This window comes from Acipenser ruthenus, chromosome 9, assembly GCF_902713425.1.
Source record: "Acipenser ruthenus chromosome 9, fAciRut3.2 maternal haplotype, whole genome shotgun sequence".
Taxonomy (NCBI): Eukaryota; Metazoa; Chordata; class Actinopteri; order Acipenseriformes; family Acipenseridae; genus Acipenser; species Acipenser ruthenus.
This window is the reverse complement of record NC_081197.1, coordinates 29,577,861-29,649,949: the sequence shown is the minus strand read 5'-3', so window position 1 is coordinate 29,649,949 and position 72,089 is coordinate 29,577,861. Positions and strand designations below refer to the sequence as shown.

At 38.6% G+C, this 72,089-nt stretch overlaps 2 protein-coding genes and 1 long non-coding RNA gene across 4 annotated transcripts; 1 reads left to right on the top strand and 2 right to left on the bottom strand.

Moving 5' to 3' along the window:
• Positions 1 to 37,898: 37,898 nt before the first annotated feature.
• On the bottom strand, positions 37,899 to 42,985 carry LOC117405518 (SLIT and NTRK-like protein 5). Its single transcript, XM_034008624.3, has 2 exons — positions 42,468 to 42,985; positions 37,899 to 40,605 (listed from the first exon to the last, which is right to left on the bottom strand). The coding sequence occupies exon 2, from the start codon at positions 40,544 to 40,546 to the stop codon at positions 37,946 to 37,948; it is 2,601 nt and encodes an 866-aa protein (XP_033864515.1). The 5' UTR covers positions 40,547 to 40,605; positions 42,468 to 42,985; the 3' UTR covers positions 37,899 to 37,945.
• Positions 42,986 to 58,657: 15,672 nt separating this feature from the next.
• Positions 58,658 to 62,870, top strand: LOC131737907 (uncharacterized). Of its 2 annotated transcripts, none has more exons than XM_059029816.1 (2): positions 58,658 to 59,786; positions 62,216 to 62,870. In XM_059029816.1, the coding sequence occupies exon 1, from the start codon at positions 58,832 to 58,834 to the stop codon at positions 59,522 to 59,524; it is 693 nt and encodes a 230-aa protein (XP_058885799.1). In that variant the 5' UTR covers positions 58,658 to 58,831; the 3' UTR covers positions 59,525 to 59,786; positions 62,216 to 62,870. The 2 variants fall into 2 exon arrangements, with proteins under 2 accessions (XP_058885799.1, XP_058885798.1); XM_059029815.1 differs by having other exon boundaries at positions 62,169 to 62,870.
• A 2,311-nt stretch (positions 62,871 to 65,181) lies between these two features.
• Positions 65,182 to 68,021, bottom strand: LOC131737989 (uncharacterized). Its single transcript, XR_009329553.1, has 3 exons — positions 67,886 to 68,021; positions 65,756 to 65,919; positions 65,182 to 65,444 (listed from the first exon to the last, which is right to left on the bottom strand). It is a non-coding gene; the product is annotated as an uncharacterized LOC131737989 (long non-coding RNA).
• Between the last annotated feature and the right edge of the window lie 4,068 nt (positions 68,022 to 72,089).

The window sequence follows — 72,089 nt, the reverse complement described above, 5'->3', positions numbered from 1 at the left end:
TACTCCACACTGCTTTTTTACTGTATAACTGAGTAAAATGTTGCTTCGCTGAACAAAGTTCATTAAATACTGCATGTTTACTCCTCATCCAACAAACACTGGAAAGAGCATTAGGACTGGTAAGGGCCTGGTAGGGTAACAGTAATGCAGGCAGAGTATAGCGCTTCTCTGATGTCTGACTAGGATTTTTTAAAACATTTTCTTTTGGATATTTCAATTGCAAAATTCTATAACGGAAATAACCGCAAGATATCTTTTAATTTATATGCAATGTAACATGCACCGATTTTACATTTTCAATTATCTGTATTTTTTTCCAGATTTAACTTAAATCTTGTATTTTTTCCCCAGATTTATAAATGTTGTGAAAATAAATACATATTTTTTTAATGTGTACGTTCAGCTATAATTTATAAATCTAGTTACAAGATTTATCATTTAGCTAAATATTAAAAAATGTGCAAATTTCCCGGTTAGCATCACAATAGCCAATTTAGCTGGCTAGTTAAATATTTAGCTAAATGTTAAATCTTGTAACTAGAAATATAAATTATATCTGAATGTACACATTTAAAAAATATTTATTTTCCCAACATTTATAAATCTGGGGAAAAAATACAAGATTTAAGTTAAATCTTTACACATGGCACCCCACAGCATTATGACATGCATACAAAAACAACAAAAACAGTAGGGGGCAGGAGTTTAGGGTAGGATTCTAGGGTAGCTGTGTAGCAAGTGATGTATGCTCCGGAGTGTACTGTAAATACCACCTGCAGCCTCCTTTCCTTGAATAAGGACAGCAGGTTTACCTCAGCTCTAGCATGTAAGGGGTAGTCCCCATTTAAAGATCATAGGAACGTTAGAATAGTGACCCCAGATAAAAATGTAAAAATAGTGGGATTACCCAATACCCACAATCGTTCACAACCGTTTAGACAATACTGGTAGTCCAATTTAATTTTAAACATGCATTTTTTATATAATGCTGTAAAATCATGAAATGAAATCATCATTATTATTATTATTATTATTATTATTATTATTATTATTATTATTATTATTATTATTATTATTATTGTCCTTATGGCTCTTATTAGAAAGTTATAAACCTTATTAACCTTGATATTCTAATTCCACATCTGGAGATGCAGATGTAAGTTATAAAAAAAAACAAAAAACCTGCAGACTTCTTTGTATTCAGTGAACAGAGTTATTTCCTTTCTTGTAAGAGCTACTGAGTCACAGTATGTGATTCATGGATGTCTAGGACTAATTTCTTTTAACAAGACAAGACTGAAGTCCAATCAGGAAGGTACCAACCTGACAATATTAAGAATTATACTTTGTCGGTTATTGGCACCAATACAGTTGAGCTTCCAAAATAGTGAATGATCTTGAAAAGCTACTATGGTTTTACTTTTTTGGCAGAAAATAAGAATAAACAATGACAACATTTGTTTTAAGTTGACTGAAAGAAAGACAGAAAGCCTACATGAAGCATGGAAAGTAGGGTTGGGAAGCAGCCTAATTCATTACATTTGACTTGGAACCCCGTTGGCAATAATAGTACTTTATGCAAACATGCATTAACAGATATCAGTGGAGACTGCTTCACATCAAGTTCCCTCCCGAGTTCCCTCCCAGACTGTCAATATACTACAGTATAACCCTGAGTTTAGATGCCATTGGACTACTGTTGGTTTAGCTGGAGTTGTCTGGCTATCTCACTGCAGTGACCCCTGCTGGCCAGGAACTCAATGAGGCCTGGAAGACTCAGACTGGCTTTTGCCAACAGGCAATTGTGGTTTCAGTAGTGAGGCGACTTCCAATTTTGAGCATTTAAAATTTGCAAGAAAAATAGGTGTAAGAATTATAACTATATATATATATATATATATATATATATATATATATATATATATATATATATAGATAGATAGATAGATAGATATTAGTGCAACACTAATCAGAGGAGGCAGTTAGTAAGTATAAATTGACAAATTATCCTAATGGTCATAATGTTGGGCAGAGGGCCTAACACAGGGTTCGATAAATATTGCATGTTTACCCCCAGTCCAGCAAACATTGAATAGATAATTAAGATTGTTAAGGATCTGTTAGGGTCATTGTAATGCAGGTACCTTGGGTACCAAAGCCACATAACCTACAATAATCACATTAAACAGTATAAGCCTGCAAGTCTGATTTTAGAAATAAACCTAGAAATGTCTTCTAAGGCGTTGAAAATATATTTTAAAAAAAACAAAAAAACACTGTAGGGGTAGCAGATGCTAAATATAATGGTTTGTTCTCTAATACAAATATAAAAAGCAATGGAAAGTGTGATGAAAGTGTGATGCACATGGGTAGGATATTCATGTGGGAATGGGTAGTCATAAACATGTGTATGGTGCTGGTAAACAGTAATTCTGCAGCTCTTTAATACACATCATAAAATGAGCATGGAAATATCAAAAAGCTGAAGGTATTTTATATTTTCGTTGAGGTAGGCCTAGCAATAGAGTGAGGCTTGCAGTGATAAATTAAAACTACTGGAGCACATCAATCTAGTTTAGAAAGCCATTGAAAGGTTTAAATATTTAATTCTGAAAGATGAAATGCAGGGTTTTACTTTAGCATGTCATTTCTGGTGATGCTGACCCTTGTTTTATTTAAGTTATGTTGTTAAGAAAAGCACTTTTTTGCAAAAGAACATTACATTAAATACATTGACATGGCTCTTAGCCAAAGCGTATACTGTCAGAGCGCTTTTTAATTGTAGAAAAGGAAAATGTCATTTAAGACCCACTGCAGCAGCTGCATTGCCATTCAACCTCTGAGAATACAGAAACAAGGAAATGCTAATATGACTTAAGTCATGTGTGAAAGGGCAATCAATACAAAGTTGTCACCTTGTGATGGGTGAAATGTTACAGTATTACATTTCTCATAATTAACAGAAAACACTGGAATGCTTGGTATGTGGCCTTACTTGTTACCAGAGTTGTAACGAGTCACCAAAATTGGGACTCGAGTCGAGTCATTGGGGAGTAAAGAGTCGAGTCGAGTCATTGGGGAGTAAAGAGTCGAGTCGAGTCATTGGGGAGTAAAGAGTCGAGTCGAGTCATTGGGGAGTAAAGACTCGAGTCGAGTCATTGGGGAGTAAAGACTCGAGTCGAGTCATTGGGGAGTAAAGACTCGAGTCGAGTCATTGGGGAGTAAAGACTCGAGTCGAGTCATTGGGGAGTAAAGACTCGAGTCGAGACGAGTCATTGGGGAGTAAAGACTCGAGTCGAGTCTTTGACATGCCAAGCTCGAGTCGAGTCACCAATCTGGCTCGAGTCACTTCGAGTCATTAGTTCTGACCAGTGCTTAATTAGAGGTGCTGGGGCGCAAGCAATGACAATAATACCGTTCTTAAGAAGCACACATTCAAAATCATAACATGTTTATTTTGAAAGAGTATTGTATATACTAGTGTTAGATGTTTACATTCATATATTTTACATCATAATCAAAGTAGTAGTACGTACAGAAAAATTAATTAAAGGCAACTGCAGGACAAATAATAAATAAATAGAAAAGCCTGTATACATGTTTTGTTATGGTTTCACATTTAAATGGTTTAAAAAAAAAAAAAAAAATTATCAGCGATGTGTATTCAACAGATTACAAAAAATGATTAATTAAACTTAGGCTAGGTAGTTGTTATGTTTTTATTCTCTACATTGAAAAAGACAAGAGAGAACCAGATCATTATTATTTTTTATTGTTTTGGTTTAATATAATATAGCAGGTTAATGTTCCTATTGAAGTAGGCTACAATATATTTTTTTTATTAAAAAGTTGTCGTTGTTCTTTGTTGAAATTAATGTTCAGCTTTCATATTTTGTTGTGTAGGCCTACTACTCATTTAATCAAACCAAGTAGTGTAAGAAGTTGCTTGTATAGTTCATGACGTTTTTCAAATCAAGTAAGCTTATTTGTGTATAAAAAACGACAATAGAGTTGCAGCCAGTGTCATCTTACTTAAAGGCCCTCAAGCTGAAATGGTAAAGTAATTTAAACAGGCTACACACATGGCAGCAGACTGGCTGTCTTTAGTGCGCATGCAAGAACTTGCAGACTTGATACGACTGTGTTGAGAATTTAAAAAGAAAGCACTTAACTAGAGGTACCGGGAATATGACTCTGCATGCCCAGAGGTTCTGGCACAGCCCGGCACAAATTTAAGAACTGGTTCTGACAGTTCAAGATATCTTGATTTAATCAGATTAGTTTTACAGGAGATTAGCAATCTATACATAAAAAATCTGTTAAAAACAAATTAATCTTTTAAACTTTCTCTCCAGTCACGTCTTATACTTAATATACATATACATACAACTTTAAGTTATAGTTTTATGGATAGGTATGTTAAAGTATAAGACGTGACCAGAAAGAAAGAAAAGAATAATGTTTTAAACCTCAGTTCATGGGCGGGAGCTAGGGCTGCGTGAAGAATATGGGTTAGTATTTAGACTTACCCTGAAGATTACTTGTCTTATATGATGATTATTGTCAGTAGCCACAGCAAGAACAATGAAAAAACATAAGAGAAACAAAGAACTCTGATTAGTGCCCGTGTGCTCAGAAAAGAAACAGTTGTATTATTATTATTGTTGTTGTTTGTATTACTGTTAATTGTATTATTTAATATTATTATTTCAATCCTGTACCGTGACGATATTTACACTAGGGCTATATAAACAAGACAATCAACACAGTCTACTAGAATACATAATACTGAAAAGAGACATTGTGGCTGTTCAGAGGATTACATCAGGAGCTGGTCTAATATATTACAATGGCCATTTAACATTCTATAAATACTGATATACTGAGATAAAAAGGGTATCTAGCTGTATAGTGACTGGCTTATGCTATTGACAAAGGATAGATGTTTATTGTATGTTTATGGTTTATTATTTGTGTATTTTAGCATGTTTATTGTAATGTAAATGTACCTTTAAGAAATTAATTACGAGGGGAAAAGGCCGGAGCTAGCATAAAGCTGGGAGAAACTAACCCTGAGCTGTTACAGTCCTAGGATCATGGAGTGAGGGCCTAACCCTGAGATATTGATGTTACAGTCCTGGAAAATCTCTTTTGTATCTTCTGCTGTGGACACTGCAAATAATTTCACTCAAAGTTTGCTGATTATTTCATGAACTTAATAAAACCTGATTTTTAATTACCACTATTGAGTTGTTTTCCATTTTACTATGGGTCATGAGGGACCAGTGGCCACTCAGAGAAAGGGACCTGTGACATACATACATGTTAATACAACGATGTGTGTAAATGTATATAGTCTAGTTAATTATGCTTAATTAGGAACTAGCCCCTTACAATTGTAAAAGTTACTGTAAAGTACATAATACTTTCTCTCTAAGGTATGGTAGTGTTTTGTAAAATCAACTGCAGAGTATGATAAAACTTAAGTATTACTGTAACAATTTACCCTGGTAAACTTTTATATGGGATAAGTCTCCTGTTCTCAGAATTTGTGTTACAGTCCACACAGTGGTGACATTCTCAACAAAAAAGTGCAGGCAAATAGCCAATTTGAGTGTCAATGAATAAATACTTCTAAAATATATAGATAGTGATAGATAGTTTTTATACAAAATAAGCCTTAAAAAAATAACTGATAAAATATAACCAATTCACCATAAACAAAGGAGCTGAAAATACTGAAAGCTTTGTATCCTCTGCATGTATCACTCAGTCATGTACTGTAATACAACACTTAGGTTAAACCTTAAATGATGAGTATTACTACATATTACACTATGCAGTAACTGCTGTAGAGAGGGAGTTTTGTTTCAAGATATCCTAATCAAAAAACTAAATAAAAAAATGTTGATCCATCACCAGCACCCCTCCCCCCGAAACAAAAATCTAGCTGTCATTCACCAGCAGCTGCCCCCCCCAAATCGAAATCCTGGCGATCATTAACCAGTGCCATTGCCCACCACCACCACCCCTGACACTAAATCAAGGCTTCACCAGTGTTCTTACCCATCAGCAAAAAATCTCACCCCCACCCAAAGCAAAATCATGGTTGTGCCACTGGGATAGAATGCTTACGTGTTGGATGAAAAGCAAATAAAATAAGACAGTGAGTACTGGCAGAATTTCAACTGGGTCCACAGATCATTAAATATTTATGTTCCAAAGGAATGGAATGGCTATTGATAATCTTAGACTGTGCACGCTTATCTTTTTCATGAGGATAACACCAAAGGCAAGGTATATGATGTCTCTCTCTAGCTATATTTAACTATCCTATTAATACATCTAATCAGGATATTGGATCTTATCAGCGAGCCCTCCCTGTTAGAATGGTTTCCACGGCCCTCCAGGCTCCCTATGCTTTGACTAGGCAGAAGCAAAGGCTTTTTATCAACAATGGCAGGAAACACTATAATGAGTAGCATGGTTGCAGATTCTTTAAGAAGCACCAGCATTTTTTTGTGAAACTTTGAGACTTATCTGCATGCCAGAATCTTAGCAGTCTATGAGAATAAATAATACAAATTCCAGGTGAAAATTACTCCAGTATTATCCCTGATTGATTTATCCAGATTTGTCCTACATTTTAAAATACTCAGAAGCTGCATCATTGTACAGTAGGCTTTGCAATGTTATGATAATCTCACAATGTTCATAGAAGAAAAAATAAAGTGACCCCTTTAAAGGCAGAAAGGGCTGTCAGGTACTCTTCAGCATCAAGCATTATAATGTCTTACTCTGTCACCCTTAAGTACAATTAATTCTTAATAAAGTCTTGCTCTTAAACTTCTGAGCAATTAATACAATTCATAAATCTGTTTCAACAAACAGTATCAGATATATAGGAAAATGGCATTGTTGACTCACAAAAGTAGACAATTAGACCTGGAGTGACTGGGGTAAGAATATATGTTGCATACGTATGTCTTCCAATGCCATTTCAATAGTTGGGTCTTGATAATTAAGCATCCCTGTGAGGAAAGCATTTATGAGTTTTAAATTATGATATTTTAATAGATGTTAACTTCGCTCAATCCACCTCACCTGTCAGAAGGGACAAATTATGTACTTCCTTGTAAAAAGTATTAGATTACCTTACTGTACCTTCAGATGAGTTAGTTTTAGCTGCAGTACATTTTTAATGATATCTTGTGTCATGTGATTATTTTTTTTTTATTATTTAGTAATCGACAATTATTTTATTATTTTCTCCCAATTTTGGCATATCCAATTATTTTTTTAGGCTCAGCTCACCGCTACCACCCCTGCACTGACTCGAGAGTGGCGAAGATGAACACACGCTGTCCTCTGAAGCGTGTGCCGTGCAGCCATGCAGCCACCTTAGAGCTACAGCATCAGAGGATAACGCAGCTCTAGGCAGCTTGCAGTCAAGCCCGCAGGCGCCCGGCAAGACTACAGGGGTCGCTGGTGCGCGGTGAGCCGAGGAAACCCTGGCCGACCTAACTACTAATACTAACTGCATTGAACAGACTTCCTTGTTCCACTCAAATCATGTGACAACGTGACATTTCAACTCTGCTGGCACCACCTGCTATCTCTCTCTCTTTAAAGAGAGATTAGGGAGTAGGTAGTAGACCATCCTTTCCAAGAGGTGTTTTTTGGCAGATAAAATGAACCCATTTACCTTAAACAAAAGGCCTCTACCACCTTAGCACCTTTTATCCCATGGACTCCTGATCAGTTTCCTTATTATTTACCTGATGTCAGCACTTCACTTTCTATGAAATTCAAATTACAGTATGATGATTTTATTAATAGAATAGTCTGCATATATGCAGTACTTTGTTCATGCAGCACTGGAAAGAAGGAATAGATGTCTCTGTTATTAACAAGAGTGGTCTCCAGCAGGTTCTTAACGACAAAGCCAATGCAAGCACTCAGGGAAGGCTTATCACCCGCTGTCTTTTCTTCTTTGTTGTTTGAAGACATACTCCCCACAGTGACCAGCAGGTGGTATGTTGCTATGACCAGACAAACATGACAGTTCTTGATAAAATGCTTTCCATCAGTTCAACTCTTAAAACGACGTAATCCCCAGTATAACTAAACATATGAAAATATTGAGGTAAAACTAAGTCAAGCTAATGTTTTTTGCAATTTAACCCTTCTGCTACGGTGAAAATACTACCTGTTGGAAGTCTGACTGACTTAACTTGACTTTTGGCTTGCTGTATCAGGGAAAAGATCCCCCGAAAGTATACCGTATAATCCCTTTCTAAACAGCTGAGAGATTATTAAAATTATTAAGATTATTGAATCTGAAGATTATTAAGAGAATAACGTTTTCACTCTATGATGAAATATACCCTACGATGGCCTAGTTTGAATGTAAATAAATATGTTTTAAAATTAATTTCTTTAGAAATGTCCTCATAAGTGTAATTTAGTGATACCTAAAAACTGTCAAATTGCCAGTGGTAGCCAGAACCCTCAGGAGCTAGAAAAAATAACTTGTTTTTATAAATACTGCGTATTGTTTTGATTTTACACCAAATTGTTTGCGCAGGCTCGTCTACTAGATTCTTTACTAGAATCAACGTGAAGAAGTTATATTATTTTAAATATTTTTTTTCTTTTGGGTCAGTAAGCATTCTTGGTTATGTAAAGCAATTTAGTATGTTCTCTGGTAATGAAATGCTTTGAAATCATGGAATACGGTATCGAAACCTAAGATACTGAAATGCTGCACTGCATAATAAAAGGTATCTCTATTGGTTTGGGGCTTTTCTGATTGTAAAACAATACAAACATTCTAAGTATATGAAGCAATCTTAATTTTTTCAATTTCTTATCATTCAAAATTAAGATATTGGCAAGGAATTCTTTTTAGGCCTGAAATGGGAAAATAAAGTGAAGTATTTGCAAACTCCTTATTGAGCTCTTCTGAGTTACCAAGCTATTTAATTGGGACAACGATCATTTACCTGCTGATTACCATCGAACTTGCTGAATTAACCACAAAAACAAAAGAGCTGTGAATTGACCAGTCAAAAAAGGAGCTCAAATAATAGATGAATATTGTTGACTGAAGACTGAAACAAGACTATACTGTATATATTATATTTGAGTCCTGTCAGGGATATACACTTAGATTGTACAGTGCCTATAGAAATTTCAAAATGTTCACCTTTTGTTGCCTTATAGTCTGGAATTAAAATGCATTAAAATAGTTCCAAGTGAGGCTGCCAAGAGGTCAATGGCAACTTTGCAAGAGCTACAGACTTTTATGGCCAAGACTGGACAAAGTCTGCATGTGACAATAATATCCCAAGCACTCCACAAATCTGGCCTGTATTTTACTCAAGAAAGACCACCTTGAATCCCGTTTGAAGTATGCAAAAAAAAACACTCAGGAGATTCTGTAGCCATGTGGCAAAAAGTTTTGTGGTCTGACGAAACTAAAATGGAACTTTTTGGCCTAAATTGAAAGCATTATGTTTGGCACAAACCCAACACAGTGCATCACCCAAAGAACACCATCCCTACTGTGAAGCATGGTGGTGGCAGCATCATGTTATGGGGATGTTTCTCATCGACAGGGACTGGGGCACTTGTCAGGATAGAAGGGAAAATGAATGGAGCAAAGTACAGAGAAGTCCTTGAGGAAAACCTGCTGCCCTCTGCAAGAAAGCTGAAACTGGGACGGAAGTTCACCTTTCAGCATGACAACGACCCAAAGCACACAGACAAAGCTACACTGGAGTGGCTAAGGAACAAAAAGGTAAATGTCCTTGAGTGGCCCAGTCAGAGCCCTGACCTAAATCCAATCGAAAATGTGTGGCATGACAGAGCTTTAACAGTTTTGTAAAGAAGAATGGTCAAATATTTCCAAATCTAGGTGTGCAAAGTTGGTAGAGACCTATCCCAACAGACTCACAGCTGTAATTGCTGCCATAGGTGCTTCCACCAAGTATTAACTCAGGGGGGTGGAGACTTATCCAATTATAATCTTTCAATTTTATATTTTTAATATATAATCTTTTTCTCAATAAAAAACTTTTTTTCCCCTTAACAGTGTGGAGTATGGTGTGTAGATAAGTGGAAAGAATCCTCATTTAAATGCATGAAACTCTGAGGTACTGACACAACAAAATGTAAAAAAAAGTTCAAGGGGGTGTAGACTTTCTATAGGCACTGTATATTAATGTAATTCAATTGTGCAGAGAAGGAAATTATAAAAAGGTAAAAAAAAAAAATCGGTTCAAGATGAAAAGTCTTTTTAACAATTGAATATACAGTGCTGTTTATAATGGCAAGATCTTTGAATATTTGGCCCATAGTTCCCAAAAGCAATGCAAGGAAAGGACTAATACTATCCTTCTGCAGACAAACGCTTATGTGAGGTGATAAAACAATTAATCATACTCATTCTACCTTCTAGAATTACAGCTCAATGATAATAGTATTTTATCTTTGGAGAGTGCTATAGCAGACCTTATTCATATTTAAATCCATATTTAAAAGAAATAAAATGTAATCTTTGATGATTGGCAGGTCAAATTACAGCAAAACGCAGAACAAAACACAGAAAGATAATGTACTGGTATAAAGGTCAAAATGAGTTTGGTTGTGAAACAACAAGACAGACATGACATATTGTCCTTACTAACAGGAAAGTTAACCTGTTGCAACTATAACTGCAGTTCAGAAAAAAATATATAATGAGAAGTTCTTTAACCTTTTACAATATACAACTATGGCCCAAAGGTTTGCATCACCTAGAATTTTAGGATTCAGACATGTCTGAACATAATTTAGATCTTTTAGAGAGGAGGCCATTCAGCCCAACAACATTACTGGGGAGTTGGTTCCAGACCCTCACAATTCTCTGTGTAAAAAAGTGCCTCCTATTTTCTGTTCTGAATGCCCCTTTATCTAATCTCCATTTGTGACCCCTGGTCCTTGTTTCTTTTTTCAGGTCGAAAAAGTCCCCTGGGCCGACATTGTCAATACCTTTTAGAATTGTGAATGCTTGAATCAGATCACCGCGTATTCTTCTTTGTTCAAGTCTGAATAGATTCAGTTCTTTTAGCCTGTCTGCATATGACATGCCTTTTAAACCCAGGATAATTCTGGTTGCTCTTCTTTGCACTCTTTCTAGAGCAGCAATATCCTTCTTGTAACGAGGTGACCAGAACTGAACACAATATTCTAGGTGAGGTCTTACTAATGCATTGTAAAGTCTTAACATTACTTCCCTTGATTTAAATTCAACACTTATCACAATATATCCAAGCATCTTGTTGGCCTTTTTTTATAGCTTCCCCACATTGTCTAGATGAAGACATTTCTGAGTCAACATAAACTCCTAGGTCTTTTTCATAGATTCCTTCTTCAATTTCAGTATCTCCCATATGATATTTATAATGCACATTTTTATTGCCTGCGTGCAGTACCTGACATTTTTCTCTATTAAATGTCATTTGCCATGTGTCTGCCCAGTTCTGAATGCTGTCTAGATCATTTTGAATTACATTTGCTGCTGCAACAGTGTTTGCCACTCCTCCTATTTTTGTGTCGTCTGCAAATTTAACAAGTTTGCTTACTATACCAGAATCTAAATCATTCATGTAGATTAGGAATAGCAGAGGACCTAATACTGATCCCTGTGGTACACCACTGGTTACCTCGCTCCATTTTGAGGTTTCTCCTCTAATCAGTACTTTCTGTTTTCTACATGTTAACCACTCCTTAATCCATGTACATGCATTTCCTTGAATCCCTACTGCGTTCAGTTTGAGAATTAATCTTTTATGCGGGACTTTGACAAAAGCTTTCTGGAAATCTAAATAAACCATGTTGTATGCTTTGCAATTATCAATTGTCGATGTTGCATCCTCAAAAAAATCAAGCAGGTTAGTTAGACATGATCTCCCTTTCCTAAAACCATGCTGACTGTTTCCCAGGATATTGTTCTCATATAGGTAATTTTCCATTTTGGAACTTATTATAGTTTCCATAAGTTTACATATAATAGAAGTCAGGCTTATTGATCTGTAGTTACCTGGTTCGGTTTTGTCTCCCTTATACAGAATTACTTGTGCATCAAGGGCTAAAGCGCACACAGACATTGCCCCTGCAAATCACATCTTAATTGCATGTTTATGCCATTGCGTGTGTTTTATAAATCCCATCCAAGAATTCAGAACCCTCAGCGCCCATTTTAAAACATGTGCAATCCTCTTATAAATCTGGGCCTCAGAATATAAATTATGTTGCTTGTTTATCATGGTTCTCCATTTGGAACAGGAAATGATATAGTTAAATTATATACTGTAAGTTCAGTAAGAGTTGTTTAAAAAAAAAGATAGAACTAGCCTCCATGATATGATCGCTAGTAGTAATCTATATATATATATATATAGATTACTACTAGCGATCATAGTAGCAGGGCAGCTTCACAGTTCACGCAAACTGTTTGAAATGTTCAAAAATGAAAATGAAAATTTGAGATGAAGGGGCTAAAAAAAAGCTTCAAAAGGAAGAATAGATGACAGACTGCTACTCTGTATCTATAAATTGGTAAATATGCTCATTTATTTCCTTTATGGTATTGCATGCTGTCATTGAGGTTTAATAAAGCATTAGTATTAACCTGACTAATTGTTATATTGAACGAGACATTCTATGTTAATCCATCAGATCATATCCCAACCAAAAAAATAAAATTGCAAAAACTGAAAAGTATACATGGACATTCAGATAAAAAGCATTTTAGCAAAAGTGAAGGCCTTAACATACAAACTAAATAACTAAAAAAGTATTCCTGTCTAAACTAAGGCAGATACTCATTACACTACAGTGCAATTCCCTTTCAATTCAAAGACGACCACCAAAATATGGGATATGCCTCCCTATTGGTAGGTATTTTCTAAGCTTTTATACCAGAGCTGCTTATAGGCCCCTACCTGGAGTGACGCCCTCTGTCCAGCATACAGATGGATTAAATAGACAAACCATGGAAGCTATGTTCTCTTTTTGCCTCACCAGGGCAGCAGTGTGGAGTAGTGGTTAGGGCTCTGGACTCTTGACCAGAGGGTTGTGGGTTCAATCCCCAGTGGGGGACACTGCAGTTGTACCCTTGAGCAAGGTACTTTACCTAGATTGCTCCAGTAAAAACCCAACTGTATAAATGGGTAATTGTATGTAAAAATAATGTGATATCTGTATAATGTGAAATAATGTATAATGTGATATCTTGTAACAATTGTAAGTCGCCCTGGATAAGGGCGTCTGCTAAGAAATAAATAATAATAAATAATAATAATAATAACAAGACGGAAAGGTAAGACCCTCTGTTTTGGTATCTGAGCGTGCTGTGAAAAAGAGCTTTGAGTCAACTGCAGTTAACTTGCCTTTCAGGCTGAAAGGAGATTCGCCCGCCGCGGCTTCAGCCTGTGTGTCCCCTGGTATACGCTACGTGGTGACCAGGTGTGTGACTACATGCGGTTAGGGTAGGTGTTTCGGTTCCTCGGTGTACGCTCAGCCCGTGGTACCCTCTGTGCGCATAGCACCTCAGTGCATACAGTACTTGGTGCATGTGGTGTGACTGCTCAACTTTTCAGCCCAGAGTCCGTCGCAATAAGATGAATAGGGCCATGGGTATAGAAGTCCCCTTCCATGGAGAAGCCATCAGCAGCCTTTGGGGCCCCACCCCTACTCCTCCAATTGTCGCAGAGCCCATCGCAGGAGACCCCTGTGCTCAGGCTCCTGCGCTGACACCCGATAGTCGCTTCCCGTCTCCGCAAGTGAGAAGGGTGAAGCGCTCAAGGCAGATGAGAGACATCATGGACCTCAAAGCGCAGATGGCCTAGGTCCTTGAGCTCCTGTCTAGGCAGCAAGCGCCTGTGGCGCTGGTGGAGGTCCCGGCCCCGCTACCACCCTCACCAGCTCTGGTTCCTGGGTCTCCCATGGGAGCCCAGGCCTAGCCAGAATCGCTGTCTTTGATGACGGAGGAAGACACGCTGTCTATAGTGGCCTCCTGGGGTGAGGGCTCCTTCCCCACGGAGATGGAAAAGGGAGAGTAACCCACATTATCGACCGAGGTGGCACCAAGCTCCATGTCGGCATTGATGGGACACGCTGCAACCTTTTTGCAGGTCCCCTGGGCAACACCGACAGAGGCCCGCCGGTCCATGTTTCAGATGCAGGCAGTGACTCCCCGACCACAGTCCTTTCCACTGTTACCTGACTTTTTGGAGGCTCCTCTTGGGATCGACCGGCGTCAGCTTGGAGTGTGTTGAAGCAAGCTGCTCAGCTTGCTTCATTGGAAGGCACAGAATCCGCCAGTGGAAGGATTGCCTAAGGGATCCGATGTGCCCCAACCCTCAGTGCAGGGTTATGGAAACACACCTGAAGAGGGTAGCGTGGTTGGAAGAGCTGATATCCCTGGGACATACCTTCGGGCCGGCTGTGGAGGAGATTTTGCAGGTTGCTGCGCTGCTCCCTCCCTGTGCTCCCCAACCGAGCCCCTCCACAGGGCAAAGGGAACGGGCCATCGAGCTAGGCAGCTGCCTCAGACTGCTCCGCCCCAACCTCAGCAGCCCCAGCAGGGCATGAAGGCTTGCGGCCTCAGAAACAACAGTTCTCCGCACACCAGCTTCAATACTGATATGATTGCACCTCGGACACCTGGGTGCTTGCTAACATTCGCAACAGTAACACACTGCAGTTCCATTTGGGACCTCCCCTCTTCTGAGGACTCACGCACACATCCGTGTTGGACCCTCTTCAGGTCTCGATACTCCGTGCTGTGGAGAGGGGTTCTACTTGAGATGGCCGCAGCTGTATCAGCTCTGGTATACATTTCCCATACGTAATGTTTTGGTGGTTCGAATTGAAAGGGAAAGTTAGGTTACTTACCGTAACCCTGGTTCCCTGAAAGAGAAGACGACCACCAACCAGTGAGGTTGCATTGGTCGCCTCCACCACTTCGATGCAAAAAGAGAAATGGCTTCTGTGGATTTAATCCCTCTGTAGGCGGGACAGAGGGCATCACCCCATGACAGCTCTGGTATAGAGAGCTCAGAAAATACCTACCAATAGGCAGGCATATCCCATATGTAATGTTTTGGTGGTTGTCTTCTCTTTCAGGGAACCAGGGTTACAGTAAGTAACCTAACATGCATCATTGCTCACAGACAGAGAACAAACAACAGTGAATAAATGTACTTCAAAACAGGTGCTAAATAACTGCTGTAAGGTAATTTTATAAAGGAACAATAGCTTACACTAGTGATTTTTCATATTGTTCGACTGACATAACTTAATTTACTCCTGAATCACACATAAAGGTACGTTTCACAGTGAAACTCAAATATCAAAGTTACACCTTTTGCATGGCTGTGCATGAAACAACTTACTAGGGAGCAGTGCTTGCAACTTATTAAAAAGTAAAATCTTCAAGTAGTAAAGACCTAAGACATAAATGAATAACACTATATTATGTAGATTGTACTAGTTAAGTTCCTTGAAAAAGCAATTAAGTTACATTTGTGCTAAATATTCTAAAAAGTAGCATCTCAGTCATTACCAAATTTACAGGTTTTATTGCTCCTGACATCAACATGTCAAAGATATTTAATAAGATTCATTAGTCAATTAGAACAAAATAGGGCACTCTCATTACTTATTTATTTACAAAATTGATATTGATTAACCAGGGCTCAGAGATCGAAACTAAAACACTGGTTAATCCTTGTCAAATTGGAGTTTGAGGAGATATTCCAGTCCCCAGCTTGTCAAAAGTTTGCTACGTTACAAGCAACAGACACAGTAAAGTGACTGAACATAGGAAGAAGCCTGGGCCTCAAATTAATTCTAATTATTTTTAAGGCATCCAATTTAGAGGAAGCCACTAACAAAACTAGACTTTTAAGATGTTCTAAAATTAGTGTATGACAGTATATGAAATGAATGTACAGCTATGCCCAAAAGTTTTGCATCACCCTATAGAAGTATCTAATTCTGCTTCATAAAGTCAAATAACACCTGCTGAATAATGTTACGTTAACATATTGAGTTGCATAACATTTTGTAGTTGTCCATATACTTTACGAATAACTGGCAAAAATGGAAAAATTTGATATTTTGAAATCTAACATGAAATACTGTACTGTTATTATGGCTTCCGGTACACTTTTGCGATATTATTTTGTAGTTTATTTGGTTACATGATGTTAATTAAAAGATCTAAATTAGGTTTATATATACATATATTTATTTATTTTTAATGATGCCTCAATCCTAAAATTATAGGTGATGCAAAACATTTGGTCATAGCTGTAGATTAATTTTGTTTATATTGGTAGTAACTTTTTCAATTACCTGGTTTTTTTTTTTGAGCATTTTGAGTAAACAAATGTAAATTAATTCATGGATCGAAATAAAAAAAATGCTAGCTCCATGTACTTTGAATTGAATTGTTGATACAATAAACTGATTTTGAACTGGCAATGTATTATACTGATAAATGTCCTAAGGGCATGAGAAAAGCTTGGAATGTTCTATGAACCACTTTAACACCATGACGTACGCACGTACACCAAAAGAAAACCCACTTACAGTACCATGCCGTATGTGCGTACGTCAAGTTTCCCATTCTATTCTATGAGCGGTTTCTCAGCCTAGCGTTTCAGGTTTCATTCTCTAAGGCAGTGCTAGTGCTGTGGAATGTGCAATGAAAGTTGGAGGAGGGTCGGGTGACATTTGTATCCAATTGCGTGTCATGTAGCGATTCCAATCTATCTGCGGGCGTTTAGACTGAGATATATTGTGGGAAGCCATTCAACTTTTACAAGTATATATATAGTGTTTTAAATTATTATTTTTTGGTTTTATTATTATTTTTACTTGTTTAGTTGTAGTTGATATAGTTTTTAGAAAAAGCTAAACAAGGCAACGTACATGGTCTTTCTATAATGAGCAACACGAGTGAAGTTGGTTCGGAGGATTTCGATACCAGTGACAGTGATGCTGACTTATCACTCAGCGATGATGATGAAGAGGATGTGGAGCCAAGAACAGTACAAACTGTACAAACAAAAGAGCATGCAGCTACTTTACAGGTAAGCCAGCTGCAAACGGGAAGCTGTTTGCTTTGAAATGGCAGTGCTGTGACAAAATACTAACAATACACAGCACTGGGTACAAGGCAATAAAGCAGGCTTCTGCGGCAGTCAGATCCATCACAATGCCTGCACAAAGTAACTTTGTACACGTATTGTGACTATCCCTCCAACACAAGGGAAGCAGAGACCGCAAAAAAGGTGCAGGGTCTGCTACTAAAATGAAAACAAAAGAAAGGACTCAAGAAAAATGTGCAGTGGTTGCGAAGGAAATCCCGGGTTCTGTTATATTGAACATTTCAATAAATGGCACAGAGCAAGTTGATAATGGCACACTGTGAACAGGCTGGCTGTAGGGGTGACGTCAGGCCAGAAAGAATCACACACGCAGACAGGCAGTACTGGGGTTGAAACTGAGATGCTGCAGCACTCAGTATGTTTAATGAATGAAACAAATAAAAGATTTAAACAAAAAAAAACAGCACACGGCACTTGAGGCCAAAATAAACAGACAAACAAAACGAATAGACACTAACAAACAGAGTGGACGAACGCTAAACACAAAACAAGTACTGTGCTGGTTCTCCAACATGTAGTAGCAATTGTTATTATTTTTGTTTCTTTTAAATAGTCCCCCCCCCCCTTCTTCGTAGCCAGCAGCTCCCTTTTGTGGGGCTCTGGCCACAGGCGAAAGTACTGCAGTGGGAGCAGGTCTCCTGACCTCCCCCACGATCTCCGGCAGCGAAACTGCTGCTGGGGTCGGTGGTCTCTGGACACCCCCCCCCCCCACTTCTTCGTGGCCGGCAGCTCCCCTTGGTGGGGTTCCGGCCATAGTACTTCCTGCTGCCATGCAGGGCTGGCAGCGACCCCAGGCGATGCACAGCAGCAGGCAACCCCAGGCGATGCGGAGCAGCAGGCAACCCCAGGCGTTGCGGAGCAGCAGGCAACCCCAGGCGATGCGGAGCAGCAGGCAACCCCAGGCGATGCGGAACAGCAGGCAACCCCAGGCGATGCGGAGCAGCAGGCAACTCCAGGCATTGCGGAGCAGCAGGTAACCCAAGGCGATGCAGAGCAGCAGGCAACCCCAGGCAATGCAGAGCAGCAGGCAACCCCAGGGGATGGCGAACAGGCATCTTTTCCGCTGTGCTCCCCTCAGCAGACTATGCAGTGGCTGCTGAGGAATGCCAGCATCACGTCCTGATCCTTCTTCTGGTGAAGGGAGAGGCAGCTCCTGCTCCTCTCCCCCTGGTGGTGATGGAGGCAGAGGCAGCTCCTGCTCCTCTCCTCGTGCTGGTGACAGTGGGGGAAGTGATACAGCAGGCATTCATCATCTGTTGGTGGAAAGGCACCCAGCAGGCATTCACCCTCTGCTGGTGGACGGGGACCCAGCAGGCATTTACCCTCTGCTGGTGGAAGTGGACCCAGCAGGCATTCTCCCACTGCTGGCAGAGGTGGGAGCGGCAAGCAGTCTGTTCCTGGCGGCAAGAGCGGGAGCAGCGTGTAGTCTCCTGGTGGCGAAGGTGGGAGCAGCGGGTAGTCTCCCCGTAGCGGTGGAGGCGAGAGCAGCAGGTAGTCTCCCTCAATCATCGTGGACTGATGTAGCTCTCCCTCTGTACCGGAGAACTGGTGCGGCTCTCCCTCTGTCGCTGGGGACTGGTGCGGCTCTCCTCGTGCTGGAGACACCAGTGTTGGCTCCTCTCCCTCTGACGCTGGAGGCGGCAGCGATGGATCCTCTCCCGGCGTTGGAAGCGAAACCAGCCGGCATTCTCCCTCTTGTGGACGCTCAGTCTTCCCCTCTTGGGCTGTGGATGCCTGTGCTCCCCCATTCTGGGCGCTGGATGCTCAGGCTCCTCCCACTCAGGCGTAGGACGACTGGGCTTCTCATCCTCCTCCTTCTCATAACTGCGGAAGGGACAGGAGGCAAAGTAATGCTTACCCTCGCAGAGGGGGCACAACAGCGATGGCAGCCGGTCGGGTCCTGGCTTCCTAGCCTTCTAGCGGAACCACTCCTCCATGTCTTCCCCCCATCCCATCTTTCGGGACCATGCCTGAAGATTCACATGGACGGAGCAGTGCATGGTGGTGTGACAGGTTTTGCCACAGGCAAAACACCACAGCCCTGCTTCCTCCTTTACCCCTTTGCTCTGCTGTTGCTGCTTCTTCCGGCTGCTTTTTCCCCATTTTTTTTTTAAACAAACAGTCCTGTGTTTTTTTAATCACCCACAGTACCGTTTCTGACGTTTTGATGTTGTTTGATTTTTATTTGATAATTACTGTTTGCTGATTATTATTGTTATTAGCAGCATTTTTGTTTTCATTGTTCAAAAAACATGTTTTTATCTCTATATTGAACATGGGTATGTAGTACACAGGAGCATAAAGGGTTAAACATGGGAGGCTGTGTGGTCCAGTGGCTTGTAACCAGGAGGTCCCCGGTTCAAATCCCACCTCAGCCACTGACTCATTGTGTGACCCTGAGCAAGTCACTTCTCATTGTGCTTTGTCTTTCGGGTGAGACGTAATTGTAAGTGACTCAGCAGCTGATGCATAGTTCACACACCCTAGTCTCTGTAAGTCGCCTTGGATAAAGGCGTCTGCTAAATAAATAAAATAATAAACAGTTATTTTTGGAGCTCCCAACAGAGGGACTAAATGTCAGTTATGTTTTGGCTGGAATTGATCGTGCAGAGCGGAACTATCTCGGAAGCCTTTAACCTTTCAGCTTGAAGCCACAGTAGTCAGGAAATCCCATACCACACAAAATTCCACTGCATCCAGGTTAAACATTTAGCAAAGATACTGAGATGTGATGGGCAGAGTAGCACTCAATGATAAGGGGAGAAGTGAAATTGGCAGCGGTAAGAAAACTAATTTAAAAAACTTAGTAACAAACATTCTCAGTTCAGTTCCTTTGGTTAAAATAAGTAATCCATGTGCTTGCTGTTCACACAGAACAATGGGTATTGAATTTGTTTGGCTGTGAAATGGAGTACATTTTTCTGGGTTCATTTCTGTGTTTTTTTTAGGACAGTTCATTTGTATTCATATCACAATTTGCAAGTGAACTTGGTTAGTTTTTTATTATTAGTGGACTGGCTGTTTACACTGTTTGCAATGCATCTTGGTATCTTTTTAAAATGGCAGTGTCACAAAGACGGCCAGAGTGGGTGGCGTCAGACCAGATGCAGGAAGTAACAAACAGACAGAGATTTGGGTTTTGGTTAAGCTGAGCGCGTGATTGCGCTCAGCATTTAATACAGAAAATAAAAAGGTTTGCAACAGCACAAAACACAGGACACGGCACTTGCGCCAAAATAAACAGACATACAAAACGACTAAACACTAAACAGACGGTGCAGGACAGACGAACAAACACGGTGAGTACAAACAAAAACACTTATTATATTTCTTACGATTTTACTCCTTCTCTCTCACCCGTTCTCCACTCTCTGAACACCTAACCACGAGTGACTAAATGTGCGTCTATATATACTATTGTGCTGGGATTCAATTACTAATTAATTATTCACTTGAATCCCAGCACGTGAATTAATTCTGTGCAACCCCGTGCTCACATATTACATTTAACCAGCACGTGAAGTGATTTGTGCCCTCCTCGTGCCTAAATATAAATCTACACTTTTTAAATACACGCGAAACACAGACCCGTTTATATCCCGTGTACCAATCTATACACCAACATTAACACACGCAACATACAGCAACACATAACACACAAAATACACACAGGGGCAGGCACTTTGCCACAGGCAGTTTTTAGGGGATTGTTCTGTTTTTTGTCATCCTTATGTTACTTTTTATCGCTATTGAAGCAAGCACTAGAAGAAAGTACAGTAGCTGAATGGAGAGCATTCTCTTTGTCAAATTCTGCCTGGATTTTGGTGTCTGACCAAAGTGTCCTTGTTTCTTTCACTGTCTGTATTGTTCCCCTTGACATTTTCTGACAGCACTTTATACTTTACATTTCTTCAGAACACCAGACACGCAACACTACCAACCAACTACACATAAATCACCAGGAACCTTCACTTTCTTCTCATCTAGCTAGGAAGGTCAATGTGTATGGCTTGTTTCCTGTGTGCAAACAAACTGAGCTTGAACATTATTCACATTTAAGTTTAGCATGCTGTGACAGGATGGCGTGTGTGATGACGTCAGGCCAGAAGCAGGAACTGAAACTGGATACCGCAGGTTGGGTGCAATGGCGTTTGTGCCGTCTTTATTCAAAATTCAACAAAAATAAACCAAATGTTTTTAACAAAAAGAGAAAACAGTGCAAGAGGAAAATAAACAGTTAAACAAAAAACAAGTCACGAACACAAAAAAGAAATACAATAACTGGTCCAGGCAAGGCTGAGCTGTAGCCGTCACTGTTCCTGGACCTATTCTTAAACTTAAAGCTTTTTCTCTCTCTCTCTCTCTCTCTCTCTCTCTCTCTCTCTCTCTCTCTCTCTCTCTCTCTCTCTCGTTGCTCTCGCTCCTACTACTCCACCACCCCGAGCTGGAGAGCTGCAGACTTTTTATACAGGTGACCATCTCCCGATTAGCAACAAATTAAATCACCTAATTCGGGAGATGGCCACCTTCTGCACCAGTTTTCTAATCAACGGCTATGCCGTCACAAATACATAAATAATAATATACGCTGCGTTTCGCTGTCCTAAAACACAATAAATAAATAAACAAACAAACACAAAATAACACGGCCGGAGGGGGACTCCGTTCTAAAATAAAACAAACAAATACTGTACAGGGCTGCTCATCCTGTTACACATGCAAACTAAGCTCAGTTCATTTGTCAAACGAACTGAGACCACATGTTCAGGTGAATTTTTTGTTTGCACTTCACTCCAAACACACTGAGTGTGGAACCAATCCCCCTAACAAACCTATTGAGATTACAGCCTTAATGACTGCAAGGTAAAGCTTCACTGAATGAGCTGCATGGAGAGTTCAGCTTGCTGCTGACATTTCAGTGGTTTTATCAGCTAATCTGGTGTGTCGATTTTTATTGTAGTGTTAATCAATGTTTTCTTTATAAATAATGTACAGTATAAAACAGATTAACCTGTTTTAAGATTATTCAGGGAAGTATGTTGTGAATTTCCTGAGAATGTACTTTTTAACAGTTGTTGGGTAAGCGCTGGTGTAGCTCTATGCTCTTTGCTTTTTTTATAGTTTCACTGGCTCTGCTTTATTTGTTCTAAAGTGTGATAAGCATTACTTAACACAAGACGCAACGAGATTACGGAAGATAAGGATTAGCACCTGCTGAGTGTGTGATAGTTATAGGTGATCATTTGGAGACTGCACACATAGCTCATAGAAGTTGGTTTTGCTGGAAGAGTGACAAGGATGTAACGATTTGTGATTGCTAAGAATTGGAACACCATATTATCAATTTCTTCTGAGAATGCGCACAAGGACAATTATTTTAATCAACATGAATTTAAAATAATTTTGGATGCCAATTTTACAAGTGTAAGTATAGTTAAAGCAAGACAAATGAACAGCTGTCTTATCTGTACTTTAACAGTTGGTCAACTGGTAAGAACACATTAAATAATCATTTTATTGCTAAAAAGTAAAATCTTACAGTTTATGGCAAATGTCTCCTCAAACCAATATAAAGCAAAACCAGGCAAGTGTCTCTCATTGCACATGCAACACATACTGTTTTATTTGAACCTGTTTTATTTGACATCAATTTCATAAAATGTAATTCTGTGATTAAGAAACTACTATATAAAAGGGAAAATATATGATTTGTCTAAAAAGGTGAAAGTAATGGTATTAATTAATTCATTAATAAAGGAGTGTTAGATAGTCAGCCAATTAGTATATCATGTCAGTCATGCTGTTTACAGTGATGGAGGATGGATGGAGCTTGTTAAATGCTAAATAATGACAATGTATATTTACCCAATGTACAGTGCAGATTAACATTATTACTTTGTGTTTATTTCTTTCACAATTATGCTATGCCTCCTGATGAAATGGTATTGAACAATAACAGTTAAAATACAGTCGATAACAGGACAAAGTATCTGTGTAAACTAAACTTGTTCTAAGAATACCTGACAGGCTGAGGGCAAAATGGCAGTGCATCATAATGGCATCCCACTGTGTTGTGTGAGCTATTTGTGTTCTATTTAAAGCATATGCCAGATTATGCATTTACATATACAATTATTCCAAGCACAGTCAGCACTTTGCACACAAATATGTGAGGAAAAAAATCTAAACAAAATATATTGCATATTAGGATAAATGTTACAAGTGTATCTGACAAGCAAGCATAATCCAGCCCATAATACAGCCTTGAACATTTACATATTTACACATTTAGCCATGTTGGCCAGGAAGTAATACAATATTATAATAATGTAACAGATAGTGAAAAAGAGAAAGTTAGAGCAACCCACTAATAGGAGAAAATGTGTCAAGCAAACACTTGTCTCCTACCGCTGTGTATCTTGCTGAAGCAGCATCTTTTGTTTTAGCTATTGACTCCTCACAGTTTCAGAAAGGAAGTTTGAAGAAACTTAAAAATGCCAAACTTCAAAGAAACACTGGAGTACTGAGCAACAATCCAGTTCCAGAGGAATCTACTGCAAATGATAAACTTTATATCTGGATATTAAGAAGACCAACCAGGAGGAAGGAAGAAAGCTAGCCTGACAGTAGTAGACTTCTCAATACAATGGGAGCGAGGGGGAGAGGGTTCAAGATTTTAGTGGGTTAGTGAAACAACCACCTCAAAGAAGATTGACTAGTTGAGCATATGCAATGGCCACAGCTGGTCTTTTACAGAAAGTAGGCATTGTTATTGTAAAGTACAAAATGCTTTTTGGATTAATTATTCATTCATTCTTAAATTTCCTGTTCATGTAATGAACTGATACTTCTCTCAATGACCACATTCTAGGTTCAAGCTCTTCATATAAAACATAGAGTTTATACTTTTGTAACATCTATCCTGGCAGGTTTCTTAGGCTCACGATTCAGGAAAACAACATCCTAATGGGTATAGTGTAGTTGAACTATCATCTCTGCTGTATTATTATTATTATTATTATTATTATTATTATTATTATTATTATTATTATTATTGCTTCAGCACAAGGAAGACACTTATTGATGGGGACAACAGTAGACACATATTGATGGGAAACATACAATTTAAGTTTCACAGAAATCCCCTCAACAATTTTGTAGGACCACACTGAATTAATGAAAAGCATATTTGCAGCTCTCGGTAGGAATCGGTGCGCATCACCTCAGTAGTAGCAGTCATCAATAATTGTTGGTTACATGCAGCTGACAAAGGTTTTTGCTGGTCAGGTTCTTCCTGTAGGACCTAGAACCATTGCAGAGGTATTTGCACAAAGCCAGGCCCTTTTCATTCTATGTGTGTTCCCGTAATGGATTTTCAATAGCAATTTCTGACTAAAGTGCATCTGAGGGAGCATGTAGAATAGGAAGTTATTAATCAGCACCTTGGCTCTCAACACCAGAGACTGGATGCACAACGACAGCGAGTTTCAACTGTTCTGTCACAGCCACAACAATACAATATTGAATAAAAGCTTTACTGTTTCACCTATCATGCTCTTTCACACCGTTGATAATACCAACAACTCCATGTTACACAATGGCATCTACCTACTGTGGACTGTTGTCAGCTATTGTGCTCTATCCTTCACATAAAGACAATCTCAGGAACAAAAAAAAAATACTGACATATGTGACAGGAGTGAAAGGAGTCCCTCTTGTAATTTGCCCTCCCGACTACTGGCAGCGCTGTGCAGGAAGGACCGAGACACAGGAGAATGGCTGAGTCATGGTTGGGGCAGAAGCCACAGTGGGGGCGGCCATCTTAACTTGGGGCAGGACCTCATGGTTGAGCCCCATTATTGCAATCAGCTGTGCTGCGCTCGACGATTGGCTGAGGTGGGGCAGTGCACTGATTGTAGGGGCAGGGCTCGGCACCATTTAGGCTGTGGGGTTCTACCATTTGGTCTCCCTATCCTGGACTGAGACAGTTGTGCTGCGTGAGCTCTGAGTTTTGTTCTTTTGTTTGTTTTGTTTATATTCAGATTGAGGATTCCCAGACCGGCTGCCTTCGGGTCCGGACTTTCCCTGAGATCCTGGGAAGCTGCAGGAATTACTTGTCCTGTTGTTTTGAAGAGGGAGCCCGAGCCACCTGCTGTGGTGTGGATCATTGAAAAACCCTGTGGCAGTGTTTCTCTTTTGTTTGGACTATTTGTTTTTCATTTCAAGCCTCTGCTTACCATAGCTGGTAACAGAGGCAGTTTCTTGTGCTGCAATTGTGTTGGAACCCTCTGCTCGGGACTTTGTGGGGTTTTTTTTCTTGTGGGAGTTATAAATAAAAATCCAACCCCAACTACGTGCTTCCTGTCTCCATCACTTCTGTGTCACATCACTTCCTCCCATAACCCACCACACATAGAAAATAAGATCGCTTGTTAAAGGACAATACATTGAAAAAAAAAGCACGAAAAGCAATACAGACAACATAAAATGGTGTGAACTGGATGTCATGAGCCAGCTCAATCGCCCAAAACAGCGCAACAACATCTAAGTTGTTGATGCTCTCTCAGAACTGACCAAATAAAATTGTAAATTGACGTATTGATTGTGTTTTATTTGTTTGCATCATTAATATTTGACACAACAGTAAATCCAACACAACTTAAAAGAAAGGAGAGAATCTCTGACAGCACGAGCCTCCTCAGATCGCTCCTGTCAAATTGAAACTGGCGACTGAGGTAAATTTCAGAGTTGCCAAGTCCGCTTATAATAAGCAGAATTGGGCTTGTTTTTTGAGAGTCGCTGGCTGGAACTTGCATAAACCCCCATACTCTAACATGGGTCGCTTGTTTTGGGCTTGTTTTAAAAGGCAGTGTCGCTTTTTTTTTTCTCGTGAGACTTGGCAACACTGGTAACTTTCCCCGTCTGTCACAGCAGGCAGTGCCAATTTTGGGAACTAACTAATGCTGCACTTCAGTCCGTTTCATCAGTAGCCGCCACCTCCCTTTTAAGTGCCCACTGCCCGTATTTGCATAAAATGATTAGACCTTTGAGAAATCCTTTTTTTATTTGTGGAATTTTGTGGGTAGCAGAGACAGGGTTCACTATAATACCACCTATGGAATGTGTTGACAGATTTCAAGCTTCAGAGTGATTAGATAATTATATTAATGAGGAGACTGAAAATATATGACATGTGCAGGTAAATTATGACAAGGATTTTTAAAGATTACATACAAGATTAATTATATACCTAACAGAACGTGTTTTAAACAAGCAGTAACAACCTGCTTGAAGTAAAATACAATTAAACAGACGCATATAAAAATGTATTTGGTGTGTTGACAGTTAGGGACTTTACAGCTCTGTTGTAAATACTGTTACAATGCAATTGATCCCAGACCCATCTCCTCTTCACAACCCTGAATTGATCCCCAGTTTAACACTTAATAGTATCACTCATTTTCACAGGTTGCATGGGTCTCCACCTCACATTTTGGGAGCTCCGGTTAAAGATTCAGTTTAACGTTAACAATGTAAAATATATTTAAACTGTAGCTTTTTCTACTCCAGTAGTACCCGAAACAACAAAAAATCCCCACTGGGTCAATTGCAGCGTACCAGTGGTTTAGTCCACTTCAAGCCCACTTACTTTGGGACTAAAAAATCACCAGCAATGAAATAAATGAGTCCCACTTGCAGCGTATTCATCAGAAGATCCAGGTCATTAGTTTAGCCAAGTTAGACTGGTAATGGGAACTAACCCATAGACCAGTATATAGAAAATATAAACCAGAATTTTAGACGATTTGGAGAAACATTTTCTATGCACTGTAGTGCAAATATAAGGAAATACTTCCCAAAAATGGGACTTGCCAAACAAAGCACTTTATCCTATATTTTAAAAAATTCTATTGATGGTAGATGTGTTCCGAGGACTCTTTTTAAAATTAAGTCCCCAAAACAATTTCATTTTACTTGAGTAAGTGTTCCCTATTAAACTGCAGTAGTTTTGTCCTGGGGAATCATTCCTGAATTTGTATTATCTTTAGCCTCAACAGGGTTTATTGTTATAGATTAACTGTATAATAAAGGTACAAAGCTGAAACAATATTCATGTTCTTTAACAGAAACTCCCTTCACAGTCTACCAAGCGAAACACAAGGATGAAAAACAAAAGTTCTAGTTTAAAAAATAAATACAACATAGCACAGTATAATATTTGTAAAGAGCAATGTACAAGGAGGTATGATAAGCAGAGTAAGCAGAACAGTACAAATACAAAAACATGGTAAATGCACAGTATTCATATTGAAAAAGCAATTATAAGTTTAATATTACCATGTCCATTTTTTTATAAGGGCTGCAGGGGTGTATTGGAAGTTTTAAAACCTTATGCTTATGATCCGATCAACTTTTGGTACCCTGCAATTGGGATTAGCAATGGTACTAACATTAGTCCATGCAAGTGGATCAAACCCACTTAGTCCCCCTGTTGGAAATGATGTACTATGATAGAAATACTGCACTGTTACAGACCTAAAAAATACATTCTATTTTATTTCACTTCCTAATTCTGTTTACTGAATTGCCATTTATGTCCCTTTAGTTTGACCCAAGTGAAGGGAGTGTATCCTCTGCAATTTTTTGGCCGCCATACACCAAATGAAATATCATTGAAATGATGAAGTCCATTAGAGGTGACTGATGACATGTAACCTTTTTTGATAAACTGTACTTTATGTATAGCCATGACATATTTATTCTGTATAGAAATTGTTGTATGTGCTGTATATACAAAAAAAAAAATTGTGCAACATATTACCCTTTCAATGATGATTTCTAATCCATGAAGTGCAACGTGTAAATGGAAAAACATATTTAGAAATAAAGGATGGGCAATTGATCTGTAGTCTCAACTGTTACTGGTATATCATATACTATACAATGAAAGACATTTTTTAACAACATATTCACTATGCTATGCTTTTACCTCAAAAGTACTTTTTAGAAGTGCAATGTCAATGTGTATTATTTTTGCATGTCTTTTCTTAACTTTGTAGTATCTCATATATACTGTATATATTAGTATACATTCATTTTTAATTAAACAAACAGGGTGGCCGTGAACATAAATAATGCATCTAATAAAAGATAGAAACAAATAATGTACTGAAATAAACTGTATATTGTTTGACATGGTAAGCAGTTGCTTACTTCCTTTTTTAATTCAAGTTACAATTCAGTGTTGACTGGAATAAAAAGAACAAAGTATAACTGACTGATGTTGTTTTCCATGAGGGAGTTGATTACTTAAAGCAAAGTATACACCAATTTTGTATTAGGAGAGAAAAAAAAAACACTTAATCAATACCACATACATAATGGACTGATTCATTGATTATTTCATTAGCCAATTACTTGATTAGAGAAAATGATCAATCAGCATGTCAATATAAAAAATAATATGTTTTGTTTTTTTGAATGATGGTAAATCAAATCAAACAGTAAATATTCAGGATTTGCAGAAAATCTAATATTTTAAATTGTACAGAAAACCTAATATTTTAAATTGTACAGAAAACCTAATATTTTAAATTCACATGTGATATCAATTCAAGTCCATGCAATACATTTGCTGCCCCATTTTTCCTCTAGTTGTGCATGCTCTTGAAATAATAACATAACCAGGCAGACAGAAGATAAGGGCAGAAAACAGTTTCAAATCAATAAGCAAGGGAGAGCAACAAGCCATTACAAACAACATGAAAATCCATTTAGGAATAAATTGTTTCAGAAAGGGTTGGTCACACTAACCCAAAATGGATTGTCTTTCCTTAATTCCAGGTTAAAAGCCAACCTAACCTTGCACAAAGGATTGACCATTTAAGTCTTCAACCACAAGCAAATGCATGTACTTAAAGTGATGGAAATCTGATTTGGCAGCATGCCATGGAGTTCTGGAGATAATCCACATCTCATCATCATTGTTAACTAATGAGAACTGACCTGCATGTCTTTTTACAAACACACTTCTAATATCTGTTCACAACTCCTTCAATGGTAGCAATACCTGTGTATCTGAAGTAAACACAAGATGGATGACGAGAGAAAAAGCAAATTGTTCAGAGCCTGTGTGGATGCCTGAGCAAAACAGGAAAGAAAATGTATGCTATGCTGTTTCAGTATGGTAGGTAAGGGTGACAGACCTATTCAAATTGGAGCTCACATCTTCATATTAAAAAACGAGAATGCTGAAAAAGGCTAATTAAGTGAAAAGAAAACCAAAATCAATATTTTCTTGTGTTGAAGAATCTCTTTGGAATGGAAGAGTGCAGAGCTCCAGAGCTTCAGAGGTACTGTAAGTGGAATAGTGACTGAAGTTTGTAGTTAAAAAATACCAGCACAGGATGTGAGGAATCAAGGGGTTATAAAAAAAAAATAACCTTCATTTGAAAGGTTATATCTCCTTTTCCATGTTCTATATGTATTCATTGTCTTTCAGATGCCACTGAACGAGTTGTGACTCTTTTGTTAATTTAGACACATTCAAGCTAATTGATCTTTGTATTGCCTTACAAAATGGCAAAAAATAATTAAACATTATACACCATTTATATATCTTAAATTGGAGTTGTCTTAAGCATCATGTTTAATATATTGAGAAAATGACATAACAAGTGTTAATCAATGACATAACAACAACAACAACAACAACAACAACAACAACAACAACAATAATAATAATAATAATAATAATAATAATAATAATAATAAATATTTGCAAAATCAGCAAGTAACAGAGAAGTTATACACAATTCACAATTGTATTAATAAATAAATCTTTCTGTAACATTTTAAATTAATGAAAAATCTGTGTAAAACAGCCTCTTTTTATGAGCATGCTGTAAAATAATTTTACAGATGGGTACTTTGAAGCAAATTCTATCAGGAATACATTTGTATAGCAGTTTCTTATTTAAAAAAAGTCTCTCTCTCTCTCTCTCTCTCTCTCTCTCTCTCTCTTTCTCTCTCTCTCTCTCTCTCTCACACACACACACAAACACAGTTTTCTTTTGTGAACATACTCCAATCCAAGGTCAACAACAATCTTGGTCTACAACAATAGGACATGTTTGCCTCAATGCCAGCATATAAAATCTGTGACTCAATTTCTGAAGCCTGTTCTAGGCAAGGCAGACATCTCCATATTGAAATCATTCATTAATTTTGCACAGAACCGCATCGTCATCTTGTGAAGGTTAGGTGACAGCTTTGTCCTAAACCTATTTGCTATATTTGTGCAGTTTTAAATGTATTCTGAAATGGGTCAATTCAGGATACATACTTTACTTTCAAGGTTATGACATAGTTTATTATCCTTGTGTAAATTCAAGGTTTATTTTAAATAAACTAACAAAGGCATTTCATAAAAAGTAAAAAATAATAATCTGGAAAGTGTTATGAATAAAATGTGACATTTGCATGATACAAAAAAATATGCTTTTTAATAAATGTCAGACTAAGCTTATAGCTTAGTCTTTATGGCGAATAAATAAAATAAAGGCTGTTTTTGCACTGCATGTGTGGCTGGTATTGCGAGTAACTACAATCTAAGTGATTTTCTTCCAACACAGGGTAGATGACGTAAATCACAGTGCAGCGATGCAGTTAAGCTGCTTGACACACTCAGGAAAGCAATAGATCAACCTGTTCTTTTTGGGCAGATATCCTAAGGTATGGCCTAGGAGTCAGTAACACAGTTGTTACAATTTATCAAATGACAGAGTTACTGCAGTATAGGTTTAGCTGCTCTGCAACTTAAAACAATAAGCATAGGAAATACATGTTCATTTTCTTGTGAAAGGCTTGTGTTTACATTACACATTATTATGTTAAAATATTAAAGTTTGGAATGTACAAAACCCTAACCTTTCCCAAATTCCAAAACACGGAGAAGATATATAAGCAAACATGTATCAAAATGTGTTATTTTCTCCTGTTCTCCTAAGGTAGACTTCTATCTTAGTTTTTTTTTTTTTTTTTTACCAGATTTATAAACCAAAAAGCTCATTTTTTATATATATATATATAAAAAGATTCAAAATATTTACACTGTATATCTTCATGTACTTTATTAGACAAGTCATGATGTGGCTAAAAGATGAACTACACATGCATTAAATTACATCTTTTTTGTTTTGGATCACTGTTATATACAGTATTGTACATTTGTCCTTTTTCCAAATTTAAAAGGCCCAAGTCTAATGTTGCCTCTGCTGCAACCCACTTACCGCTCAACAGGACTGAAGCTCAATGAGAGACCTCTCCTCCCACTGTTGAGCCCATCTCTTTTCACCCACTGATGCTAATATTTCCAAGCTACTAAACTCTGTGGGCAAAGCCAAGCCTGGTTCGTCTGTCTAGTCTTGTCGGAAGCCTGACCACTAGGGGTGGCTGAAGCACTGTGAGGTGAACTTATCCCAGCCGACTTTTCCTCCACAAATCTATGGGAGTGCAATGACCAATGCTTTTGTTGTTGTTGATAACATTTACTTGATCCAGCAACGGATTCTAGCAAGTCGTGCAAGGTACCTGGACTTACTGCAGAAGACAGGGAGAAATTTGTGGAAGAGCAGAATAATGCAAGTATTAGAAAAACAAGTAACATAAATGAAAATTTATCAGAAATTACCTCAGCCACATGCCCTCTATGGAATGTTAAGCAGTATAGACTGATGACCTTCAGAAAACAGAGAGTCCAAAAAAGCCAATCATGTTTTCAAACTCTGATTCTTAGGAATATTAAATGTTGTTTTCCTGTGCCACAATGCACCCAAACAAAAGATAATAAAATACAAAAATACTGGTGTTTCAAATTAAATACATTTTTTAAATTCTGTTTTCCAATGTTATTTTCAACACTTCTTCAATGGCAGTCGTTCTACAATTTCTGTCTGTTATGTAACCATGTATTATAACCAGAGTTGGAGAAATGTGTTACTTAAGTACTTTTGTCAATAGCGAGGTAATATAACACATTCGATTTTTGATGGGAGCAATAAATTAATTGCTTTTCACAAAAAATAAACAAGCTCATCTCGTTACCTTTTCTCTGTTGTACACCTACATTGGTGGTCTTTTCTTTTTTTAAGCCAAAGAAGTACATTTCAGTTCAGTTGGTGTAAATGTGAACTGCTCTTTATTTTAATTTCAGTCAGCACGACATGCCGTCAAACCAAAAACAATAACAGCTCTAACTGCATGCATGCATACAATCAGGGTTAACTTGCTTGAGTTTGTTTGTAAACAAAGCGTTTGAAATAGTTTGACTGAATGTACACTTTGAATAACTCAAATTGCATACATACGAAAAATACTACAGTATAATTGATGCATAGATATATAATATGCATTTACAAAATATATGTGTGTATTGTGAAGGAAAAGGGCTAGGGCCCTTTAAGAAAACAGCCCCAGACAGAAAAAAACTACACATCCCAGAAAGCTCAGCATCAGAGTCAGGAAGGGGCAGGGCCTGGGGATATATAAGGAAGCAGGCAGAACAAGCCAGGTGTTGTGGTGGGGAGACATTCCCGGACTTGTTTGGCATGCTGACCGGCTATTACAAAGACCAGCTTTATAGTAGGTAATTACGCAACACTGTATTGTATAGGTTTTCCAGTTTTTGTTCGCCTTTGACTGTTTTGTTTAAAGCGTTTGTTTTACGACTGCATTTGCTATCGTTTTGTTTGCACTGTTTATTTGTTGTTCCTTTGTGTGGGAACTGCCCCGTAGACATAGCGGGATATTTGTTTATTTGGAACGGCAGCAAAAGTTTAATCGCTGTCCCGGCGTATTATGACAAGTTATTGGGATCTATAACGTATGTGTATGGGGGAATCCTGCAAGTAAAAAAAAATAAATAAAAACACACACAGAACACTCGGGTGGGGTAGGCAAAACACTGTTTATTGCGACAAAGTTCTTGTTTGGAGCTCGTCGTAAGCTTGCCGGTTGTCCATTGGATGCGGGGCCTCCTTCCTGTGTGGACATATCGGGGAAACCAGCCTGCCGCAAACCCGCTCCAGGGTTCAGCAAAGGGAACCCAGCGATCACCTCTTTGTTCCACTCCAGCCTCCCGTCAGAGGGAGCACAAGGAATACTTACCTGTACTGTTCTGGCTCTCCAGCAGAGGGAGCCCAGCGACCCCATACCTGTACTGTTCTGGCTCTCCAACAGAGGGAGCCCAGCGACCCCATACCTGTACTGTTCTGGCTCTCCAGCAGAGGGAGCCCAGCGACCCCATACCTGTAATGTTCCGGCTCTCCAACAGAGGGAGCCCAGCGACCCCATACCTGTTACTGTTCTGGCTCTCCAGCACAGGGAGCACAGCGACCCTCTACCTGTACTGTTCTGGCTCTCCAGTAGAAGGAGCCCAGCGACCCCATACCTGTAATGTTCCGGCTCTCCAACAGAGGGAGCCCAGCGACCCCATACCTGTTACTGTTCTGGCTCTCCAGCAGAGGGAGCCCAGCGACCTCATACCTGTACTGTTCTGGCTCTCCAGCAGAGGGAGCCCAGCGACCCCATACCTGTAATGTTCCGGCTCTCCAACAGAGGGAGCCCAGCGACCCCATACCTGTTACTGTTCTGGCTCTCCAGCAGAGGGAGCCCAGCGACCCCATACCTGTTACTGTTCTGGCTCTCCAGCACAGGGAGCACAGCGACCCCCTACCTGTTACTGTTCTGGCTCTGCAGCAGAGGGAGCCCAGCAACCCCATACCTGTAATCTTCCAGCTCTCCAGCAGAGGGAGCCCAGCGTCCCCATACCTGTTACGTTCCGGCTTCCCAGTAGAGGGTGCACAACGGCCACCTACCTGAACTGTTCCGGTGATCCTGCCGAGGAAGCAGTAGTCTGATTAGCCTAGTGAGGGTTCAAGAATTGAGATAGTTAGCTGCCCGCACAGGGCCCGTGTCTTGTAGATTTAGACAACTTTGTATTGTAAATATTGTAAATAAAAAGTACTCACCTTCAGAAGTACGCAAGTGCCTCATTCCTGCCAGGAAAACTACGCCCACTAGTGGCAAGAGCCAGTACTTGTGTCACAGTATCTATTACATTATGTTAAGTAATTTATGAAACACAATGCTTTATATACATTGTCATTTTTTTTCCCAACTAGCGCTTGCTATTCTCTTATAAAAAGCCTTTATGTAACTTCAGTCGCTTTTTTTCACTCCTTATGAATTCTGCAGTCGCATGTAGTGTAAAGATTACAATTTACTATTTGCTATATCCAATACATTATTAAGAGTTGTTTGTTTGTTATACTACAAACATGTTTGATACATTTAATAAATGAATTACCAGACATACCATAGTTAAATAGTAAACAATAGTCACAACAACTGTTTCACAGGACAAGACAAGAAAAAGAAATATAACAGGTAACATAACGGGTAATATAACACGCTACTTTTTATTAAGTAATAAGTAAGGACGTTAGTTTTTTTCTAAAGAAACGAGTAATGAGTAACAAGTAACTTTTTTTCAATAACGTGCCCAACACTGATTATAACAAATAATATACAGGTACACCAAAACTGTATATTTAAGGCTGTAATTCTATCTCTGGTTTCTGGTGACATTGATAAATCACTCGAGCTACTGCTCTCTTGACTTACATGTCACCAGAAACCATAATAATAATAATAATAATAATAATAATAATAATAATAATGGCATCTTGTCATAAAATTCAATTTGAAACTAGACCTAGCAGTGATAATAAAGAAGCCAGAAGTAAATATTTTAACAAATTCAAATCTGATTGCTTGGTGGTACACAGCACACTCCCAGAACAGTTCCAGCTCATGGAGAATATAAAATGTCTGTTGAAGTCACATGACAGGCCACAAAGCAACATATTTCAAGATATCTTTAATACAGTTCAATATATTACCACCTTTAGGTTGTACATTAGTGACATGTATTGTATATCTTATTAAGCAAAAAATGGTATCCATTCATTGCAATACCTTTAAAGATACCATAAGAAAGTAAAAGTATTAGAAGCATAAAAAAAACACATAGGAAAAAACTCACATCAAACCAAAAACAAATGATGTGTCTATGATGATCACAAACATAAATGGATGTGTGTCCATTCACAGTCTTACTAAATGTCACATAAGATCACTATTATTATTAGTGTAGTTTGTTCTATAGATTTAGTCAGATTCTACATACTGTAGAAATCCAGTTTTGTTGTTGATCTTACTGAGAGTTTTATTTTATTTATTTTTACTGAATATATATATATATATAAATATATATATATATATATATATATATATATATATAGGGTTAAAAAAGATGATAAAATATGTTAATAAAAAAGTGAAGGGATTACCAATATACATTTAAAATATATATATACATTCTCAAGGGACATACCGTTTTGGAACATATGGTTTTTAATATTTAAAAAAAATTATCTGAAAACATTTGTTGTTTGATGCTATAAATACAATCATACATTAATTAATAGTTCTTTGAAAAACACATCCCTCTTAAATCATCAGGAAATATAAATCAGGAAATATAAATATTAGATATTTAAATAGACTAGATATGTCATTTGCTCTGTATTTATTAACATGTGTTCTTTTCTGTCATTAATCCAAATGTAAACAATGTCAATACATATTTTAAAAAGTGAAGAAATAATAATAAAAAAATGTTTTAGTTTATTATGTAATAATTGATTTCTGTAAAACATTGCACTGAAATGTTGCAAGTAAAAAATCTGATGCAATTCATTAAAGCAATTACAACACGTATTCTGGATTAGTATTAGTGGATATATTATTTGTTGAAATATATAACCATAACATAAGATTTGTTTGTTTCATATCTGAGCCAGAAATGGAGGGAGAGAGAGAGAGAGAGAGAGAGAGAGAGAGAGAGAGAGAGAGAGAGAGAGAATGAATCCAAGTAAGGCAGTTTAAGCCTTACTTGGATTTAAAGAGGAAAAATTGAATACAAGGAAATAACGGTAAAATCAAATGGTATTAAATGTATATTGTTATGAAAGCATCCAATGACCAACAATAGTAATTGATGATTATTATTATTATTTATTTATTTATTTATTTATTTATTTATTTATGTTTGTATAATTTCTGGTACAACAGAAAAAAGTTTTTTTTCATGTTCATGTACTTTCTCATACCATCTTGAAAACACAACAAACGGAATTAAGTTTGAAATCGGAATAATGTGTCCAATAATATAGACATTCTTAGATACGGTATGAAGTAATTATTTATTATTATTATTCATAAACGATTAAAAAAATACATATGCTGGGATAAACAACAAATATGTAGCCAGATCGTACACTGATGCTATCCTTGTTCCTTGCTTTTCAGATGCTACAGCTCCCTTTAGGTTGTCAGAGATTATTCAGTCAATTGCATTGTCTTTTATGGCTCCACAATAAACACAATTCTGTACAAGTGCAAGTGTATTCTGATTGACCAAGTAGTCAAAACATATCTTTGTGAATGAATAATCAAACATCATTAGGATTAAACAGATTTTTATATTTTACCTCCCTCACTAGTCAGTTGCATTTGCAATAGCTGCCTCAATTAAAATGTGTGTATTGGCCAACATGTCATTTAAATATAGTTAGTAAAAACCTGACATCATTATCTTTTACATATATTTTGGTCATATAGTGCAATATGTGGAAAGCAGTCACAGACTAAAGAAAAAAATAGTGAGGGAAAGAGAATTGACAATATTTGTATAAAAATAGGTGCTACTTTAAAATATCATATTCTACAAGTTAATTATTACTATATATATATATATTATATATATATATATATATATATATATATATATATATATATATATATATATTAAACTCGTAATGACTTGTCTGAGATAAAACAATAAAGACCCATTAAGGTCTCCTATTTCAAAAGTGCAGAAAGCATACAAAAACCCTTTTTTTTTTTTAAATGGAGCCTCACGTTGAAGTTGAGGTGTGCCAACTTTCATTAAAGCCACTTTGGCTATGTAGGGTAAAAGTTATATAATCAGGAACAAAACCTTTAACTGCAATAAGCAATAACACAATGTTAAATGAAGAATCACTATGCATCTGAAAGTATATGGTGGAGTTTAATAAATGATGTCCCTAAATAGTTAAAGACAGGGTTCTGAGATCATTTAGCGCCAGAGCAGATGGAAATAGCATGTGCACTATAATGCACAGTAGACAGTTTGCTGTTTAGAACAGGAAGTGATCAATAAACTGCTGTGTATCACAATGCGATTAACTTCCTTAGAAGATATATAGATAAAATTACCTGTACAGCTACTTGAATGTGGATTTTTTTTTATTAAAACCATTCTTCAAAAGTCCACTATTGATGTCCACAAATTCCTCATGTAATTAAGAAAACAATTAACTTGATATCATTGTGAAGTGTTTGAGAACACAGTGCGGCACACCCCACTTGGTGGTAGTCTTTGAAGGTGGTTATATATATAGTTCTATTATCATTAATACAGGTGGCACTTAACCCCCTGTATTAATGATAATATATATATATATATATATATATATATATATATATATATATATATAATGTGTGTGTGTGTGTGTGTGTGAGAGAGAGAGAGAGAGAGACAAATCTGCAGTTTAAAATTGGCTGAAAGTTGTCTGTTTCTCAAGAACTTCGAGGTAGTCCGGCTCAACTTGAAGTTTTGCTTTTAGTTCCAGATACTCGTTTCTGTTGGGTTCAACAAACACAGTACTTGGTGTTGTACTATACAGCACAGTTTCTCGTATCCTTTCTGGATGCAAATATTGACGCCTTACATCATAGTTTGGCATGTAAGCATATGTAGCAGGACCGCTGTACTTATATTCAATATTGTTTCCAGGTGATTGTTTCTCTGGCTCTAAAATACCTCTGTAAAAATTCTCTGCATCTTGCACTGGTGAAGACTCTTCTCGAGGTTCTATGGTACTTACACTGTAAGGCTGACTTATTAAATGGTTGTCTCTTTCCTCCCCAGTGTTATTTATGTAAGTAACTTTCAATTCATGTAGATCTCTGTAATCCTCAACAGAATCTCCTTCTCTTGATCGGTAAATTGGATTTTTGCACATGTGGCCCAGTGGGTGAGGGATGTATTCATACACATGCCCACCAGGAGTCTTTACTTTGGGAACTGATCTGTTGCTGTAAACACTGTACTGTAGGTTAAATGAACTTACATCTGAATTGTTGGTGCTTGTACGGTCGCTTTGAGACTTTTTTCGTTTCTTCATTACTACCACGAAAAGTCCTGCAGCTACAAAGACTGACATGATGAAAACCAAAAGAAGGCTTAGAATTAAAACAGACAATGGTACAGAACTTGGTTGTGTATTATACTTAATAGATGTTTCTGTGGTGGTGGTTCTTTCTGGAACTGGTTCTGCAGAAGGAGGAGGAGTTGAAACTATTATATCAGAATAATCAGGGCAAAGAAAGTCTGACTTGATGGATATCATATCCTCCCCAGACAATTTCTTTGGAGACCCACATATCACATTGTTTACAACGGTGCCTGTGTTAAGTTGTTCCAGCCAAATCTTCATGCCCACTACATCACATGTACAGTCCCAGGGATTTTCATATAAATCAATTTGTACTAGCGATCTTAGTTGATCTAACACACCACTTACTGGTAGATATGTGAAATGATTACTCCTAAGATTAAGTCTGGCCAGTGTCAAACCTGAAAATATGTCTCCAGGTAAAGTTCTCAGAAGATTGTTATTGAGAAAAAGTAGCTGGAGATTTGGTACATATTGAAAGGTACCTAAAACAATTTCTCTTATAACGTTATATTCTAAGTATAAATACTGTAGACTCTGAAGACCATAAAACATATCTGCAGTGAGTCGCTCGATTAAATTGCCATTTAAGTAAAGTCTTCGCAAATTAGTTAAATCCCCAAAAGCTCTGTCTTGTATGACAGCTATCCGATTGTTACCAAAATGGAGTAAATCTAATCCAGTTGCGTCTATGAAGTCAGATCTACGCACCACTGAGATGTAATTACCTGTAAGATACATCTTTTTAGGATTGTATGGTTTCGGTTTTAAATCAGCAACGTTTTCAATCTTTCTTTCTTGACAGTTAACATTTAGTCCCAGGTCAGAAATTTGTAAATTGCACGTGCAGGCAGTAGGACACTCCAAAGGCACTGGGGATTTGGTCTGATAAGCAATTATTGGTCCATAATTATATGTGTCTTTTGATGGGATCCGAGACGTGGGTCGCATTCTTGGCTTGTTTGACTGGCGGGTACCCTTTGTGGGTTTTGATGAAGATCTTAAAACTGCAGATGATGTAGCTGAAGCCGTCACAGCAGCAGGTGTTGTATGAAAATATCCAATAGTGCTTAAAGGTGAGTGTGGTCTCATTTCATATTCTGAAATAGCTCTTCTAGGGCAGAGTTCCTGTTTTGAAACCTCATCCAGATCTCTACCATGAAGTCGGAAAGGTGTTTCACACACGACCTCTCCAACAAGAGCGGAGTAGGAAATGCTTTCCAGCCAAGCCTTCAAAGCAATAAGTTCACAAGAACAATTCCACAGATTCTCTTCCAGCTGTAATTCCACTACTTTGTCCATGTGTTCCAAAAGGCCTATATAGGGCAACATTTTTAGTCTGTTTCCCCTCAGGTCAAGGTGGGTTAAAGGGACATGTCGAAAAATGTTACTTGGTAGACTAGACAACAAATTATCATTTAAGATAAGCACTTGCAGCTGATGCAGTTTACTCCAGGCATTGGGTTCAATAATGCTGATGTAGTTATAATCAATTTGCAGATATTCCAAACTTTCAAGTCCAACAAAGGTATCATCCCTTAAAATGTCAATCTTGTTATTGTTGAGATGCAATCTCTTCAATCCTTGAAGTCCATTAAAAGCTCCCGTTTCAACTTCTTGTATATCATTGTTACCTAGATGTAAAATTATAACACCAGTATAATTGATAAAATCATTTGGAGACAGTTTTTTTAAAAGATTCCCAGTTAACAGAAGATGATACATTGAGAAATGTATTGGACTGATTTCCGAAAGTCTGACTATCCCTCTGTTTTCACAACTCACAGTTAATATCCCATCTTTCTCTTCACAAGAACAAAGATTTTGACAGATTTCTCCATAATTGTCATACATCTCTATGAAAGTCAGAGATGTAACCGCCAACATGATGACCTGCAATATCCAGATATACATTTTCAGCAGATGGTGGTCCACACTCAGTATAGTGCAGTTTCTGTGCGTGGTGATGTCATCTAGAAAGAAAAAAAAAATGCATGTATTTTCTGGAGAATATTATGTCTTTTTAAAAAATACATTTAAATAATTTTTCAGAATACATAATACAAATCTAATTGTTATTGTTTCATTAAATCACATGTAATGTTCAATTTGCATGTAGTTTTTAATGTGTAAATTATGAGGAATATCTAAAACAAATACCATATTGTTTGCAGTTTTACACAATTCCAAAATTAATCTAAAATGAATCATTGGAAGTATATACCACAAATACAGCAACCGACAAACAAAGCAAGCTTTTCAATGCAATACTCTAGTTCCAAAACACAAACCCGTTTCACTTATTTAAATATGTTTATTTATACAAAAAAAAAAAAAAACATGGATGGATGGATGGATAATTATCACAAATCGTATTCAATTTGCAACGATAGGTGTATGATTTTCATACACCATTCTGTCTAGAGATATTGTTCGCGTTTTATAAATATACAGCTTTTTTTAAATCTGGTGTACTGCAACAGTGGTTTAACATTTAGTAAGCAGTGACAGCGAGATGCCAATGTACAACCGTGCACAGAAGAAACGACAGTATCATTACTGTCTTACAAGATCCAAGTCAAGACAAAATCAATCATAAACGAATGATACCTTCACAAAACATATTGAATGTTTTTTGGCTTTACTCACCCCTTATTTCCAAGCACTTGCAAATATTAAAATAAATAATGTATTTATATCCATGTCTAACATCACGCTTACTCCCAAAAGCTTGCAAAAGCAGCCTGGTAGAAGTAGGGAGATCGGGATCAATATCATAAAAACTGAAAAACCCCAATATTACAGACGTTGGAGGTGCTGATTAAGGCAACGATGACTGTCAGAGCTCTTCACCCTTCAGGCTAAAAGACACCCGAGTTGATTAAAAGCACAAGCGAATGACCTACGTAATTGATTTAATACTCAAATTCCATCTCGCAGAAAACAAATCCGATTTTCTTGCATTTGTCTATTCACCACACTTTATTTGGAAGAACCTATTGATACAGGGTCTTTAAAAGCAATGTCACTGGGGCTGCAAATTGTTTCCTTTTAACCTGGTTGCATTTTCCCCCAGCAACCAAGATGCCTGATTCCAACAAACTGGTGCTCTAAAAACGGGGAAATGCAACACAGAGCTCCCACACATTTTCTCCAGGAAAATCACTATATATATATATATATATATATATATATATATATATATATATATATATATATATATATATATATATATATATATATATAATGGTCATAAGCAATTAAAGACTATTGTTATGCAATCATAATCATTTTTGTTTTGTTGTCATGTAACTAAAAAGTGAATAAAAAGGAAACATTATGCTCAACAAAGCTGGAGATATCGTATGCACTAAAAATGTAACATATAAATAAGTACTTTAACCAATATTATTTATATTGCGTTCCTTTCTTCTTCTTCTTCTTCTTCTTCTTCTTCTTCTTCTTCTTCTTCTTCACGAAAAACGTTACATTATATTATTTCAATGTACCAATACCAAAACGAAACTTATCAAAACCAACGTTTATGGTAAAGTGACAACAAAAATAACTGAGGAAATGAGGACAAGACCATTTCCATTTTTTTTCTTGTTAATTACATTTAAATTATGTATGCCCCCTCCTTTAATCGTTTCAATGTGTTCAATGTTTAAATTAAGAGTGCAGGAATTGACATTTTTCAGTAGTTCGATCGCCTGGTAACCGCACTGCATTTGCCAGGTTTCAGTACCATAGACAGGGAACACCAAGGTTTCGATATGACAAAATACAAATAAAACACAAACACGGCTAGTTAATTAAATGAGGGGTTGCTTACCCGGTTGGGCTTCCAGGAAGCCAAAACATTGCAAAAACAGAGGATTTTATTTTCTCCAAATGACCAGACTCAGCTACGAAGATTTCGTCTGCTAGACTGTAAAATCCTTAAAGTACAGCTTCTGAGGTTTTTGGCTCTGTATACGGAGGCACGGACTGCACAAACTGCCTCATTGACGCTGGTAACGTGACGGTCAACCCCACAAAAGCAGTTTGCAATGCTTCTCTGAAAAGAACGGGCGTCCCTGTGGCGATTGCTTGCAAAGAATACAGAGTTCGTTTTTAAAGAACTATGTCTCATCAACCACACCAAAATATTATGCGTTGATAGTCTATTCATTTTAAAACTGTATTATTAGGATACAAATGAATGCAACCCCCAGTATCTTGCGAGTGGTATGGCTGGTATTGCTTTACCCAAACTGTCTGCTTATTCTTTCTTGTCCTTTTCAGGCAACTGCTGGCTACACAGACAGACACACTCACTCACACACACACACACACACACACACACACACACACACACACACACACACACACACGTTTGTATATTAAGAAAATTATACAAAAACAATCACAAAGATGTATTATTAAGGTACTTATAAAACAAGATTTATCGTGTAAACCTTAAAAATACTTCGACTTGTAAGCCAATTAGATTTTTCTTTTTTTAATGGAATTCACCTAATTCATAGTCGGATACCTCTACATCACAGCTAACGAGCTACGTGTAACGGCATCAATATTTAATTAAATCAATGCGGTTGTTTGCCACTAAGCTATTTCCACAAAAGCAGCTGAAAACTCGGACTGCTTTTATTATTCCAAAGATACTGCCTGTAGATGGCAGCAAAAGACGAACTATTGTGTGTGTGTGTGTGTGTGTGTGTGTGTGTGTACATGTGTATCATGTTTGGGATATACCATTTGACTGCACGTTAAACAAAAAATAAAGGAACACCTGCTACTTTTCATTTTGTTGGTAGTGTGCATTCTTTTTTTCATATCATGTGCAAGGGATGGGGGTACATTTATGATGTCTGTTTAGCCTAATGTTAACAGCATATAATAACTAAGATCATTTTAATCTCAAATACTTTTTCCTAGAGGTGTTTCACATTTAGTATATGTTATTGAACATCTATAAGAAGAACAATTAATCTGGACATATTTATACATAAATCTGACACAATGTCAAATTATAATTTCACTGTCATATTATAATCTCCCTTGTCTCTCAATCTGCAGAGGTCATACAAGAAATTAACTGTGTGTCATCAATAACATTAAAAGACGATCAAAATTCTACAAAAGCAAAGTCAAGTAGACAAGTGAAGAAGGCATCTGTCAAAACATGTGTATACTTAAACTCGTTTCCTATAGTTTTACCTGTCAATGGTGAATAGGGTTCCTATAGGCAACCAGGACACTTTTATTGTTCAGGAGGAAAAAAAAACAAACATAAAACCATTCTACAGTGTTTTTGCATGTTACTTAGACCCTGTTACTTTCCTATGTAAATAATGTCAGGTGTCATTCAGCAACTGTCTAGTGCAAGTGTGAATCTGCCTTCAGCCTTGTTTGATCAAGTGTACCATTATGGTTATCATACAAATGGAAACAGCTCAAGGGACACAGCGTCCTTAGAAAATAATACAGGCTCCCAGACCCCCATTAATCATGTCATAAATCTGTACTGGGAATGTGCCAGCTAGCTATACTTCTAAGCAAACACCAAAATGCTCCTTATTATGGTGAGATATATACTGAATAATTATGTGGAAGGTAAACATGTTCATGCTAAGATTTTAAACCAATACTAATATAAAGTGTTAACAAATGGTTAAAAACTAGCACACAAAATCAAAGCAATGTGTTCTTGCAAATGATTATATCAATAAAATCTAATAGTCAGAGAGTGGGATTTTAGGGTTATTTTGAATGACTGGTTTGATATAAAAATCTGTAGCTGTGCCTGTTTCATTTCCCACCATTTAAAGCCATATACAGATTTTCAGGACAAGCTCCCACAACTCAGAATTAGTACTGAATGGTATTTATTAGTCCATTTGGATGAGATGATGGACCTTTTGTTTTAATAAAAAGAAAAAATCAAGCTTGGGGAGGTGGAGAAATGTGAATTGAAAATAGGGTAAGTTACAGGTCAATTTATATTTTGTACGATTGGTGGAAAGGTAACATGTAGTAAATGGATGATAAATGTGTATTGTTATTATTATTACGGCTACAACATTATAATAACTGTCACTTTGGCTAGCGTATGTGTAGATTAGACATTATCTTTTATATTGTATTTTGCCTATATCTAACATTTTATCCTTGACTGTGGTCAGGACCCTGGATCTTGAAAATGCACCTCATAATAAATAACTAGCACATGTATAACAAACTTGATTAGAAGAACTTCTATCTTTACTGGTCATTTTAGAAAAAAATGGGAAACGAAAAAAAGGAAAAACACCACAAAAGCTTTTTCAGGTAAGGTAAAATTGTTTATAATTGTAAAATAACGCATGCACAACACTATAAAGGTTAGACCATGACAATGGAGCTTTAAGAACAGTACCTGCTATTATTTGACATTTTTCAGCACTTCCCTTTAATAAGTTGCATGTCAGAATTCTAGCTATAGCATTGTGAAGAAATGCAATTGGCAGCGATTGTGCTACTTGCATGAAATAAATGCTCAGTAAATACATATTGAACATTTTATGCTGAAACACCTGCCTAATTTCATTGGCTTACAAGCACTAAAACAGTACTGAAAATGATTGAACAGTAAGTTTTTCTTGGTTTGTCAGAACTTCTTAACTGTCTTAAAAAAAAAAAAATTGCCTCTTCACTACCAAATGGCCTTATTTGGGTCTGTCATTTACAGAACTGAGTTGCATTAAAAATGTTATAATAATTTATCCCAATGGATAGAAACACTGTTTCTTTGACCATTTCAGACCCTATAGAACTGCTGCTATTACAGTTTGGTGCAGTTTGAATGGTGTTGAAGATTGGACATCAATATAGTGAGAGCGGATTTCAGTTCTATGTCTAAACGGGTGGAGGGAAAAAGTCCAAGATCAGGAAAACTTGGAAAAAATTTAAATATTATGGGGCTACTCCTACACCTAACCTGTCTGCAAAATAATATGTATTACCCCCAAGAGATGCCATTGGGAAGGGTGAATAGGCATAATCTTAAAAGCATCAGTGATATCAGCCTTTGATAACCATGCTCATGTCACCGATATTTTAATGAAGTGAATAGCATCATCATATTTTGATATAGTATTTAGGAAGCTGCTCTTTGGGGATTGAACATTTGATGCTTGACACCGAGCCCCTCCTAGGGGAAGCCAGATCCAATTAAAAAAAAAAACAAGAAAAGGACAAAAAAAAAAATCAACACAATGATAGGGGATCCAGTTAACTTTGTCATGTCATTTTAATCATTCTAAAGATTTCAATGCCCCCCTCCCCACTAATTATTGTTTTTCCAAGGTTAAATAAACCTTTGTAGGTCATTCATTTAAGCCCTGAGATTAGTGTGGTTGAGTTTAGTTGGACTTTCTCTAGGGCCACAATGTCCATTTGGTAATAGGGTGACCAGAAATGATGACAGTATTCCAGATGTGGTCTCACCAGTGCATTATACAACCTCCTCATAACCTCATTCGATTTACTCAATACACATGTGACAGTGTACCAAAGCATTCTGTTTACCTTTTTAATTGCTTCCCCACACTGTCTGTTTGCTGACAGCGATTAGCCTATTAGAAAACCAAGGTACAGTAAGACAATTCATTTTAAAATGCTCACTTCTTTAAGGTAGAAAAATGTTTAAAATGTTTAGATTTAAAAGCAATTATTAGGCATGCCACTGGCATTCAATTTTGGACACAATATCGAAAAGATTTATGACTGAGTTTTTGAAGTTAAAATAGATGTTGTTGCCAAGGTTAAAAATACAAAATGAAGTATACACATACATACCATTTAAATGGTTTCAAATTGCAATACTTTGCATATTAATTTGTTAATATTGAATTTAATTATATCAGGTTTATCTGCCCATATCAATCTATCATATTCAGGAAGAAAGAAACAGAGAATTTGATTATCCATTATCAGCTGCAACATGGAGAGCGCCTGCGTGGGAAGAAGTGCTTTGTGGAAAAGTGCAGAGCAGTTTACAGTTTGAAAGCAGGTTGACAGATGCAGAAACTAAACTTAAACGTACAAAACCTACATAACAGGGCCTTCAAGCCAGTAATCCGTGACTCCTGCATGATGTGGGAAATCTGAGAAAACCCAGCAGAGCTAAACCAAGTGTGTGTAAAGTGCTACAAGATCCAGGACTTGCTTCAACGAGTAAGAATGCTAGAAATGGAGCTGCATGAAATAACAGAGCAACAGGAGTTTGAGGAGCTGGCACACCCAAAATTCTTGGAAGTTTGCAACCCTACCAGACAGAATGCCACCAAAGAGATAGAAGAGGGTCAAAACAGCTGTGTTCAGCTAGGCTGAGACAGGGAAAAAAGAAACATATTCAAACATAACCACCAGAAATCAAAACATCAAACAAATTTGACCCACTTCAAAATTTAGATGATCAAAACCAGCATCAAGAGAATGAAAGGAACAACATCCAGGACCCCATAAATGGTGCTGGCCAGGCAGCAAAAAAAAGGGAGGTCATGATTGTTGGGGACTCCATATTGAGAAACACAGCAAGTTCAATGAGCAGCCTGGACCCCCTTACAACAACACTGTGCTGCCTTCCAGGAGCCTTTGTCACGCAAATCACTGAGAATGTGGACAGGCAGGACAGAAGAGGCAGAGGGGTATCACTATACATCAAAAGTAATCTTGAAGCCCAGATGTTAAATCTGGAAGAAGAAATCAACGCAGAATCAACATAGGTCAGAATAATGGACACAAATTCAAAGGGCATAATAATAGGGGCATGCTATAGACCGCCAAATTCAGATATCAAGCAAAATAATCTGTTATACAATGACATTAGAAATGCGTGTAGCAAAGGAGAAGCCTAACGCAATTTGTCAAGGCACCGACATGCCACCGAGGGGAGGCATGCCTTGATTTAGTCTTTTCAAATAACGAAGACCGAGTAACTGAAACAGAGGTCAGAGAACCATTGGCAAACTCAGATCATAACATGGTCTCATTTGAAGTGCTTTTTAAAGCCCAAAAAGTAATGACTAAAGCTAAGGTTTACAATTTTAAAAAGGCAAACTATGAAGGAATGAAACGAGACTAACAGAAGTAGATTGGAGTAAAATAGAGAAAACATCCACAGAGAAAGGATGGCTATTTTTAAAAAATGTAGTACTAGAGGCGCAAAACAAATACATCCCAAAGATAAACAAATCAAAATGTAAAACAAAATTGCCAAAATGGTTTAATAGATCAATTAAAAAAAATAATCAGAGAAAAAAGGCACTTTACAGAGAATTTAAAACTGAACAAGAACAAAGTACAAAGAAAAAGTACTTGAAACTGCAAGCGCAAGTCAAAAAGGAAGTTAGAAAGGCCAAGAGAGAGATAGAAATGAACATTGCCGAGGGGGCTAAAACCAATTCCAAAAAGTTTTTCCAATATTACAACAGCAAAAGAATTCAAGGAGGAAGTAAAATGTCTGAGATACAAATGGCAAAACCATAGATGAAGAGAAAAAAGCATATATATTAAATGATTAAGTTTTTACACAGGAGGATATGGACAACATGCACCTCATGTCGACCTGTTCCTATCCAGTTTTAAATAACTTTAACATAACAGAGGAAGAAGTGTTAATGGGACTAGGACTTAAAATAAACAAATCCCCTGGGTTGGATGAGATCCTTCCAATAGTACTCAAAGAAATTAAAGAAGCTATTTACAAACCGGTAACAAAGATCATGCAACAGTCTCTTGAGACAGGGGTTGTACCGACAGACTAGATAATTGCAAGCGTAATACCGATCCACAAAAAGGGAGACAAAACCAAACCAGGTAACTATAGACCAATAAGCCTGACTTCTATTATATGGAAACTTATGGAAACTATACTACGATCCAAAATGGAAAATTACCTACATGGTAACAGCATCCTGGGAGACAGTCAGCATGGTTTTAGGAAAGGGAGATCGTGTCTAACTAACTTGCTTGATTCTTTTGAGGATGCAACATCGACAATGGATAATTGCAAAGCATATAACATGGTTTATTTAGATTTACAGAAAGCTTTTGACAAAGTCCTGCATAAAAGATTAATGCTCAAACTGAATGCAGTAGGGACTCAAGAAAATGCATGCACATGGATTAAGAAGTGGTTAAAATGTAGAAAACAGAAAGTACTGATTAGAGGAGAAACCTCAAAATGGAGCAAGGTAACTAGTGGAGTACTCTTCCTTTTGAAGCTTTTTTTTAGCCCCTTCATCTCAAATTTTCATTTTCATTTTTGAACATTTCAAACAGTTTGCGTGAACTGTGAAGCTGCCCTGCTACTATGATCGCTAGTAGTAATCTATATATATATATATATATAGATTACTACTAGCGATCATATCATGGAGGCTAGTTCTATCTTTTTTTTTAAACAACTCTTACTGAACTTACAGTATATAATTTAACTATATCATTTCCTGTTCCAAATGGAGAACCATGATAAACAAGCAACATAATTTATATTCTGAGGCCCAGATTTATAAGAGGATTGCACATGTTTTAAAATGGGCGCTGAGGGTTCTGAATTCTTGGATGGGATTTATAAAACACACGCAATGGCATAAACATGCAATTAAGATGTGATTTGCAGGGGCAATGTCTGTGTGCGCTTTAGCCCTTGATGCACAAGTAATTCTGTATAAGGGAGACAAAACCGAACCAGGTAACTACAGATCAATAAGCCTGACTTCTATTATATGTAAACTTATGGAAACTATAATAAGTTCCAAAATGGAAAATTACCTATATGAGAACAATATCCTGGGAAACAGTCAGCATGGTTTTAGGAAAGGGAGATCATGTCTAACTAACCTGCTTGATTTTTTTGAGGATGCAACATCGACAATTGATAATTGCAAAGCATACAACATGGTTTATTTAGATTTCCAGAAAGCTTTTGTCAAAGTCCCGCATAAAAGATTAATTCTCAAACTGAACGCAGTAGGGATTCAAGGAAATGCATGTACATGGATTAAGGAGTGGTTAACATGTAGAAAACAGAAAGTACTGATTAGAGGAGAAACCTCAAAATGGAGCGAGGTAACCAGTGGTGTACCACAGGGATCAGTATTAGGTCCTCTGCTATTCCTAATCTACATGAATGATTTAGATTCTGGTATAGTAAGCAAACTTGTTAAATTTGCAGACGACACAAAAATAGGAGGAGTGGCAAACACTGTTGCAGCAGCAAAGGTCATTCAAAATGATCTAGACAGCATTCAGAACTGGGCAGACACATGGCAAATTACATTTAATAGAGAAAAGTGTAAGGTACTGCACGCAGGCAATAAAAATGTGCATTATAAATATCATATGGGAGATACTGAAATTGAAGAAGGAATCTATGAAAAAGACCTAGGAGTTTATGTTGACTCAAAAATGTCTTCATCTAGACAATGTGGGGAAGCTATAAAAAAGGCCAACAAGATGCTCGGATATATTGTGAAAAGTGTTGAATTTAAATCAAGGGAAGTTAAAACTTTACAATGGATTAGTAAGACCTCATCTAGAATATTGTGTTCAGTTCTGGTCACCTCATTACAAAAAGGATATTGTTGCTGTAGAAAGAGTGCAAAGAAGAGCGACCAGAATTATCCCGGGTTTAAAAGGCATGTTATATGCAGACAGGCTAAAATAATTGAATCTATTCGTGGACTACGCGGCAATCTGATTCAAGCATTCAAAATTCTAAAAGGTATTGACAATGTCGATCCAGGGGACCTTTTTTTACCTGAAAAAAGGAACTAGGACCAGGAGTCACAAATGGAGATTCGATAAAGGGGTATTCAGAACAGAAAATAGGAGGCACTTTTTTACATAGAGAATTGTGAGGGTCTGGAACCAACTCCTCAGTAATGTTGTTGAAGCTGACACCCTGGGATCCTTCAAGAAGCTGCTTGATGAGATTCTGGGATCAATAAGCTACTAACAACCAAGCGAGCAAGATGGGCCAAATGGCCTCCTCTCATTTGTAACCTTTTATTTTTATGTTTTATATGGTCTTTTAAGATCATACCAGTAATACATTTTATAATTTATTTCCTAGGTGTAATGGTAAGTAGTAATTGCCAAGATTTTATTCATTGTATAGTAGAATATTTGATTTGACATTACTATTAAAACCATAGGCCTGCTTTCAGTTAAAGTTTGCTGCCTCTATTGATCGTCTGTGCAATCCAGAACTCACAGAGGCATAGCACAGTCATAACATAATGTAAAAAGGTCAAAAGTGACTTGCTGAGCTAAAAGGTCATCAACAGGGATCTTAAGAGCCAAAAGAGTGTAGTGTCAGAGTGGGTCATAATATCATTCTTTGTATGAAATTAACAGAATTGAAATATACAAAGGGGATCCTAAGCCATTCTCTGTGTCTACTTGGTTTATGGTCACAAACTCCCCCACTGACAAAGAATGCTTTTAAAAGGAGTCATAAACTAACCATTGCTGAATGAATCAATTTGGTGCCGGCAGAAAACAGTACAGATAGAAAGTACTCTACAAATACAGCTGACAGGGGTCAGAACCACAGACCAATTGAGAACAATGGGCTGTCTCTGAACGAGAACAACCAATGAGAAACGCCCCACATGGACTCGGGCACAGCCCAAAATAACCAAGCTAACCAATCACAGGGTGGAAGTGAGAATCACAAAACCAGCCGTGCGACTTCCAGGCAGGAGCACCCTCTCCACAAACAAAGAGTTTTTCCACACTAAGCAAGTTCATCAACAAGCTGATCTCCATTTGAAAATAACTATTTGTTTATTGCGAGCCTACGGAATACAATGCATACAGCAAAGTACTGTCTTCATTGTAACTTCAGATCCAAAGAGCTGCAGTGTTCATTAACACAGATTGACTTCTTTATATGGAAATCGATAAGTATTCGACATATCTAATATTAAATACTTTAGACTCGAGAAAGTAACTGTAGTAAATGCTACCAAGTTAGTAGATAAACTGTTCTAGGAATAGAATATAACTTCCTGTTTTAGAGTGTGTAAGAAATGTATTTTGTTTGTTGAAATGTGCAACTCAAAGGAGTTGCCTCGTAAATGCAGAGAATTTGATCATTGCCCCATTTCTGAGCTAATTTGAATATAGAATCAACTGAGGTTGGTACATCACGCCTAAACTAAATTAACACGGTAAAACTAATTTGCTAAATTAGGTACAGGAATGTTGGATTCCGTTCTGAATGGAAAGTTTAATTAATTTTTATACATATTGACATGATCGATTACAACGAGAAACGGGTATTGAAAATACTGATGCAAAGTAGACACTTTGTGTGATAAGCCATATTTAATATTAATATATTAACCATGTATGCTAATGATGTTATGGTTGTTGTAATCGTTTGACTATGCAATCAATGAACTGTATGCTATTCATGCATATATCTAACCAATAGCCTTTCCTCTCTGTAATATTAGATTGTGCACCCAAATACAAATCACAAACTCAAGAGTACAACTGAAAAATAATGTCGGCTTGTGAAAGTAGCTGCGAGAGCATGCCTGCACCTGCAAACTAAAGATGGCAGGAATCAAGATTTACCTGCCCACCTCATTAGAAGGAATCTGTCATTCAAATAGTGCCACTCTGTGAGAACGACACTTAGTTTCATAAATTGACAGCAGCAATTTAATTTCACTTTAATCACATTTGATATAAACATTAGTTATTACAGGTGCATCCACTGACTTTTATGGAGGTATATCGTGCTGCTGCCCAACTAGAAAGAACGAAGATGCTAAGTCCAGGATGGGAACAAGGATATAGACATGGCAACCATGCTTCAGGATAGATCAGAGTTCCTGAAGCTGTTCCTAATCTTGAAAACTTACTGAATGTTATTTCAAGTTATCTGTGATGATAGGAAACAATGCAGCATTGTTATAACTTAGAAAGATGTGATACTGTCTCGTTAAGGCTAAAAAATGTTTTACCTTAGTGGGTGTTTAGAGGGGGTTGTATTGACTTTGGTAATTTGGATAATACTGTTATCTGCCATGAATTATACTAAAAATGTAGGAGCAACACAGTTATTTGATTGTTTACCATTGAGATTTACCTTGTTTTATAATACTAGAAAAACTGCCCTTCTGTGCTTTAAGAAATGTATTTAACAGATGCTAATTTGCTTTACCCAGGCATTTTTTTCAGGTCATTAAATTAGACCGTGTACATTGTAGCCTGTGTTAAAATAACAAGATCTGTATACAAGTCTTATATATGGTGTGTAGAACTTGGGGAAATCATCTGCTGGTAGAGTTAAGGCAGACGAAATGAGATAAGAACTAGGGTAATGACAGGCTAACCTCTTATAATATCGAATGTTCATTTTTACTTATTTCATTCACAGTACTGTACAGATACAATCTGTTTTGTGAACGAGATTACATAACGTGTGGTTGATTAAATCTACTGAATTTCCAATTTCTTCAGCTGTGATAAAAATGAAGGTAATGCATTTAACACATCTTCTGGGAGTGCACAGTGGTTTAACAATTTTTTGTGCAATGCAATAGCTTAAGAATAGCATGGGTAACACAATGGGATGGTTTTTTTTCTCTTTGTATTCAAGGGACTTAGTGTAATTGAGAATTCCACACAGGGTTTCTCATCTATTACTAAAAATTGTTTTTTGAATTAATGCTGAAGCACAGTGTAATGAAGTCAGTTGTTGAAAGTTACTACATTAGCACAATGATAGTGTCTTAAAAAAACAGGACAAGAGCACATTTTCATTGTATTTGTTAATGAACATTTTCTAATTCCAATCTAATATATAAACCGCAGGCAGATGGGTTGAACTAATAATAATAATAATAAAAATAATAATAATAATAATAATAATAATAATAATAATAATAATAATAATAATAATAGTTATATTTTTAACTGAAGCTGACACCCTGGGATCCTTCAAGAAGCTGCTTGGTGAGATTCTGGGATCAGTAAGCTACTAACAACCAAACGAGCAAAATGGGCTGAATGGCCTCCTCTCATTTGTAAACTTTCTTATGTTCTTATGTTCTAAACTGCAAGACCAAAGGGAGACCGCACTGTGGTTGATCCCCGGAGCCAGCATCGCAGCCATTGTGTGTGCTGATGCGCTAGGGAGGCAAAATAAGCTGATCCCTGGAGCCAGCATTACACTTCAGCCATCAACACCAGACAGAAGGATATCTACATCATCATATGGAAGGAAGCGCAAATGGATGGAGACACATATGGATCACATTAGTTTACTGTAAAGCTACGTCTTAGTTGGTGCTTATCTTGGCAAGAGCCGAGTTCAAATCAGCATGAAGTTTTAACATCTACTCTTGTGTAATGGAAATCAACTGAAACCCCAAGCTTACTTATAAATAGTCTCTTACATACAATCTTGAGGGGCAGGTCAGGGAGAGATCAATTAAAAAAAAATCTTAAATAGCAATCTTTTATACAGGTAACAATGCTCAGTTTTGTTGAATACTAAGGTAAAACTCTAAGAAAGTCAAATGTTTCGCTAGTGCCTTCTTTGGTGTACTAAATATAAACTGTATATATGCAGTAGGTATGTTTGTATAAAGCAGTTGTGGACGTTCTGCTGTTTTCTTTAAATGGGGCTTTCGTCAAGGGCACCCACATGTGTTGGGTTTAGCTGGAGGTCTCGCATCTACAAAAAATATAGATTTTATTTAAAAGAAAGTGGTCATCCTGATTTTAAATCAGGTTTTAGAGCTCTGCTGTTTCTTCTGGGTGATTTTCTTTCAACGTAGCAGAGCTCCAACATCTTCAAAGTCATAAGACTGAAGTCATAAGATGATATGACATCTCCAGCAGACTAGCTGTACCCCCCCTCCGCTCCCCTGCCTCCAGAGCCCGCTTCTTCTCTACCCTTGCCCCTCAGTGGTGGAACGACCTACCCACGGATATCAGGACTGCTCAGTCCCTGACCATCTTCCGGCGCTTCCTCAAGACATACCTGTTCAGACAGCATCTGTAAACATCACAACTCTCGACCATACTGGACTATATGGCACCCAATTGTACCAGTACTTTGCTCCATACCTTGCCACACTCAATTACTGCTCCTAACTACAACTACTTACTGTATCTTGTATTTGATTTTACTCTTATAGATAACCGTACTCATGTTGTTTGTAATTGCTCTTATTTGAAATCATTCTCACACATTTATCATACTTACTACGTGTTCTTACTGGACTTTACTCATATAAGCAAATATTTACTATACGTTTTAACTGCTCTTAGTCAAACTTGCTCTTACTTATAATTTACTGTATTCTTTATGTTGCTCTTGCTTAAATTTGATCTTATTGTACTTTCATAAAAGCTCTTATCTGTATTATGATATTCTGTAATGTACTATTTTATCATGTGATACTTTGTACAGTGATATTTTATAACAATTGTAAGTTACCCTGGATAAAAGATGATAATGCTGTAAAGTTCCATATCTTGCTACTGTAGCTTTAAGATGGTTTTAAAACATACCTCCCTGTAAAAAATGTAAACAGAGTTCCCATAGAAGGTCAAGTAATTGAGACTGTGGTTAAAGATAAGGAAGCGGATATTCATATGTGGATCACATTACTGTATTATGGCAAGTTTCAGTCACTTTATATTTAGTAAATGTATGAATGTACCTGTTCTTAATTCTCCATGTCAAAGACTTTCTTATATACTTTGAAACAATGGAAATGGCATATGGGTCCCTGCATTGCCAATTAAACATAAATCAATAATGTGCATAAATAGAAGCAGAACTAAACCCTCAAATTTATTTCACATACCTTAACAGTAACAAGATCTAAAACTGGTAAAGAAGTTGTTTTGACATAGATGTGTTTCTCTGCAAGTGTGCTGATCTACACAGTTGATCTGCAGGTAATGTTACACATCTTTTTCTGGATGGCTGCATGTAGACAGCTCCCGGGACCAGGAGCCTACGGTTCAGAAATTACTACACATGCGAGACCAGTACAGTTCAGAAACTAATACACATGGCCCTGGGTTAAATTAGAATGTATTCTTGGAAGCGCTGCTAACCTAACTCCACATTTTTTTTGGGAGGAACAGTACTTATGAAGCGACACTGAGCAACAGCAGCAGCAGCAGCTTCTTAATGCAGAATTTTTTTTTTAGCGTTTTGTTACACAGGCTTTTAGATACTCTTGAGTACCAAAATTGTAATTGTAATTGTATTGGATCACTCTGTTATCTGCGTGTTCTACAGTGAGATGATTTCCATTACATGAGAGTAGGTGTTAAAACTTCATGCTGATATTGTACTCAGCTCTCGCCAAGATAAGCACCAACTACGACATTGCTTCTTTTACTGTTAACTAATGTGATCCATCTGTGTTTCCTTCCATCTGATGATGTAGATATCCTTCTGCCTGGTATTAATGCCAGATGCTGGCTCCAGGGATCAACCACAGTGCGGCTTCCCTAGCGCATCAGCATGACAACCGTCTAGGCTGAGTGAGTAGGGTACTTCTCTGGTGTCTTCACGTGGGCACCATCCATCCTTGGTGTTTCATCGACTAGCCCACAACACCTTAAGAGGGTTTGACAGTGATTCTGGCGTCCTAGCATCACCCCCTCCATCCCCCACTCAGCTAAGCCCAGCTTACTTACCTTCCTTTACCTTACATTGCTTTCTTTCTATTGTGCTTGAGGTCCCCAACCAGAATCTTTACATCTCAACTAGAGCCAGTTGTTGCTCCTCTCTGCTGCTTCAGATAAGTTCTTCAACTCTTGACCACTGAATCTGATGTCTCTGAGAAACCGTGTTGTGGAGTGTGCCACCAATCCTCGACAACCCACCTCCACTGGGTAAACCTGGACTCTCCATCCTCGCTGTTCCACTTACCGAAGTTTCTTCCTTTCATACGCCTCATCCACAACATCCACCCATGGCACTGTTAACTCTACCAGGTGAACAAGGCATGTTGATCCAGACCACAAGACAATATCAGGTCAAAGGTTGGTGGTGGCAATCTCAGGTGGGAAAATAAGCCGTTGTCCAACATCTGCTAGCATTTTCCAGTCTCTAGCAGCTTCCAGTTGTCCTAGTTGAGTTTTGGTTTTAATACCTTTTCTTGGAGGTTGCTCCCCTGGACAGAGGAATGTTATTCTTTGTGCGTCATATAATGCTGGTATTGGTGGCAACCTGTTGGTCATGCTGCGCTTGTCTTCCAATGCTTAGGCCAAACATCACAGCACCTGGTCATGGCGCCAAGTAAACTGTCCTTGGCTAAGAGCCACCTTACATCCTGTCAAAATGTGCCTTAATGTTGCAGGTGATGAACGCAAAGGACTTGAGGGATCCTCTCCTACCCAGAGGTTTAGGTTCTGTGGTGATGGAAGAACATCATTATTATTATTATTATTATTTATTTCTTAGCAGACGCCCTTATCCAGGGCGACTTACAATCGCAAGCAAATACAAATACATTCAAGTGTTACAATATAAGTCATACAATAAGAACAAGAAATACAATAATTCTCAAGTGTGACAAACCACAATTCAATAATACAGCAGATAATAGTGAAAGTTACATCAGGATATGATTAAGTAGTGATAGTTACATCAGGATATGATTAAGTACAAAATACTACAGATTAAACACTTGGGAGATTACAATATTCTGAGGTACAGGATTAAATGCAGTAAAATAGGGGGCAGATAAGAGCAAAATAAAGCATATTTAAATGAAGGGTGATAGTGTCCCAGGATACAACAGAGGAGTTCTACAGGTGCTGTTTGAAGAGGTGAGTCTTAAGGAGGCGCCGGAATGTGGTCAGGGACTGGGCAGTCCTGACATCTGTAGGAAGGTCGTTCCACCACTGCGGAGCAAGGGTGGGGAAGGAGCGGGTTGACCTGATGAGGAAACTGATCCTACTCTGTTCCATTGTCCATTGTCCATAGGTCTTGCCAGCCGATCTTGCGTTGTTCCACACTCTCCCATCGCATTCATTCCCCCTGCTTGGCCTGGGAAACGGCCTTTATGCACCTCATCCTCTCCTCCTGCTTTTGCACCTCGTTGACTACCAGCTTCCTCCGTTGAGCTGGGGCTGCTTTGTGCCATGTAGTAGGAGCTGAACTGAGACCAAGGCCTCCTCTTCCATGCTGTATTTGCCACATGTATCACTGATATGAAGGGCAGCCTTTGCATCTTCCACAGCTTCCTTTGCCGCCCAATTTCTTCCTGTTTTCAACACAGGTGCTGCCTCCCTCACACATTCGTCATGTGACTCTACCAATGCCGTTTTGAATCGAACCTTGGCACACTTAAACTCCTCAATTAGAGGTGAGACAGGCAGCTGCATTATTCCTTTACCATACCCTTCCACTCTGCTGAGGCAGCATGGAACTCTTAACCATTTACTGACGTATGAACTGATTAACGCTTCCAGCTTCTCTACTATTGTCAAGGAAACCTCATACACAGTGAGTGGCCATAGAAGTCTTGGCAATAGACCAAACTAAAAGCACCAGAGTTTAAGTTTGACCGGTAAAGCATTGCTGTCTATGCTTTTGAACCCTTGTAATCACTCACTTCTCCCACACAAACTGTGTCCTTTAGGTCACCATCATACCATCTCCAAAGACTTTTCATTGGCTTCTCAGACACTGTCGGTATTGCCTCACCATTAATGTAGAACCTCTTATCCACTACTTTACCGTTAATTATAGAGATGCTCCTTGACTCAGTGGGCTTGAATTGCATTTGTGCCTATTCAATGTTATTGATTACACCGTGTAACAATTTTTTTATTTTTTTTGGTTCCTGGGTAGTAAGTGTTATTTCCTAATTGCTTATGCCTCAAAAGTATAGAAAATGGCTATTATTCCCCACAAACTTTGCTTTTGTGACCAGTACAGTGATATTTTGAAATGTACCTATTTTCCAGAACATTCCAGATAGATTCAGTGCTGAGTAAACTTGGAGTAACTTTCTAGAACTTCCCAGTAATATAAATAGTAGTATAAATACAGGGGCCGTAAGCCCACCAGTTCAGTTTAGTTCCAGCTGCCTAAGTGGATACATATCTGCATTTTTCTGAGATGGCATCAAGGTCATAGGAGACTTCAAAATGGTGGCATTCCTGATGGGTCTCCAAGGCGGTTTTACCAAGTTCCCTTGCTATCTTTGCCTTTGGGACAGCAGGGACACCAAGGCGCACTACCACAGGCGGGACTGGCCACAGCGGACCGAGTTCTCTGTGGGGAGGAACAACGTCAAGTGGGAGCCACTGGTGGACCCCCGGAAGGTGCTGATGCCACCACTGCACATCAAATTGGGCCTTATGAAACAATTTGTCAGAGCTCTAGATAAGGAGTCGGCAGCCTTCAAGTACCTTCAAGACTTCTTCCCTAAGCTGTCTGAGGCAAAGGTCAAAGCCGGTGTCTTCGTCGGACCACAGATAAAGAAGATCCTGGAGTGCAATGAATTCCCCAAGAAGCTCACTAGTAAGGAGAAAGCGGCTTGGAACAGCTTTGTCGCAGTGGTTCGGGGCTTCCTGGGCAATCACAAGGCCGAAAACTGTGTGGAGCTGATTGAGACTCTGGTGAAGAACTACGGCACAATGGGCTGTAGGATGTCCCTCAAAGTCCATATCCTTGATGCTCATCTTGATAAATTCAAGGAGAACATGGAACCTACAGGGAACCAGGGAGAGAGGCAGATAGATAAGTTCCTGCTTTTTGTAATTGTAACTACTACATTTGGTGACATTGTAAGGTGGTGTTTGAATTGGCTGAGTTTGTGTGTGATTAGTACCAGGTGAGTGGCTAAATTGATTAGCAGTTGATTTTGCTATTTGATTGGTTTCCACACAGTTTAGTTGGTTCTTTTGCCAAGCAGGGGTAACAACATTTATTCAAGCAGCTTATTTTAGCGCCAGCACGAAGCGCCAGCCAACAGAAGAGCCTCAACAAAAGAGCCGGGAGTCTAGCTGTGGGAGTCCAGCGAGGGGAGGCCTGCGCTGAGACGCTGTTCGACTAGATCCGAACCTAACAGCGCTCTGGAAGAAGCCATCTACTAGTCAGGTCTGTATCCTCCACCCCACTGCTCCTACTGTGCCTTTTGTCTTGCTTGTCCTGCTATGACTGTCTCTCACATCCCTGTTCTGTCCTCCCGTCCTCGTCCTCTGCCCTCCCTCCGCTGTTGCTCCTCCAACCCCTCTAACCTCATTTCTCTGCCTCTCCCCCCCTCCCGCACACTCTCTGGTGCATTCTGGAACTGTCACTCTTCGGCTAACAAAGCTGATTTCATCTCTGCCTTTGCCTCCCACCTCTCGCTCGATTTCCTTGCTCTCACTGAAACCTGGCTGTCCCCTGATAACACTGTTACTCCTGCTGCCCTGTCCTCTCTCTACGTCCTGTCCCATACCCCGCGTCTCACTGGACGGGGAGGTGGGACGGGTCTTCTCCTCTCTCCCTCCTTACTCTTTTCTGTCCCCTCCGATCTCATCTCACTCTCTGTCAGTACCTTTGAATTTCATGCAGTCCAACTAACCTCTCCCTGTCAACTCCTGCTCATTGTTCTGTACCGCCCCCCTGGGCCTCTCACTCACTTTCTGGATGAACTCGACTATCTACTCTCCTCCCTCCCCTCTCTGTCTACCCCGACTGTCCTGTTGGGTGACTTCAACATCCATCTCTCCAACCCCAGCCACTCTGCTGGATTCCTCCCTCTCCTTCACTCCTTCGACTTCTGTCTCTCTCCGTCCCCTCCTACCCACAAAGCTGGCCGTCAACTGGACCTCACCTTCTCCAGGGCCTGCTGCCCCTCCAACCTCTCTGTCACCCCCCTGGACCTCTCTGATCACTATTTCATCTCTTTTTCTCTGTCTCTCCCCCCTCTCCCTGCTCCTCCTACCCCCACTGTCACCTCTCGCCGTAACCTCCGCTCTCTCTCCCCCTCTGTCCTTGCCTCCACTGCTCTCTCTCACCTCCCTCCTATCGACTCCTTTTCACAACTCTCCGTAGACTCTGCTACCTCCACCCTCTTCTCCTCACTCACCTCCTCCCTCGACTCCCTCTGTCCCCTCACCTCCCGACCTGCTCGCCCCTCCCCTCCCCATCCCTGGCTCTCCTCTGTGCTCCGCTCGGCAAGAATCACACTGCGATCTGCTGAAAAGAAATGGAAGAGAACCAAACTCCCTGCTGCCCTAGACCTTTACCGCACTCTTCTCTCCTCCTTCTCCTCTACTCTCTCCTCTGCTAAATGTGCTTATTTCCAATCTGTAATCCAAACCTCCACTAACAACCCACGTAAACTATTCTCTACCTTCTCCTCCCTCCTAAACCCTCCCCCCCCTCCTCCTCCCTCCTCTATCTCCCCTGACGACCTTGCCTCCTTCTTCTCTTCTAAAATCTCAGATATCCGCAAACTCTTTAACACCTCTCCCTCCCCCGCACCCCCTCCTGCTCCAACCCCTACACCCACTACATCCCCTACTAACTCGCCCTCCCTCTCCACCTTCTTGCCCCTCTCAGACTCTGACCTCTCCTCCCTGCTCCAGGGTCACAAACCCACCACGTGTGCCTTGGACCCCCTCCCCACTCACCTCTTTCAAGCTGCTGCTCCTGCTCTACTCCCCTTCATCTCCTCCCTCCTCAACACCTCTCTACTTTCTGGCATCTTCCCCTCTGCCTTCAAAAAAGCCTCTATCACTCCCCTCCTCAAAAAACATACCCTCGACCCTACCTCCCTCCAGAGCTACCGTCCTGTCTCCCTCCTACCCTTCCTCTCCAAAACCCTCGAGCGGACTGTACACCGTCAGCTCTCTGCTTTCCTGTCCAACCACTCTCTGCTTGACCCTCTCCAATCTGGCTTCCGCTCTGCTCACTCCACTGAAACCGCCCTTCTGTCTGTCACCAACTCACTTAAGTGTGCCCGAGCTGCCTCTCTCTCCTCTGTCCTAATTCTCCTCGACCTCTCTGCTGCCTTTGACACTGTTGATCACTCTATTCTACTATCATCTCTTGCTGACCTGGGGATCTCTGGCACTGCTCTGGCCTGGTTCTCCTCCTACCTCTCCAACCGCACTTACCAGGTAACCTGGCGTGGAGCAACTTCCACACCTCACCCTCTCTTAACTGGAGTCCCCCAAGGGTCAGTCTTGGGTCCTCTCCTGTTCTCTCTCTACACCCGCTCCCTGGGCCCCCTCATCGCATCCTATGGTTTCTCATACCATTTCTATGCTGATGATGCTCAAATTTTCCTCTCCTTCCCCACCTCTGACTCCACCATCTCCTCCCGTATCTCTACCTGTCTGTCTGCTATTTCCTCCTGGATGCACTCGCATCACCTCAAACTCAACCTCTCTAAATCAGACCTCCTTTTCTTTCCCTCCTCCTCCCCCTCCTCTGATCTCTCTATCTCTGTTCCTCTGGAATCTACAACACTCTCTCCCTCCTCCTCAGCTAAGAACCTTGGAGTCACCCTGGACCCCTGCCTCTCTTATTCCCAGCACATCTCCACTCTGGCACGCACTTGCAGATTCTTCCTGAGCAACATCCGAAGAATCCGACCCTTCCTCACCAACTATGCTACCCAGCTCCTGGTCCAGGCCCTGGTACTCTCCCGCCTAGACTACTGCAACTCCCTCCTGGCTGGCCTCCCTGCGTCCACCACCCGTCCGCTCCAGCTCATCCAGAACTCTGCTGCTCGCCTGGTGTTCTCTCTACCTCGCTTCGCCCACGCTACTCCACTACTCCGCTCGCTCCACTGGCTCCCGATCACCGCTCGCATCCAGTTCAAGACTCTTGTACTAGCCTACAGATGCCTTGATCAGACTGCACCCAGCTACCTCCAGACCCTCATCTCTCCCTACACCCCCACTCGACCTCTCCGCTCCGCCTGCACTAGAAGACTGGCTCTACCTCCGCTACGCTCCCCTGCCTCCCGAGCCCGCTCCTTCTCCACCCTTGCTCCGCAGTGGTGGAACGACCTTCCTACAGATGTCAGGACTGCCCAGTCCCTGACCACCTTCCGGCGCCTCCTTAAGACTCACCTCTTCAAACAGCACCTGTAGAACTCCTCTGCTGTATCCTGGGACACTATCACCCTTCATTTAAATATGCTTTATTTTGCTCTTATCCGCCCCCTATTTTACTGCATTTAATCCTGTACTTCAGAATATTGTAATCTGCCAAGTGTTTAATCTGTAGTATTTTGTACTTAATCATATCCTGATGTAACTATCACTATTTAATCATATCCTGATGTAACTTTCACTATTATCTGCTGTATTATTGAATTGTGGTTTGTCACACTTGAGAATTATTGTATTTCTTGTTCTTATTGTATGACTTATATTGTAACACTTGAATGTATTTGTATTTGCTTGTGATTGTAAGTCGCCCTGGATAAGGGCGTCTGCTAAGAAATAAATAATAATAATAATAATAATAATAACATGGGAGCGTACTCGGAGGAGCAAGGCGAGCGCTTCCACCAGGATATACTGGACTTTGAACGCCGCTACCAAGGACAGTATAACGAGAACATGATGGGAGTCTACATTTGGGGGATGATTTGTGAAAGTGATTTACAGTATAATCGTAAATCTCGAAAAACTACTCGCTTCTAAATCTTTTGTAGTCATTTTTGTATTACTTTAGTATAAATACATGTTAATTTGGATTCATATGTTGTTTTTTTCTGACTTTATGTGAACGAAAAGACACAAATTCGCCCGTTTTCTCATTGGAAATAGGTAAATTTCAAAATATCACTGTCCTGGTCACAAAAGCAAAGTTTGTTGGGAATAATAGCCATTTTCTATACTTTTGAGGCATAAGCAATTAGGAAATAACACTTACTACCCAGGAACAAAAATTGTGTTACATAGTGTTATTTTGCCCAATAACCGATTAATGCAGGCTACTGTTGTAGTCATGATTGTCATGTCATCCATCTATGCTCTAATTGGTGTCAGTCACATTCCAGAAGCCAATCGTTCTCCTCCAACTACCCATTTTGACGCCCCAATAATTGCCTCCATTGCCATGGTAAAAGCCAGTGGAGAATTGGGGAACCTGCCATTATTCCAATTTCTAGAAATTATTATTATTATTATTATTATTATTCGCCATGTAGTGGTGAATTCTGAAGTTGAAAAACAAAATTGCAAATCTCTGAAGTAGGCTTTCACTAAGTTTGGTATTGTCCTCGGTATTGTATTGTCCTACTTTCATCAATTTCCACAGGATTTGTAGAACACCAGGGGCAGTCTTGTACACCCTGTATGGAACTCCATTAGGCCCAGGAAATGATGATGCCCTTGCCTTTTTCACAGCTTGCTCTACTTCTTTCCACACTGAAGGAATTTACATAGTGTCCTGCCTTTTACAATCTGTGTGCTTTTCCTCGAGATATCTCTCCAGCTCAGACTTAGTGATTTAAAAAAAATGCATGAGATAACCCAGCGAACATTCCCAAATGGGACCAGCAATGGCCCAACACCGGCCAAAATATCGCCCCATAACTGGCTGTCCTTGTGGGCCCCATGTAGATTTGCACATTGGGTCCATGCTGGCCTCAAGCCATTGGCCCAATGTGGGCAGCCAGCACTGGGCCAATGGCTTAGGGCTACCATGGACCCAATGTGCAGGTCTACGTGTGTGTGTGTGTGTGTATATATATATATATATATATATATATATATATATATATATATATATACAGATAGTGAACAAAAAAATGGAAACACCAATGTAAAGTCACTTAATAGGGCATTGGGCCACTATGGTATCCCACTCTGTGGAGTTCTTGGCAGACCGTTTTTGATGAAACTGGCTGTGCTCGCGCCCCAGGTTGAAATTTGCAGTCAATTGATCTGCAGTTGCTCGCCTGTTTTGCCTTGCACTTCGAATTAATGCACGGATATCACAATCCTGGAGTATGCGTTTCTGCCCACTGTTGCCCTTTGCTGATGATGTCCTTCCCTCGGAGTTCCATGCTGACATCACCTTAAACACTGTTGCTCGTGAAACATCAGCAAGTTGAACTGTCTTGGTCACTGAAGCTCCTGCCAAACACGCCCCAACAATCACCCCTCTTTCAAAGTCACTGAGGTCTCCTCTTGCAGCCATGCTAGCCATAATTATAGGCAACCAGGCCTGTCCAGCATTTTTATACATGACCCTAAGCATGCTGGGATGTTATTTGCTTAATTAACACATGAGCCACACCAGTGTGGGAGCCCTTGCTTTCAATATACTTGGTGTCCCTCATTTACCCAGGTGTTTCCATTTTTTTGTTCACTACCTGTATATATATATATATGTGTGTGTGTGTGTGTGTGTGTGTTGGTTTCTATTAGTGAGTAATTACATAAAAGCAACTGTTTTCAATTAATATAAAACAAGACATTTTCAATTCTTTCAATCTTCACAAAACTTTTATTAACTTCTTTTAACAATTCAGTTCAAAATTAAAAATGAAGCATTAAGGTGTCCATGAAAGTTTTAAAATAAAAATAATAAAGAAAGAAATTAAGAACACAGGTTACTGAAAAAGTGGACATTTTCATATTCAAATGTCAATTTGCTCCTGCTGCTGCTTCCTCATTGCCTTCAGGAGGTGCTCCTTCCTCCCCACCGCCCTATCGCGTACATTTCGATGCCACAGCATGGCCACTGTCTCTATTTCTGAGTCCTGCGCTTTCTTTGTGAGATGATTTCTGTGTACAGCATCTGAAATATCAGTTTAACAATCTTGTTAAATAGACTAATGTTGCCCCCTAACATAGTTCTAACATTTATCTAAACAGTTATAAAAGACTTTCTTTTTAGAACACAATTAATACATCTCAGAATATATATTTTTTTATTATCAAGTATTCGGATGATTCTATATTTCCATCATAATACTCTTTTAACACTTATTTAATATATTATGCTGATGTACTACTTATCTTCTTTCTTTGACATGCAATGAAGAAAGATGAAATATTTCTAAGTAATTTAAAGGTTTCACACCGGTACAGTGTTTTTATGTAACTTACCAACCACCACATATTGAAGTTTGAAGTCATAAAATGACCTTTTGCTTCCCAGGCCTTTCCAGTTGAACTTGGTTGCCAATTCACTGCCAAGTAAGGCAGCCATTATTCTGCGGGCAGGAGTGGGTGCATCCACCCCACCAATGGTTCCAAGGAAGGCAATCTGACTAAATAAAAAGGAAAATAAAAACCTTACACACACATGCATTGTTAACTGTAGATTCAGCTTAACCCAAAGACAGCCTGAATCACTTGATGGGAAATAAAATTGTTTAATGTGTTATATATTATTATTATTATTATTATTATTATTATTATTATTTGTTTATTTAGCAGACACCTTTATCCAAGACAACCTACAGAGACTAGGGTGTATGAACTATGCATCAGCTGCAGAGTCACTTACAACTACGCCTCACCCGAAAGACGGAGCACAAGGAGGTTAAGTGACTTGCTGAGGGTCACACAATGAGTCAGTGGCTGAGGTGGGATTTGAACTGGAGACCTGGTTACAAGCCCTTTTCTTTAACCACTGGACCACACAACCAAAGTCATTGTATTTATCTTGCTCTTAATTGTATTATTACTTGTACTGTGATACTTGAAATGTATTTGCTTACGATTGTAAGTTGCCTTGGATAAGGGCATCTGCTAAGAAATAAATAATAATAATATGTACAATAGTTGCATTAAATAAAAGATGGATGGTATTACACCAAATGCAACAAATCAGTTGCAGGTTGAACACCAATTTGATGCTGAACGGATGCAATCTGGTGAAGGAAAGTTGTTGTGATTTCAAAACTAAACAGGTGCTGCAAATGAATAACCACATAAACTCTGAAGATTCACTTACATGCCTGTGATATGACCAAAAAAAACAAACAAAAACAAAAAACACACAAACAAAGCGATCTGTATCCAAAATAATAAAATTATTTTAATTTCTATAAATGCTTGCTTCAGTATGTCATCATATCACTACATAAACACAGACATGGGGCTCCTGAGTGGCTCATCCAGTAAAGGCCTCTGCTCAGAGTGCAGGGTGAGCTCTCAAATCCAGGCTATGCCAGTTGCCGACTGTGGCCAAGAGTTCCCTGGCAGGGATTTTGCACAATTGGTGCAGGGTTGGATAGTGTGGAGCGAGCTAGGAGATTATTGGGTTGCCGAATTAGAATGACCCCTGTCGATAGCTGGCTGTTATCACTAAGCAGTGTGCCAGTCCTCCAATAGACGCTAAAGCTCTGCTGTTTGTGTTAGAATTGCATTGTGAAAATAAGCATATGGCTTGGCAATGCACATGTTTAGGAGGATGCAAGTGTGCTGTCTCTCCCATGTCGGCATGGTGACCGCAGCTGTAACTAGAGTTGAATAGCAATTGCTGATTTCAAAATTGGGGGGTAGAAAAGGGGAAAAATAACTGGTGATTAAAAAAAGTTAAAAGAAAGACATAAAATATGCCAGCACTGCAGTTATAGCTCGCAGCCTACAGTACCTAAAACCTTTTAACCTCCATGAACTGTAAATCAGGAATAAGATATGGCCTTAAATTTAAGAAAGCAATGTTGCTGCATAATCTGCTTAAAAGAAAATACTGTATTTCAAACCTAAAATACTACGCTACAGCAGTCAATCAAGCCCCTCAAAAAATTCAGATATACCGGTACTTATAAAAAAATGTTGTCCATTAATGTATGGATCAGAATTTAAATTTAGGTATGTAAAAATAATTTCCCCATGAAAACTGCTTTCTGTTCAACACCAATATAATGCAAATGAATAAAAACAAAAGCAGTTTGCCTCTGTGACTTCATTAAGGACATTCTCCTGAACAAACTGATATGCAGCATGCCGGTACATTTTAGCTTTGTCATTCACATCTTGCATCACAGAGCTAGCTGCCTCCCATAAGTACAACACACATATGGAGCTTGGTGAACTGTCAATATTTACAAAAAAAATAAAAAAACTGAAGGGAAAGCCTGCAATGAACACTGGAAGCGATCATTGGGTAGCTTGGGTATGCTTCTCTTACACTACGTGTTTTATAAACTACTAATGTTAACATTATGCAACCATTCAGATACACGCTGTCAATAAAATAAAATAAAACAGCCATACAGACCTTACCTCTCAATCTTACTCTCTCACGTGTCAACAAAGCAATGTCCAATTTACCCCCTTGTGCAATTCAGCTATTTGACCCAAAAGAGAAAGAAGAGGTGAACGCTGATAATAGGTATCTGTTAATCATGATGTATGCCTTTTATGATTGGTGGAGTGGCCCGTTTGAGATAGGCAATAGTAATCTGTCAATCAGTAAAGTTGTGAGCTCAAGTAAACTATTACATGTGTAGGTAGGCTCAACGTTCCTTTAATTCAATTATTATCATTATTATTATTACAATGTATTTATTTGGCAGACGCCTTTATCCAAGGCGACTTACAGGTGTTACAGGTTTGCAATCCAAAAATCTATATTTAAATACAGTATATGTACAGTCGTTACGATGTCGCCAGACTTCATTCAAAAATCACCAGGCGTGGCGGAGATATCTAGAAAAACTTTGGAAAAACTGTTAACATCCAATACAGCTTATACCGTATAATTTTTCTTACAATTGTCTTTATTTTTATTTGTATTATTTCCACACAAACAATACCATATGAGCAAAAGTTGTTAGGTAAATGATTTGTCGCCATTTTTGTCATTTATTTATTTGTTTATTAATTTATAACTGCTGGTAATCAGTGTGGCCTGTACTGCCCCAGCATAGGCCCAGCCATGGCAGCTGTAGGCTGCTACACCGGAGTTGGGCCAGTACAAGTTTTACATTGGCAGAACATGGCCATAGTGCCCACTGTATGCCAGCATGGGCCCAATGTGTATATGTTTGCCGGTAAGCAAGGCTTTGCATGTTTTGCAAACATATGTGATTACTGTATATGTAAGAGTGGGAGACCTGCTCTCATATCACCCTACCACACACGCACACACACATCATTTTCTGTGTTTCCTTTAGCAAACTATTTTTGCAGAAAGAGTAAATCAAAATGTAAAATGTTAATTTTGTGGTTGTTGTAAAGAGTAAGAGTAAATTAATGTCTGAATCTACTGTAATGTCATTCAGTGGAGTTTTACTATCCCAGTGGAAGACAGGATTTCTACAGTTTTCATACCAGAAAATCCAAATCACTGTATGAAGCTCCTTGTGGATAGCCACGCCTACCTCTCGTGGGGTGGACATCAGTTTGCATCTATACAATATTATATATAAACATGTGTTTATTAAGGGCTGGTTACATGATGCGATGCTGAAGGCACTGTACATATGTTTGAAATTACATTGTGTAACATAGCAGGCAATGTGGTATGCAAGATTTTCAGAGACAAACATACAATATCCAGTCATATTAGGATATCTAGTAATATTACTGAGATAAAGTGAGGGCTGCAGCCTCAGATTCCTCCACAAAGCAAAGCACAATATAGTAGTCGTAGTGGCAGTATGTGTAATAGTCCTCTATTTTATGGTTTATGTAAATCCATTACATTACAGGATGGAATATGGGTGACCTTTGTAAACAGTAATGAAGTGTCCTGTCTGCAAAAGAAAATAACTGGTCACTCATTCTGCACTCGCATTCACATGCTTGTGTTTATGCTGTTCTTTACTGAAAATAAGTAGTAAACTGCTCAAGCGCAGCGACATAGACCAGAAGCCAAGACCATGACAAATTAAGTTTTTGCATGAATCTGGCAAAAGCATTTCCTTGATGGATTAATTGAATTCATGTTCAGTAAACCCCTGTTACCAAATGAAAATGTTTCATGAAATGTTAATTAAAGAGATGAGTTTAAGGGAAAAAAGGATTGCATACTGTAGCTCAAGTGTTTTCAAATGAACATGGGGCCAAATATTCAGCGATTTTGCCAATGTATGCAACTTGTATCTTGTATATATTCACAAGTCTGTGAAATTCAAGAGATGCAGGGAAATTACTAATATCGCAACACTGCGGAAATTAATAGATTTAAGTAAATCTGAACAGGACATGTTTTACAAGTCAGGACTATACCCAACAGACGCAGATGTATTTGCTTACGAGGTGAGACAATGGTTCAAAGTATTCAAAAGCATAGAGGGGACAACTTTGCTAAATAGAGATTATAATTATAATAACCAAGGGAATACGCTGATGCAATAGTCTACATATTAAAAATGAGTAAAAAACATGATATGAGCAGAACTGAGGGGGAAAAGGACTGGATTGAGGGGGAACAATCCTTGTAACTGCCCTTGCGAAACACACCTCTTTTGAATATCCAGCCCATGGCGGTTCAAATATTAACAATTTCCGTAACACTTTCCCAGTTCAGCCATGCCCACTAGACTTTGTCATAGTTAACACTAATGTGGATTTGTCTTAAGACAGTAATATAGATGGCAGACAATCTAACATGTTGTGACCTTTACTTAAAGAGCCAGTGTCACGTCAATACCTGTAAGGTGTATTGGACTTTGCTGTTCTGTGTTTTCTGTCTTCCCACACCCCTTGCAAGAACTTGCAGTACTTTTTTGGCACTATGAACTGCTTTGAGAAACTCCAGTCTGTACCAAAGTTTGGTGCTATTGTTTTAATTTTTCATTGCAGTCCAATTAGCATCTTGATTATTTCGGGCACAGTGCACACCAAATAAGTCAGTAGATGCTCCTTTTATTCTCAATTGAGAGTTCCCCCTGAGTGAATTTCCACAGACAATTGCTGCACAGGTTGCTGTTATAAGTCTGCCTGGCATCACCTGCAGTCGTGTCATCTGGGATGAATGAACTCAATTTCTGTTGGTTTTAGATATATTTTATTTTTTGTATACACTGTATGCTGTATACTGTATATGTAGCTGTATACACCATTAAAATATATTTTTAAAATGATCGGAAAACGGCTACTGCAACAGCAATTGTATTCAGTAAAATAAAAACCAAGACCACTCTGGTTGTGCGTTATAGTGAGGTTTGTGGATAATTGTAGCCTAGAATTATTGGAAATGTGTCAAGATGTGAAGTGTGTTGGGAAAATAAATGTTAAAAGATATAAATAATACATACAGACATGTACTGTATGTTTGTGCATTTGTCCATAAAATGCATTCCTCTGTGTTTTTTTTCAATTTAGCCTGCAGGAATAAATAAATCAAGACACTCCCAGTACATTCTCCCCAACTCATTCTCTGGTTGAAGCAGCTGCAGTCTGTTTTTAACAGCTCGTTCCTTTCTAATGCAGCCACACTGCTGCTGAACACTGGTGCTCACTGACTGCTTAACCCAGAACTGGAGTGGCCACTGCTGCTTACTGCACAGATTCGTAATGATCTCTTTTCTTGTGATGCAACTTTGACAGAGGGAACCCTTGTCTTTTTATAACTACATAGCAAATTAGTTTTGTTCATTTCAGTGGGATGACCCAGTTGACTTACTCTGCCATTACTAAAAATTAATCTGATTTAGGCTCTGTTTTGTAGTTTCAGTTTCACTTATGACTTGACCCTTATAAAGTGTATAATAGTAAAAGCACAGCAAAGTGCAATTTAACAAAGTAGTAAATGATATTAAATGATGGTAAGCATAGGTAAGCATTATAAAGTTCAGAGAAGCATGGTAAAGCGTATTAAAACGATAACCGATCATGATAAACTGTAGTAAATTCATAGTATAACAATAGGAAAGACACAGGAAAACTACTAAATTACTGTGCAAATGTACCGTGGAGTGAACGTTTCTGCCCTAAATAAACCCAGGTGGGGTTAAAGGGTTTTTCTTAACAGGCGGCAGCAAAAGGCAAGAGGAGCCTGAATTGCACTAATATTCTTATACTGGGCTCTAGGCCATAGCTGTGTGAGGTACCTCACCAAAGAGGTGATCTGCTTTTCTAAACTGTGCAGGCTGTTCCTCTCTATTTATTTATTTTCAAATGTATTAATTGTGGGGGTATTTCTTTATATTGCTGTGTAATTTAGTCTCACCCAATCCACAGGAGTACAGTATGTTGCACGTCATCTTAAAAGGGTTGTGATGTATTGTCATTGAAGTGCTATGTTTTTTTCATGAGTTCAGTGCTTTAAATAGCAAGTAACCTAAATCTCAGTGCAGCTAAGGAACATTTACATGTGCGTCAGAAAACATGAATTTGGCATATGTAGCTGCAAAGTGAAGAGGCTAAAACAAATTACTTGCAAGAGAGCTTGAACAGCCAGGGGATACGTTTTTCAAACACTACTGCTTATGCCACTGCTGAATACATTGTACACTATGCTACTGTTAAACAAGAACAG

Coding starts and splice junctions, on each gene's coding strand:
- LOC117405518 (XM_034008624.3), bottom strand. CDS start 40,546: ATGTATATCTGGATATTGCAGGTCATCATGTTGGCGGTTACATCTCTG.
- LOC131737907 (XM_059029816.1), top strand. CDS start 58,832: ATGGTGGCATTCCTGATGGGTCTCCAAGGCGGTTTTACCAAGTTCCCT.